This window comes from Sarcophilus harrisii, chromosome 1 (genome assembly GCF_902635505.1).
Source record: "Sarcophilus harrisii chromosome 1, mSarHar1.11, whole genome shotgun sequence".
Lineage (NCBI taxonomy): Eukaryota > Metazoa > Chordata > Mammalia > Dasyuromorphia > Dasyuridae > Sarcophilus > Sarcophilus harrisii.
Window position 1 is genome coordinate 648,230,319 of NC_045426.1, and position 63,908 is coordinate 648,294,226.

Consider the following 63,908-nt stretch of genomic DNA (forward strand, 5'->3'; position numbering starts at 1 on the left):
GAGACCTTTATCAGAGAAACTTGCTATAATATTTTTCATCCCAGTGTCCTGCCTTCCTTCTAATTTACATTGATTTTCTTTGTGGAAACCCTTTTTAATTTCATATAATCAAAATTGTCCAGTTTACCCTTCATCATTCTCTGTCTCTTGTTTGGTCATAACATTCTCTCATATCCTTAGATATGACAGGTAATTCCCCCAGCTTCTCCCTTAATTTGCTTAGTTCAACTTCTATATCTTAATCACATAACTATTTTGAGCTTATCTTGGTATATAGTATGAGATATTGGTTGATGCCTAGTTTCTGCCGGACTGCTTTCTACTTTTCCCAATAGTTTTTGGTGAATAGTGAGTTCTTGCCCCCAAAGCTTGGATCTTTGGGTTTATCAAATACTAAATACTATAATACTATGATCACTTATTTTTGTGTATTGTATACCTAATCTATTCCAGACTGTTTTGACAATTACTGCTTTGTAATATAGTTTGAAATACAGTATTTCTAAGCTACTTTCTTTCATATTTTTTCTCCATTGATTTTTTTGATATCCTGACCTTTTGTTCTTCCAGATGGACTTTGTAATTAATTTACTTAACTCTATAAAATAATTCTTCAGTAGTTTGATTGGTATGACAACGAATAAGTAAATTAATTTGGGTACTTATCATTTTTTATATTGGCTTGACTTACTGAAGAGCAATTAATATTTCTCCAATTGTTTAGATATCTTTATTTGTGTGAAAAGTGTTCTGTAATTGTGTTCACATAATTCCTGTGTGTGTATGTCTTGGCAGATAGACTCTCAAGTATTTTATGCTGTCTGCAATTATTTTAAATGGAATTTATCTTTCTATCTCTTCCTTCTGGGTTTAATGGGTAATATGTGGAAATGCTTATGATTTATGTGGGTCTCTTACATCCCACAACTTTGCTAAGGTTGTTAATTGTTTCAATTAGTTTTTTAGTTGATTTTCTAAGTGTATCATTATATTATCTGTTTCCTTATTGCCCATTCTTATTTCTTCCATTTCTTTGTCTTGGCTTATTGCTATAGCTAGCATTTTTAGTACAATATTGAATAATAATGGTAATAGTGAACCACTTTGCTTCACCCTTAATCTTATTGAAAAGGCTTCTAGTTTATCCCCATTACAGATAATGCCTGCTCTTGATTTTAGATAGATACTATTTATCATTTTAAGGAAAGCTCCACTTATTCCTATGCCTTCTATTGCTTTTAATAAGAACGGGTGTTTGTCAAAAGCTTTTTCTTGCATCTATTAAGATAATCACATGATTTTTGTTGTTTTTGTTATGAATGTGGTCAATTATTCTTATAGCTTTCCTCATACGGTATTGAACCAGCCCTGCACATCTGCTATGAATCCCACCTGGTTTTGGTATGTAATCTTTGTAGCTTCCTTGTTGGTATTTTATTTAAAGTTTTTGCATCAATATTTATTAGAAAAATTGGCCTACAAATTTTATTTTTCTGTTTTGGCTCTCCATAGTCTAGGTAACAAAACCATATTTGTGTTATAGGAAAAATTTTGTAGGGCTCCTTCTTTACATATTTTTCCAAATGATTTCCACAGTACTGGAATTAATTGTTCTTTAAATATTTGGTAGACAGCAGCGAGATCAACCAAATCATTTCCAATGGAGCAGTAATGAACTGAACCAGCTATGCCCAGAAAAAGAACTCTGGGAGTTGACTAAAAACCATTACATTGAATTCCCAATCCCTATATTTATGCACACATGCATTTTTGATTTCCTTCACAAGCTAATTGTACAATATTTCAGAGTCTGATTCTTTTTGTACAGCAAAATAACGTTTTGGTCATGTATACTTATTGTGTATCTAATTTATATTTTAATGTATTTAACATCTACTGGTCATCCTGTCATCTGGGGGAGGGGGTGGGGGGGTAAGAGGTGAAAAATTGGAACAAGAGGTTTGGCAATTGTTAATGCTGTAAAGTTACCCATGCATATATCCTTTAAATAAAAGGCTATTAAATAAAAAAAAAATAAAAAAAATAAATATTTGGTAGAATTCACTTTTTAAAATTATATATATATATATTTTATTTATATATAATAGCTTTTTATTTACAAGATATATGCATAGGTAATTTTTCAGCATTAACCCTTGCAAAAGCTTCTGTTCCAATTTTTCCTCTCTTTCCCCCCACCCTCTCCCCCAGATGGCAGGTAGACCAATACATGTTAAATATGTTAAAGTATATGTTAAATACAATATATGTATACATATCCATACAGTTATTTTGCTGCACAAAAAAAATCGGACTTAGAAATAAGGTAAAATTAACCTGAGAAGGAAATAAAAAATGCAAGCAGACAAAAACAGAGGGAGTAGAAATGCTATGTTGTGGTTCATACTCATTTCCCAGAGTTCTTTTGCTGGGTGTAGCTAGTTCTCTTCATTACTGAACAAATGGAACTGCTTTGGTTCATCTCATTGTAGCTAACTTCACAATTTCTTAATTTTCTTAAGAACTACTTCTATTGCATCCTTTCTTCTATAGGACAATGTCCATTCAATGATTCCCACTCATTCAGTTATCTTCACTCTTCTCCTATCCATTCTCTCTTTCTCTATTACCTACAAACATGAGCATATCTAGAATTCACTTATGTAGACATCTGGTCATGGAGATTTTTTTTCCCTAGAGTTCATTTGTGGTTTGTTTAATTTATTTTTTTTCTAAGACAAGGTTGTTTAAGTATTCTATTTTCTCTTCTACAATTTGGGCTACTGTTTGTTCAGCCACTTCTTAACTGATGAGCATCTTTTTTATAAGGGTTTGACTTTGTTTCTACTACAAAAAAAGAGTTGCTGTAAATATTTTTGTACAGATGGGCCTTTTTCTTTTTTCTTTGATCTCTTTGGAGGATAGATCTAGCCTTAAGATCTAAAACTTCCTCATTCACAGCTCAAAGTTCAGAATTTCTCCTCTTCACAGAGATATCAAACTTATATGGGTACAAAGAATGGAAGTGGGGCAGGTTACTCCTAACAGCTTCTCAGAGTGCAATCTTTGCATGAGCCACCAGATGGTATTACAAGCTCAAGCTGCTGTAGTTTTCATTTCCTGGTCCTCTTCTGTCCCTTCCATGTAACTATGAGCCAGAACTGTGAGCCTGAATCCCTGAAAAAGGAATAGGACCATATTTTGATCTCTTAGACATTTTGCTTAAGGCCACTGTGTCTCTGTGTACTAGTTACACACCTACTTGGGTTTCTAGTAGCTTTCAGTTTCTTAGTGAGTTAGCCCAGTTTTATCTCATCTTGTTTAGTTAAAAGATTGAAAATATAAAAATCACCATTAAATGATTTCCTAGAAAATAGGGCCTAGATGGATGATTCATTTGCTATAGGAAATTGCCAGACAATAAACTCCCTCTTCTAATGCAAATCAGCACCTTAGAAATTATAGTCAGTTAGTAAATGACCATTTATTAAGCACCTACTAAGAGTCAGGCACTATGCTAATTCAAGAGTTTTAGAGCAAGACAAACAGGGCTTTGTTTATCATTCTGATGAATTTTCTATTGCATGCTATTGATAAATCTTACAATTAGAACAGAAAAAATTTTAAAAATAGCAGGGAAGGTATGCAAAAAATCTATTTATGTACAAATAAGCTTATATATAAGTAGGAAATATTCGATAGAGGGAAGAAACTAGATTTAAGAGAATTTGGGAAAGCTTATTATAAGTTGGGATTTTATTTGGGACTTACAGAAAGGCAAGGAACCCAGGAGACAGATAAGAAAGGAGAGCTTTCCATGCACAGAGGCTAGCCAGTGAAAATGCCCAGAGTCAAAATAGAGTGGCTTGTCTGAGGAACAGCAAGAAATCCTGTGTCACTGGAATTCATAGGCCAGAATTTCCCTCCACCAAGGCAGATCAATCAATCAATCAACATTACACTATATGCCAGGCACTCTGCTAAGTGTTGCTGATACAAACAGAGGCAAAAAACAGTTCCTCCCTTCAAGGAGTTTACATTCTAATGGAGGAATCAACATACAAACAAATATATTCAAAGAAGCTACATACAGGATAAATAGGAAATAATTAATAGAAGAAAGGCATTGGAATAAAGAGGGATTGGGGAAAATATTCTGTAAAAAATGAGATTTTAGTTGGGACATAAAGCCAGAGAAGCTAGTAATTAGCAGAGGAAAGAGAATGTCCCAGGCATGGAGAAGAGCCAGAGAGAATATCCAGAGCTAAGGGATGGAGTGTCTTGTTTGTGGAACAGAAGGCAGGAAAGATAAAAAGGAGCTAGTTATGAAGGGCTTTGAATTCAAACAGAGAATTTTGTATTTGCTCCAGGAAGCAAGAGGGAAACACTGGAATTTATTGAATAGAGGGATGACATGATAAGACTTAAATTTTAGGAAAATCACTTAGTGGCTGAAGAGAAGATGAAGTGAAGTGGGGAAGAGACATGAGGTAGGAAGAGCCACTAACAAGCTGTTACAACAATCTAAGTATGAAGTAATGAGGGTCTGCATTGGAGGGGCGTCAGTGTCAGGAGAAAAGGGGGCATGTATGAGAGATGCTGCAGAGGTGAAACTGACAAGCTGGCCAAAACTTAGATATGGGGGGGAGGAGCCTGAATGATAATGAGGAATCCAGGATGAAATCTAAATTGTGAGCTGAGGGATTGGGAGGATGCTGTTGCCTTTTACAGTGATAAAGTAAGAGAGGTGTGTGTGTGTGTGTGTGTGTGTGTGTGTGTGTGTGTGTAAGGAAGATAATGATTCTATTTGGGACATAATGAGTTTAAGATGTCTACTGGACATCCACTGTGAGAAGCCTGAAAGGTAATTGGATTGGATTTGAGATTGGAATTTGGCAGAAAGACTGGGGCAAGAAAGATCGATTTGAGAATTATAAGCATAGAGACAGTAATTAAATCCTTAGGAGCTGATGAGATCACCAAGTAAAACAGTAGAGGGAGAAGAGAACAGGAAAGAACCTTGAGGGATATCTGTGATATCTGTGATAGAAGGCACAGTCTGGAAGAGGATCTTGCCAAAGGGACAGAAAAAGAGCGGTCTAATAGGTAGGAGGAGAACTAAGAAAGAGTAGTTTCCCAAAAACCTAGAGAGAAGGGAGAGTCAAGGAGGAGAGAGCGATCATCAGTGTCACAGGCTGCAGACAAGTCAGGGAGAATGAGGATTGAAAAAGGTTATTGGATTTGGCAACTAAGAGATCATTGGTAGCTTTGGAGAGAGCAGTTTGGGAAGAATGATAAAGTTAGAAGCTGCATTGTATGAAAAGAATGAGGGATTGGCAACTCCCACTTGTAAAAAGGTACCTGGTGACTTGTTCATCTAGTCTATATCAGAGATGGGATTTTCACTTAGGTTTTCCTGGCTTTGAGGACAGCTCTCTAACTGCTCTGCCCATTGCAGGAAACTGGTTTAGGAGTTTATGGCGTAAACTATTATTCTGTTTTTTTGGTCTTAATCTTATTTAATATTTTTCACAATTACATGTAAAAACAATTTTAACACTTTGCTCCAAATTTTGAATTCCAAATTCCCTTCCTTTCTCTCTTCTTTCCTCTCTCCCATTGAGAAAACAAGCAATTTGACTTAGGTTTTACATATATAGTCATACAAAACACATTTCCATGTAAGTCATTCTGTGAGAAAAAACAGACAAAATAAAAATAAAAATAAAGAAAATAAACAAAAAGTATCTTTGATTTGCATTCTTTCTCCGGAGTTGGACAGTACCTTTCATAAGTCCTACAGAATTATCTTGGATCATTGTATAGCTGAGAAAGCTAAGTTATTCATGGTAGACCATCATACAATATTGCTATTACTGTGTGTATTGTTCTTCTGGTTCTGCTAAATTCACTTTGCATCAGTTCATGCTAAATCTTTTCATGGAAACTATTATTCTAATTTAGATTTAGATGAATAGCTCACATCATATACTCCAATAAGCTTAAAATGGTTATATGATCTGAATGTAAAGGATGACGCAAGAATTAGTGGACAGTGAGTAGAAGGATGTTCACAGCTGTGACCAGAGGAGAGGATTAGCCCATTAGAGAATAAAGGAGGTAACAGGAGAGAAAAAAGATGATTCCAATTATGTGAAATTTAAAAACTCCTCACAGGAGGATGTGGAGGTTTAAATCTGAAGACCATCTATTCCAAATGTGAAAGAACTGAGGTGTAGTGAGGTTCACATACTCATAAAAATCTAGAGACTACAGGGGCCATTTAATTCAACCTTATCTTTTTACACATGGAGAAACTGAGGCCCAGGGAGGTTAAGTCATTTTACCAACATCATGCAGGCAGTAAGAGGTCACACAAAGCTGGGATTTCAACTTAATCCACTGACTTTAAATCCAGAATTCTTTCTACCACATCCAGAGGTGTTCTGGTAAATATTTACCAACCTCTTCAGGGTTAAGTTTAATATGAACCATTAACATTTTCTTCATTGCTTTTTAAACTCTAGACAAGCAACAAAATTATAAATTAACTCTGATTTGTATTGTTTGCCAGTTTCTTTGGTGTAAGTGCTCACATGAAAATCTGATCATCAGCTCAGGAGCTGCCTCTAACACATCCCTGACAGCCTCTTATGGCTGACTAGAGTTGGTTAAGAAGTAACAGGCATGGGGTAGTGAGGTGAAGCAGAGGATAGAGCACCAGCCCTGAAGTCAGGAGGATCTGAGTTAAAAAAGGAAAGAAGGAAGGAAGGAAGGAAGGAAGGAAGGAAGGAAGGAAGGAAGGAAGGAAGGAAGGAAGGAAGGAAAGAAGGAAGGGAAAGGAAAGAAGGAAGGAAATGGGTAATGTTAGGAGGGAATACCCAGGCTCTCACTACAATTAGGGAATCATGAGCTAGTTTTGTATTTTCCCCAAGACTGGACAAACAACACAACTGGCTTCCACTCTCACTCAAAACTTTCAACTCAATCATGGGGCCAGAATGAATTGATTGTATTCATGAGGTGTGACTATCAATTCTGATACATACATAATATATATGTGCATAGATATATACACATAAATATATATCACATATATTAACTGAATTGTCTTGATCTCTAAACTCTGGATAGTTGATACTGCACAAAGCAGAGACAGATGAAGATGAAACAGCTGTTTAATTAATCACTTCCAGAGTGAAGAATTCAGTTTGCAAATTGGGAGTTCTCCTGGGCAGGAGACCTCTTCCTATTGCAGGAAAATAGAAATTTTATACAAAAACCATAAATGGAAAGAGAGGGGGAAGGTGGATTACAATACAATCAATTTCAGGGCTTGAGTGGTTTCCATGACAAGCCCACTAGTGCAGGATGATAAAGATGTTCTCCAGGCCTATAGAAGCTGTTCTTAAGTGATTGTTTCAAATCACAGTGTCATTACTTGGTAAGGGGGACAGGACCAGAGTTCTGTGACAGGAACAGGTTCTACAATCTTTAATTCACTTCACATAACATACGCAGGAGAGCGCTGTCAAGAACTGATTGATCATTTCAGGCTGCATTGTTAAGAGTCTGACTCCCAAGCCAGAAGAGGCAGCTCTGAGAAATCTAAATTAATAGCATATTCATTAAGCATACAATCTTGATAATTATGAAAATCGTAATGATTTTTCCTCATATTTAAATAGACACATGTGTCTTTTTGCACGTATGAATATGCACCTATGAATATATGAATGCCTATAAGTCCATGTATATATTATATATACATGACCATATAGAGACATAATCATATGTGCATATACATGCAAACACTCATCTTTGTGACATAATAAATATATAATACACATTATATATACCATTGTGGCATTTATATAACCTAATGACATATATATGTGAAGTATCACAATGTATAAAAATGTCATTTGTTTGGGGTAATCCATGACAAGGGTATCTATCTAAGAGAAAGCTAACATGAAAGCCCTCTTCAAAAGGAGGTTTTAGAAACACTCTTTATTCCCCATTCTAGCACTCCATTTTCAGGGACAGAAGGTACTGAGCATACTTATGATGAGTGAATATCAAAATGGCAGTAATCTGGAAAAATGCAACTTCCTGATAATGATGTTTCTTGGGGACATGATGGTGTCAAACAAAAGGAGTGGACCTGGTGGGATGTAGACAGATGGATGCTTTGGGAGACCTCTTTGAAAGGAGACTTTAAAAAGACTTCTTTACTCTGTACTCCAGTCCTCTAATCAGAGATGTTTGGGGTATGATAAGTCAGAGGCTAAGGGGTCATTTATTACACTGGTGTAATAACACTGGTTACTAGGAAGTGAGGTGGTGCAGTGGATAGAGTGAAGAGTCAGGAAAATTTATCTCCCCAAGTTCAAATTTGGTCTCAGACACTTACTAGTTGTGTGATTCTGGGCAAGTCTCTTACCCTTGTTTCCTTGTTTTCCTCATCTGTAAATGAGCTGGAGAAGGAAATAGAAACACTTTAGTATTTTTGTCAAGAAAACCCCAAATAGGCTCAGAAAGGCTAGCACATGACTGAAACAATTGAACAACAAAAAATTAGTTGAGTGTAATATTCCATTTTATAGTATTTTACTTATCACACTGGGAAAATACATTCCTTATTGTTCTGTTGTAATAAATGGAACATTACACAGATGTGATAAATTATGTATTGTGGTATCATAATAAATGAAATATTAGATCAGCATGATAAATGAATTATTATCCTGGAGTGATGTCATTTATTATGCTGGCATAACATTAATATTTATTAGATCTGTGTAATAAATATATTTTATGCATATATTATTTTTGCCATGCATTATATGCTATATATAATGTGTTATATATGTATATTATATATCCATACTGTATGTTTATATATTCTTATCAATTTGCTATTTATATTTGTTATACTTTTTGATCTTTAATCCAATATATAGATTTTTAAAAAATGATACCCATATTTTAACAAATCTGTAATCTCACTGATGTGGCACTACCTCTGGTGATATGCATCACAAATAATTCATTGCTCACCTTTTTTCAATTTTTGCTTATATATCTTAAATCTCCCAATGATGATCCATCCAGTGCATAGGCAAGATGCTCATCATTTTGGGAGTTTGCATTAACATTGGTACTCTTTATCCCTCTGATTGGGAGGTTGATGTGCATGAGTCCTCTTGAAGAACTTTGTCCAAAGCCTCCATATTAAAAAAGGCTTTTAGAAAAGTTATCCATATTTATCCATATGTATTCACATATGTAAGTGTATTTAAACATGTGTGTTTGTGTGCTGGAGTCCTAGTGAAAAACTCTTTCCAAAATCTTCATTTTAAAAAGGACTTCTAGAAAACCATTTATACGTATATGCATACATATGCACATAGATGTATGGGTGTATATAAACATCTTATGGACATATGTATACACACATATATACAAAAGCTAATTATCTTTGTACTTGGACATCATGAGCATCCTTAGCATTCTCTGCCTCTATGATTGGAGGGCTGGAGTGAAGAATTAAAGGAGCTTTTCAAAGTCTCCATTCAGAGATCTCCAGGACAGTCGTCCCTTTGTGTCTCACCAAGTTCACTCCTATTACTTGCCTCCATCATGGATCCAGAGAACCTCATCATAAGGCATCTTTACAGATTACTGCAGTTTTGACATTAATTAAGGGGGAGAGGGAACAGCACTCAGATGGTTTCACCTCCCTCCCCGCCCCCGGTCAGGTTATCCCATATCCCGTATCTCCTCTCTCTCAAGGAGCATCTCCAGTTGTCCTGATCTGTATCCGGCCACTGGACCCAGACGGCTCTGGAGCAGAAAGTGAGACCGGTGACTTTGCACAGCCCTCCCTCCCTTAAATCCACTTGCATATCATGATATCTTCTCTCTGAGGTTAGGGTCGTTTTTGAGAATAAAGGACAAATAACAAAAATAACTTCACCCTGCCCCTTCAGTCCCTCCTTCATGCAGCTGCCAAAATAATCTTCCTTTTGCACAGACCTAGTCCTGCTCTGTTCCTGCTCAAACAAACAAACAAAAAATCTTTCGTGGCTCTTTGTCTATTGACTAAACTTCAGCTCCTTTGCCTGGCGCTAATGGACTTCCACCATCTGGCACCTCCTGCATCTTTCTACCCTTAGCTGCTATTATTTCCTTCCACTTCTCTGTGTTCCTGACAGATTGAACTGTTTCCTTTCCCCAGACACACCCTGCACTTTCTGGCTTCCAAACTATTTCCTGGGCTTGTAACGTTCTCCCCTCCTCATCTTTGCCTATTGCTTATTCCTTAATGCTAATCTACTCGTGAGACTTTCCCTTGTTTCCTCATCCACCGCCCCACCCTCTTTAATAACCTTTCTCAGAATGACCTCCCATCATGGCTTGTGCCTTTATGATATAGGAAATAAGTTTGATTAGTGGTTGGGTTTTTTTTTTTTTTTTTTTTTTTAAATTTACAATCACAGTCATTTCCAGGGATAGAGCCACATCCCTCACTTCTGAATATAACAGTCATAACTAAGTTAGGGTGGCTGGGGTTTTCCCCAGGTCCCAATATTGGTGGTGATGGGGTACTATCTCCTTCCCAGGGGAGGCTGCTTTATTCTCATTACAGCCACAAGTTTGCCCTCCTGATGCTTCTCATGGAGCTTCGAATGGATGTTTGGTCCTGGATAGAGAAAAGGGGAGTAGGGCAAAGGCAATTTCTACTCAGCTCTGGCCCTTCCCAGTCTATTGTAGCTCCTGGAAACTTTCTCAGTTACTATCAAACTCCTCTTCATCTCAGTTCTCTTCCTTTCAAATCCCTTCCCTCTTCTCATATTCACACACATAAAAATAATAATAACAACTAGCATTTATGTAGCACCTCAAGGTTTGCAAAACATTTTACAAATTTTAACTCATTTAATTCTCGAAACAACCCTGGTGTTATTTATTACTATTATTATTATTTAGAAAGGGAGCTGAGGCAATTAGAGGTTAATGATTTACCCAGGTCCATACAACTAGAATTTGAACTCAGGTTTTATTGTCGCCAAGTCTAGTGCTCTAACCACTGTGTCACCAGCTGCTTACAAAAGAGAGGTTAATGGTATCAGATTACTTGCTGTCTTGGAGTAGGAGGAGAGAGGGGAGGGAGGGAGAAAAGTCTGCAACACAAAGTCTTACAAAAATGAATGTTGAAAACTATTTTTATGCATATTTGGAAAAATAAAATACTCTTTGAAATTTTTTTAAATGAAAAAAGCAAAACTAAAGAGAGTTTTAAATGAAAAAAGCAAAACTAAAGAGAGCAAAACAATTCAAACCCAAACCAGTCCTTGCTCCCAAGTAGCTAATTATCTAATGGAAGAGATAACTTAAAAATAACTAATTATCCTTTGCCCACTGTAATTCTCCCCAAAACAGTTTTGATATAGCATAGTCGGCATAAAAAATTAAATGAAATTTTTTTGGCATTTTGCAAAAGCCATACATGACCTGCGAAGGCCAGCAGATGGCATAGAAAAAGCTTAGAAACTCAGAAATGCCTAAAACATGTGTATAGTATTGTATCAAACCAACCCAAATTTTACAGTAAGGTTCTGTAAATACTCCATAAAAGAAAAAGAAACAATTCGGACTTCTCTGGTACAAAGGGAGGGCCATAAAATTTTAATGCAGATTTTCTAAATTGGAAGTTGCCACGAATCTCACACCCACAATATGGAAGGGATAAGTGTATGTACAAACAAGATATATTCAAGAAAAATTAAAGGCAATCAACATAGAGAAAGGAAGGAGGTCAAGAAAATCCTTGTAGAATGTGCGACTTTATCTGATACAAAAGGAAACCAGAGAAGGCAGGAAGCATAGATGGAGAGGGAAAAAATTCTGGGAATGGCAGCCAGCCAGTGAAAATGTCTTTATGGGTCAATATCACCGCAGGCGGGGTACCAAAAAGGGTAGAGGAAGAGAGAAAGTTAAAAGGCTTTGAATACCAAAGAAAGGATTTCTATTTTATCCTGGAGGGGATAGGGAAACAGTAGAGTTTTATGAATGGAGTGTGGTAGAGGGAGAGGGGAGTAATATAGTGCTTTAGGAAGATATAGAATATTATTGTAAACAATATACATATAAAATGATATTTTGAATATGTATAATAATATATAATGTGTGCTTTGGGAGGATTAACTTGACAGCTGAGAGGAGAATGAATTGAAGTGGGGAAGGGACTTGAGTGGAGAGCCCAGCAAATTGGTATCATCCTATCCCGCTTACCCCCATCACTTACAGATGCTGCCTCTGCTACTGTTACTAAGCAACCCTTCTCTTCTGAGCTCATTCCATCCCATTCAGATCCTTCCTGCTATCATCTGTGTTTTAGGTTTCTTCCTTTCCACAGTAAATTCAGTTTTCTTCTCCATCCCCACCTTCCTTTTTCATGATTCCTAGTCTATAAGGTCAATGATCTTGGTCTGCAGTCTGCTTCTTCTTCAAAGGATCATGGGGTCGTACTTAGCACCCTGAATGATTTTTTCCCCCAGGTATGAGAATTCCTGGTTATATCTCTGGAACCTTCTCTTGTGACAAAGAAATGAAGGAAAGCAAAAACAGCAGATACAAGTAGGTAAACATCTAACAACTGGCTTTTCAGAAGGAATAAAGAAGGTTTTTAAAAAGGTTTTATTGTCCTTCAGTCATTTGGACCCCATTTGGAGCTTTCTTGACAAAGATACTGGAGTGGTTTGTCATTTCCTTCTTCAGCTCATTTTGCAGATGAGGAAACTGAGGTTAGGTGATTTGCCAGGGTCACCCAGCTGGTAAGTGTCTGAATCCAGGAAGATGAATCTTACTGAATCCAGGACTTACTGAATCCTATCCTTGTGCCATCTAATTATCCCTATAATTCATATAAGTTTCCCCAGATCTTCCTAAGTTCCTCATAGTCTTCATTTCTTTCTATACAATACACTTTTCATGTAATATATATTTCTCTTAATTGTCTTTTTGTCTAAAATTCTACCTCCCCCCTCCACTAGATTAAGAACTTCATGTGGGCAAGCATCCTGGCATATATAAACCGTGCACTTTCCCCAGAGTTCAACACCAGACTCCACACTTGGTACATGCTGCTGGAAAGAAGGGATTCCCTTTAACAAATGGGTATTTTTTTCTCAACTGGACTTGGTCATCTCTTGATTCTTGAAAAAGCCCGTCTCTTAATAAAGAAATGGATTTTCTCAGGGCCCTTCAGTGTCTAGGGCACAATGTCAATGCTTGGCTCCTTGTGGACACAGCAGAGACACTGTATAGATAACCCTCCCCATTCGCCCCCACTTGCCCTGAATGAAACCCACTGACAGCTAGAGAAACAAATGAGAGAGAGGGGATGTTTGCAAAGACAGCTGGGGCCCCAGCAGGAGAACCCCCTCTCTGCCTAAGCTTCCTAGAGCTGGGCCTGAAGGTTCCCTGGCTGTGGGCTAGTTCTGGGGGGAAGGGAAGCAGAGGAAAGACAAAGGGTTAAGACTAAGAGCTCACAGCTTCCTAACTGTTCTCCAGAACTTTACCAGAAGAAACCTGCAGGGGATTCCCACAGGTCCAGAACCACTTTTATCAGGCCTTCCTGTGAAGAAGTAAAAGGAGGCACTCTTCAAACCACAGCTTCTAATGGGTGGTGGGGTGGGTCCACCCAGAAATTAAAGCAAAGAAAGAGCAGAAGATAGGGCTGCATCCAAGAAGGCAGAAGGTCCCTGACTCCCTACTGAGCTCCAGGATCCTGCCAAGTAGGTAAGTCAGCAGGGATGCTCCTGTGGGTTCCCCACCCAACACCACAGGCTGCCTAGGAGGAGGCAACTTAAAATCTAAAATCCAATTGTCTTTGGGATACTCAAGTGGTGCCTCCAGGATGGGGAGGTGGGGAAAAAGGCAAAGAGGATTCAGAGTATGAAACCAGAACTCCATCAGAATATTTTTGGGTTAGGATGGGTAATTTTTGTTTCTCGACTGCATGGAATTTTAAAAAATGGATTTTTTATTTTCATCTTTTGTTTGTATATCACTTAGATTTTTCCCTTGCATTCTTCCCCTCCTTCACTTTGCCCCCCTTTTTTAGAAAGAAGAAGAGGAGGGAAAAAATTCAGTAAAACCAACCAACATATTGAATAATGTTATATATAATGTTCCTCTCCCTTGGATCCCAACCTTACAAAGAAGTAAGGAAGAAATGTCTTCTTGGGGGTCTTCTCATTTGATAAATCCTATCTAGAGTCATAGAGTTTTGAGAGGCTTGATCAGTCAACAGATATTTATTAGGTGCTTCCTGTGTGCCATGCCATCGTAGGATTTAGCACTCATGGGAGGGACTTGGAGGAGTGTGGGTGAGGAAACAGAGGCCCAGGGGCACAAAGGGACTTGCTCAGGTCATAGGAAGTGGAGGCAAGATCTGAAAGCCTCCTGATTCCAGAGATAGGGAATGGAGCCTGAGATTTCACTGGGATAGCAGCCCCTCCATCCCTGAAGAAACTCCTTCTGCCAAAGCCAATCAGGCCTTCTTTGTGATTTCTAGTCTTAGAAGGACCCTAGACCCTTGAGCAGGTTCCATACTCACACACACACACCCCTTTGGGGTTTTGGTTGTTTTTTTGTGGCCCAATTATTATTATCTTTTCTGTTCTCTGCCTTGGAGTGAGGAGAGTTTGGGGTAAGGCCATTAGCATGGCCATCCCCCAAATCCCATGAAATTATCTTTATTTCTTTTGCCTCTTGGAGGCCTTGCTTTGTGTGCCTCTTAATATTTGTGGAGTACTTAGCACAGTATCTAGCACTTACCTACCATCTGCTAATTCCCCTTCCCTCCCCCTTTTTGGACAGTCTGATATAGAGGAAGGAACACTGGGCTCAGAAGCAGGAGCATCTGAATTGAAATTCTTCCTTGGGTATTTGCCAGGTGTGTGATTCAGGACAAGTCACTCAAACATTCTAAACCTTCATTTCCTCACCTGTAAAACAGGTATAATAAAATGTGCAGCAGCTCATGGGGCCATTTAAAGAAAGTTTTTCCCCTTAGACTTCTAATTTTATATAAGGGAAGGCAGAGAGAGCTCTGGATCTGGAGTCAGAAAGATCTGAGTCCAAATTCACCCTCATTAAAGTGACTCGTTCCTGTCACCCTCCTCACCTCACACACCCTTCCCCCCTCCCTCCCCCCCCAGTGCTTTAAGCTCTCTCCTCACTCACCTGTATACAGCTACAGCTTCTCCTAGCTACTCTAAGGTTAACAGAGCACTTCGTCCCCCACTCCTGCCCCTGCCCAACACTGTCCCCGAAGGCACTTAAAAAGGCCATGTTGAATTGAATCAAAACCTCTGTGAACAAAGCTCTGACCACCACTAACTTGCCAGACACCAGGAGTGAGGCTACCTGAGATCTAGTCCTTTTTATCCATTAGCTTGCTGTGTGATCTTGAGTGAGTCATTTTCTGGGCCTCAGTTTTAGTGAATGTTAGATCTGGAACAGGAGGCAATGTAATCTAAGCCATGCATTTAAAGAAGGAAAGCACTGAGTTAAAGGGGTGTTTGAGATTTATAGAATATTTTCATTTGGATGGAGAATAATGCTTAATCCAAAGGAAGGATCACTAATGGTGAAAATCTGTGGGATGAGTTTACCCACCCAACCTGCCATTCATAGGGGATACTATTAAGACATACAAACACACACACACACACACACTCTCTCTCTCTCTATATATATATATATATACACACACACACACAAACATACATATATACATTCATATATAAGTATGTGTATGTATGTATCTAAATACACATATATTTAGATATATATTAAACAAATACATACATATGCATGTATATATCTATATGCATAAATATTTAGACATGTTTGAGAAATAAATATTATATATGAGTTAGCTACAAATACAGATAAGTTAGTTATTCTAAACATATTCTAAACATCTGTCAGATATTTCTCTGGATGCAGGTAACATTTTTCTTCATATGTCCTTTATAGTTAATTTAGTATTTATAATAAAAATAACTTATTTGTTCAAAGTTGTTTTTTAAAAAATGGCTATATATAATGTATACAATGCAGCTGTTGCTGCATACAATGTACTCTTGGTTCTGCTCATTATTTCGTACAAATCTTTGCCATGTTTTTCTAACATCATCGAGTTCATTATTTCTTTATAGCACAGAAGTATTCCATCACAATCATATGTCACAACTTGTTTAGCCATTCTCCAACTAAGGAGCATCCCAGCAATTTTCAGCTTTTTGTCACCACAAAGAAAATGGGGACGGCTTCAGTTCTAGCTTCTTCATTCACAAAAATGTATTTTTTTTTCTCTATCCTCAAAGGAAAATTGAGATCATAAATCTACTTCTTTGTGGCACTCAAAACCTCTCAAAAGCATTTCCCTCCCAACCATAAAGGGAGTATCATTCCCATTTTATAGGTGAGAAAACTACTTGAGTTGGGGGAGGAAGCAGGTAGGGAGGGAATCAAGCAAATAGAGCCTGGCTGGGGACATTGGAGGGAACTCAGAGAGCTGTGTGGGAGAAATCTCTGCTTTCCCACGGAAACAATGAATGGCTATTCTACAGTCCCTGGGCACCCAGCTTGGTCTGGCCTGTGAGGAAAGCCATAGATCTGCCCTAGGTGATGATGTCAAGCCACATTTTCAGATCAGCTTGAAGACACAGCAGAGGGTCTGCTTCCTGGACCACCAACCAGAACATCCCTGATTCCTCTGTATTTGGCTAAGTCTCATCCCACATTTTTATAGGTGGGGATTAGGCCATACTCAGAGTCCTAAAATTTAGAATTAGAAGGTATCTGATTTAGAAATCATCTAATAAAATCCAACCCATCCATTTTACAGATGAGAAAACTGAGACCCAGACTGAGAAAGTCATTTCCCAAGACTACATGGGACATAAAAGTAGCAACTAAAAATTTTTAACTGAGATCTCCTGACACAAAGTTTAGGGCTTTTTACACTATCCCCATGATTAATGAGAGGGATAGCTTTAGAGCTGGGAGATCATCTGGTCAGAGATCAATTTTGCAAGTGGCTTAGAGAGACTAATGGACCCTGGTCCTCTAACTGCAAATCCAGCATTGCCTTTAGTCTCCATCGGATCTGAATTCTAGTCCTGGCTCTGACACTTATTAGTTATGTGATCCTGGGTAAATTGCTTAATCTCTCTGTGCCTCACTTTTTCTATCTGTAAAATGGGAATGTCAATACTCGTATTAGGTATTTTATATGATTGTAGGTAGGAATGTACTTGGTAAATAGGAAAATGCTTAAGAAATGGCTGATACTATTATTTATTTCTGTTTCCTATTTTAGTTGTTCCTGACCTCAGGATGAGTAAAAAGAATCTTTGACCCTGTTGTATTTGGGTAATTAATCTGAAGAAGCAAACGCTGGAGGAAACCTTGACCCTCTCTCCCTAGAACAGGGTTGGATCATCCATAGGAAAGGAGTCTCTCAGATAATGAGCAGGTCTAGGGGTCCAGGGTCACAGTAGTTCCTGACCATCATTAAAGCTGGTGTATGGTCTCTTTCAGGTAGATGGTCTGGGAAGGTCCTGCATTCAGGGAACAAGACAAACCAAAAATCATCTGTCCGTCCTTCCTCAGGGCACCTGTCCTGCAGATTTCCTGGGGAGTCTAAGGCTACTCTTTGGAGATACAGAATTAGCATCCCCATCTCCTAAGTTTCAGACAGAGGAAGATGGCTCTTTTTGCGATCCTAAAAATTCTGATGTTTCTTCTTAACAGCATCTTATTTGTGAGTATGAGAACAAGATGGGGTTTTGTCTCCTTCCCTTCTACTCAGCCCAGACATATTCCAGGGAAGAGAAAATTTCTGAGAAATCCCCTATATCAAGGGTTTCCCCGTATCTCTACATTCTGCCTGAGGGGGTTACAGAAATTCTTTCTGGCTCAGCTGGAAGGGACCACTCCTGCTAGGGAAACCCATGGGTTAGAATTCACTGTTTTCCAGGCAACAGTCATGGGGCACTCAGTCCATATCCTTCTGGTGGATATTCCACTCAAATCCCTTTTCTGTTGTCTGTTCCCATTCTGGCTCTTTTCTGAAAGCCCTCTTCATAGGATTTCTTTGGGAATAGATGTACAAAGTGATTGAGGGGAATGGTTGGAAGAAGAGCCAGGGGAGTAAGTCCAGATTTCTCTGACCAGTCTGATTGGGAATACCTAGAAACCATGTCACTACTTCTGCTTCCAATACAGGGCAGCAAGGAAAAGTTCCTTGCTCAGGAGTTTAAGGAGGTAGGACTTGACATAGACAGGAAGTTTTATGATAAAGTTATTTCTTTCTCTAGTAATAAAATATTAATGGAGGTCATCCAGCCATTCTTCCTCCCTCTTTCTCCTCTCCAGTTTGGGGGACTGGGACTACTGGCCATTGGCTTATGTCTGAATGCTGAAGGAAGTGCCTTTTCTGACCTAATCGGGGTTTCAGTCTCACCATTCAGTCAGCTCGTGCTCATCAGATATCTCTGCATCGTCATTGGCAGCATCCTCTTGTTCCTGGGAATCCTGGGCTGCTTCGGAGCCGTAAAGGAAAACAAGAGCCTGCTGTTGCTGGTAGGGAGAAAGAAGGAAGAAAATGGGGCTAAGAATTCTATTGGTTTGAAGCTGGTTAACATTTGGAGGCAGTCTGGCTTCCCATGTAGTTGTGGTTATTGTTGTTTTATTTATTTTTATTTATTTTTTGTTCTCAAAGAGCACCTGGACATCAGGGAGGGGATGCTGTGACATGACATGCAGATGAATTGGATTTGAGTGAGGTGGGGCTGGGCAAGGTCACCCGCCTCACTCTCCCCCCCAGAACCATCTGGGTCTGGTGGCCAGATACAGATCAGGAGGACGGGAGATGGCCCATGTAGTTTTGGGCAGAGGAAGACTATTATTAAACCCAACTCCTGCTAGTGCCAGCCTGCTACTTTTCTCACAAACAGGTGACAAAGGTCCCTAGAGCAAGGATGAGTCAATGTAGGTTATCCCCCTGCTAGAGGAATAACGCAGGGAAGATGAGTGAACAGCATCACCTTTGTACCTTGTATGTCCAAGTAGAGCTGTAACTAGGACGGAACAACTGAGGCTTTGCTCCAGGTGCTGAACTTTAGAAAATACTGACAGCTCTTGCAGTCCTTCTGTAGTGTGGAAACAACTAAACTTAATTCCAACTTAGCAAAAATAATTAGTAAAAATCGATACTCAGTTGAGATTTTCACTAGCCTGTCACATATCCTTCCCCTCACCCCCCTCAGTATCCCAGAGCCCTCCTTCCCTCAATCCCCCAACCCAAATTTTGTTTTTAAAAGTTGATTTGGGGATTATGCCTTTTTGCTCCAGGTGCAAAAGTTCCTAATTATTGCTCTGGGTGAGCCCATAATATATGAAGGTAAACCCTTTTTCTCTCTAGTTACTAATGTCATTTCTGAATTGCCTAGATTCATCCCTGGAGCCCTACATGCATTCAAGGCTTCTTTTAAAGTTTAAGACAAGAAAAGGCTCATTATCACTGTCCTAGAGTCTAGGTAGGAATGGCGTTACTCAGGAGATCAACTGAGACATTGAGGAGTTGGTCAATGGGCATATTTTCCTTATTTATCCAGAAACATTGTTACCAATAAGTAGGACCCTCCTGTAGGGGTCCTCGAGCCAGTGAGTGACCTATAGCAGTGACCAGATCTTTTTTTTTTTCCTTTCTAGTTCTTCATCATCATATTAATCATCTTCCTGGTCAAACTGTCAAGTGCTATAATCATCCTGGTCTTCTCCTCATTTGTAAGTGCTCAGAGTTTGGTTTTGACTTATGGTGAGAGTAGAAAGACTGTACCCTTTATCTTTTTTGTTTTCAAAAATTTTTAACTGAAATTTTTTTGGGTTTTACATCAATTTCATTTCTGAAAATACCCCCCTCACCTTTCTATAATTATGTTTTATAACAAAAAGGGAGGGGGAAGGAGCAGTTCATCAAAACTAACAGTATATATAATGTTCCACATTTATAGTGCCTCACTTCTGGGGAAGAAAAAGAGAGACGGTATAGTGCATTTGCATTTTCTTACCTATTTTTCAAGACTGGCATATCTTAAAAGTTTGAGATTATCATATTATTATCATGTAGTATTATAATCAGGACACTGGGATGCTGCAAATGTGGTAGGTGAGGATGCCTACTATGGGGAAAAAGTTCTATGACAACAGCTAATAAAAGGTGTGATAAATTATACTAGTGTTTCAATAAAGGTATTTGAAGGTGCCAGAAACTATGAGTGGGGATGCAGGCAAAAAGCAGTCATTTTTATTATTATTTTATAAGACTAGGTAATAATTTATTCTTCAAAGTATTTATCTCTTTAAAAATGAAAAGGAATTAACATTCTAAGCTAAACTAAGTCCTAAATTTACAAATTTTCCTATACATTTAATTGTAACTAACCATTCTTACTGCATTTTAGTATTTTTCATTTATGTTACTGTTGTCATTGTATATCACTCTGAATTTGTTTCTGTAAATATTTCAATGTTTCTCGAATTCTTCATATTCATTGTTTTATATAATACAATATTTATAAATTGCAATTTGCTTAGTCTTAATCAATTGGCACCCATTTTGTTTCTAGTGCTTAACTACCACAAAAAATAGCCATTAAAATGAGAAATCTTGATGTGGGGAGAAATCTTGTCTAGAGATCCAACAAATTAAGGATAAATTTTGTAGTACTTTCAAACAAAGGGAAAAAATTTTCCACAAAAAGTATTATAACACTTAGAAGAAATGAAGCAAGAGATTTTTTAAAAATGAAATAAAAATTCCAGGAAAGAGAAGAAATAGCTTAGGAGGGAACATAGTAAACTTTATCCAAGAAATGTGTTTCTTGAAACTGCAAAAGACCAAACAGAAATCAATAGCTCATTGAGATAGCAAGAGATATCAATAAAAAATCTGAATTTTTAAAAATGCATAAAGCCTAGAATTTAAGAATCAATGGACTACTTGAAAACCAGGATTGAAAACAATCCTGGAAACTTTATTTCATGAATAAGCAAAAAGTTTTCAGATTGATTAAAACCAGGGACAAAGCAACATAGGAAAAAATGCCTTGATTAGCTCCTGAAAATAAAACGAAAGGAAAGTCTCAATAATATCATATCATTGCCAAAATCCAAAGCTCTGAAGTAAAAGAAAAAGTATTACAAGCATCTGGAAAGAAACAATTCATGTATCAAGCAACTAATTAAGATTACACAAGACCTGGCAGCTTTTACTCAAAACTAGAGGAAATCTTGGAATATGATAATTCAAAAGACAAAAAAAAATAGACTTGCAATCAATAATAACTTACCCACAAACTCTGCAGAAATGAAAAAATATTTAATGGAATAGAGAACTTTCAAGCATTTCTCATGAAAAGATAAAACTGAGTAGGAACTTTGAAATCTTGACAGGAGTTGAAATCCAGAAAAATAAAGTTATTATAACAATAATGATGTTGTGCAAACATCTTAATATCTTCAAAGGGTAGTGAAGTTGTTAAGAAAAACAAAGGTCCTAGGGATGGATTGGTTCTATTTGAAAGTTTAAGAGGGGAGGAGGAAAAAAGGAAAGGGAAATAGAATACATTAGTGTAGAGAAAAAAATCATGTATAAATTGCTATTTTTTGTAACTGGAGTACTTGAGAAGAGTATAAGAGATGGGGGAAAGGGAAGGAAAGAGAATAAGCATTTATTAAGTATATACTATGTGCAAAGTATTGTACTAAGCAATTTGCAAATATTATCTCTTTTGGATATCAGATTAACCTAACTCTTGTTTGAAATAAACAAAGCATGGTCAACACACAAATTAAACAGTTCAATATATCAAACTCAATAGGGAAACAAACCAGAATGAAAAAAGTAATGTTAAGAGGAAGGCTACTACGGAATAGCTGCATGCAGAATAAATTTCCTGATCCTGAAGGGACAATTAAAAAGGAAAAAAAAAAAAAAAAGAAAAGAAATAGAATGTTAAAGGTGCCCATTACTTATAAAATGACTGAATAAATTGTGGTAAATGAACATAATGGGATATTACCACATAAGAAATTACAAAAGAATATTTCAGGGAGTCCTGGATAGTATCAAATGATGCAGGGTGGAGTGAATAGAACCGGAGAACAATTTATACAAGGTTAAAGAAAAACAATTTTGAAAACTTTAAGAAAGCTAATAAATGCCTCCAGGGGATCTATAGTAAAACATATTACCTGTATTTTGACAAAGAGGTGATGGACTCCGGGTATATTTCTGTACATGGCCATTGGGTGAATCTTTCAAAGTTGTTTTTCTTTATAATGTTAAGTCTTAAGCCACTTTGAAAGACTTTAGAACTCTGATCAATATAATTCCAGGGGACTTACGATGTAACATGCTACTTACCTCCTGACAGAGAGGACATGGATTCAGTGTACAGATTGAGACATACTTTTGTTTTTTCATGCCTGATAGGGAGATTTGTGTTGCTTAGCTCTATACTTTTGTAACAGGAGTGAAGGAGAAAAGATAGAAGAAAGAAAGAAAAGGCATATTTTCACTAAAATTGTTTTAATTTAAAAATGAAAAATTACCATGTCAAATCTTAGTATTTTCCCAACTATTCTTATTTGTTTCAAGGATTTCCCCCTTTCTCTTGATTTTTAATGGGAGAAGTATTGGGGAGTAGAGATGGGCTTATAGCAATAGTAACATAAAAAAGAGAGAGAAAACAATTAAAACTTTTTTTAAATGCATGGAAAAGAACAGAAGGAAGTTGAGTAGGAAGCATAGGCAAGCAGGACAGTTTTGAAAATAAATTATGAAATTATTATTTACTTTTTTTAAAAGCAAGGACCATGAAATGGAGATTCATGGTTTTATGTGCAATGCTTTTTTTGAGTTCTGCTGACTACATGGAAATGCTCTTTGTTGGTATTTAAGTTCAGAATTTAAAATAAAATTGACTAATAAAAAGGAAGACTAGGATAATTGGACATTTGTGGAGATGGATGGGTTATTGAAGTGACAATGGGGAGCTCTTATGGGGAAAAGATGCCTGAAGGCTAGAAGGCATGAGGTAGTAGTGTGTGATACTTTGCCTGAGGTCTCCTTGATCTGTGTAGTCCTCATTTTGTGAGGGAGGGTGTGAAAGGGTGCTCAGGTCAGTCTGGATTGTGCCTTCCTAGGTTTGGCATGTACCAGTTTAGAAATTAAACTATGAAGTCAAGTCTGATGTTATAGAGTCTATCTAGAATATCCTGGGTGAACTTTCTTTTTTTTTTTTTTTTTTTTAATTTAATAGCCTTTTATTTACAGGATATATACATGAGTAACTTTACAGCATTAACAATTGCCAAACCTCTTGTTCCAATTTTTCACCTCTTACCCAGCCCCTCCTAGATGGCAGGATGACCAGTAGATGTTAAATATATTAAATAGAACTTAGATACACAATAAGTATACATGACCAAACATTATTTTGCTGTACAAAAAGAATCAGGCTCTGAATTATTGTACAATTAGCTTGTGAAGGAAATCAAAAATGCATGTGTATAAATATAGGGATTAGAATTTAATGTAATGGTTTTAGTCATCTCCCAGAATTATTTTTCTAGGCATAGCTAGTTCAGTTCATTACTGCTCCATTAGAAATGATTTGGTTGATCTCGATTGCTGAGGATGGCCTGATCCATCAGAACTGGTCATCATCTAGTATTGTTGTTGAAGATATAATGATCTCCTGGTCCTGCTCATTTCACTCAGCATCAGTTCGTGTAAGTCTCTCCAGGCCTTTCTGAAATCATCCTGTTGGTCATTTCTTACAGAACAGTAATATTCCATAATTTTCATATACCACAATTTATTCAGCCATTCTCCAACTGATGGACATCCATTCAGTTTCCAGTTTCTAGCCACTACAAAAGGGCTGCCACAAACATTCGTGCACATACAGGTCCCTTTCCTTCTTTATAATCTCTTTGGGATATAATCCCAGTAGTAACACTGCTGGATCAAAGGGTATGCACAGTTTGATAACTTTTGAGCATAGATCCAAACTACTCTCCAAAATGGTTGGATTCGTTCACAACTCCACCAACAATGCATCAATGTCCCAGTTTTCCCGCATCCCTCCAACAATCATCATTATTTTCCTGTCATCTTAGCCAATCTGACAGGTGTGTAGTGGTATCTTAGAGTTGTCTTAATTTGCATTTCTCTGATTAATAATGACTTGGAGCATCTTTTCATATGACTAGAAATAGTTTCAATTTCTTCATCTGAGAATTGTCTGTTCATATCCTTTGACCATTTTCAATTGGAGAATGGCTTGATTTTTTATAAATTAGAGTTAATTCTCTATATATTTTGGAAATGAGGCCTTTATCAGAACCTTTGACTGTAAAAATATTTTCCCAGTTTATTGCTTCCCTTCTAATCTTGTCTGCATTAGTTTTGTTTGTACAAAACTTTTCAGTTTGGTATAATCGAAATTTTCTATTTTGTGATCAGTAATGATCTCTAGTTCTCTTTGGTCATAAAGACCTTCCCTTCCACAGGTCTGAGAGGTAAACTATCCTATGTTCCTCTAATTTATTAATAATTTCATTCTTTATGCCTAGGTCATGAACCCATTTTGACCTTATCTTGGTGTACGGCGTTAAGTATGGATCAATGCCTAGTTTCTGCCATATTAGTTTCCAATTTTCCCAGCAATTTTTATCAAACAGTAAGTTCTTATCCCAAAAGCTGGGAACTTTGGGTTTGTCAAAGACTAGGTTGCTATATTTGTTGTCTGTTTTATCCCTTGAACCTAATCTATTCCACTGATCAACTAATCTATTCCTTAGCCAATACCAAATAGTTTTGGATCTGGTACAGCTAAGCCACCATCATTTGATTTTTTTTTCATTAATTCCCTTGAAATTCTTGACCTTTTGTTTTTCCATATGAACTTTGTTGTTATTTTTTCTAGGTCATTAAAATAGTTTTTGGGAGTCTGATTGGTATAGCGCTAAATAAATAGATTAGTTTAGGTAATATTGTCATCTTTATTATATTTGCTCGCCCTATCCAAGAGCATTTAATATTTTTCCAATTGGTTAGATCAGACTTAATTTGTGTGAAAAGTGGTCTGTAATTTTGCTCATATAGTTTCTGATTTTCCCTTGGCAGATAGATTCCTAAATATTTTATATTATCAGTAGTTACTTTAAATGGAATTTCTCTTTGTAACTCTGACTGTTGGATTTTGTTAGTGATATATAAGAATGCTGATGACTTATGTGGGTTTATTTTATAACCAGCAACTTTGCTAAAGTTGTGGATTATTTCTAATAACTTTTTAGCAGAATCTCTGGGGTTCTCTAAGTATACCATCATGTCATCGGCAAAGAGTGATAATTTGGCTTCCTCATTGCCTATTCTTATTCCTTTAATCTTTTCTCAGCTCTTATTGCTATAGCTAGTGTTTCTAATACAACATTAAATAGTAACGGTGATAGTGGGCAACCTTGTTTCACTCCGGATCTTATTGGGAATGGTTGCAGTTTGTCTCCATTACATATGATGCTTATTGATGGTTTTAAATAGATGCTGCTGATTATTTTAAGGAAAAGTCCATTTATTCCTATACTCTCAAGTGTTTTTAATAGGAATGGATGTTGGATTTTATCAAATGCTTTTTCTGCATCTATTGAGATGATCATATGGTTTTTGTTAATTTGGTTATTAACATGGCCAATTATATTGATAGTTTTCCTAATATTGAACCAGCCCTGCATTCCTGGTATAAATCCTACTTGATCATAGTGTATTATCTTGGAGATGATTTTCTGTAGTCTTTTTGCTAATATCTTATTTAAGATTTTAGCATCAATATTCATTAGGGAGATTGGTCTATAATTTTCTTTCTCTGTTTTCAGCCTACCTGGTTTAGGTATCAGTACCATGTCTGTGTCATAGAAGGAATTTGGTAGGACTCTTCATTCCTATTTTATCAAATAATTTATATAGATTGGGCAATGTTCTTTAAATGTTTGTAAATTCAATTAATCCATCTGTCCTGGGATTTTTCTTAGGGAGTTGTTTAATTCTGTTCTATTTCTTTTCTGAAATGGGACTATTCAAACAATTTACTTCCTCTCTTTAGTCTAGGAAGTCTATATTTTTGGGTAGTCATCCATTTCACTTAGGTTATCAAATTTATTGGCATAAAGTTGAGCAAAATAACTCCTTATTATTTCTCTAATTTCCTCTATTAGTGGAAAGTTCTCCTTTTCATTTTTAAGACTACTAATTTCATTTCCTCCTCCTTTTCTAATCAGATTTACAAAGGCTTATCTATTTTATTGGCTTTTCATAGAACCAACTCTTAGTTTTATTAATTAGTTCAATAGTTTTTTACTTTCAATATTTTTAATTTCTCCTTTTAATTTTAAATTTCAATTTAGTATTTGATTGGGTTTTTAATTTAGGTCTTTTAGTTTTTTTAGTTTGCAAGCAATTCATTAATCTTTTCTTCTCTGTTTTATTCAAGTAAGCCTCTAGATATAAAATTTCTTATTATCTTTGGCTGCATCCACAAATTTTGGTATGATGTCTCATCATTGTCATTATCTTGAGTGAAATTATTAATTGTATCTATAATTTGCTGCTTCACCCAATCATTCTTTAAGATGAGATTGTTTAGTTTCCAATTACTTTTTGGTCTATTTCCCTGGGTGAACTTTCTTCTGGTTTCTGTCCCTTAAGCAAGATGCTCAGAAGGCACAAAGCATCCTTAAATTAGTGAAGGGTCTGGATACCATGTTATATGGAGGACAAGTGAAGGAACTAGGGACATTTCTTAAAGATGTGACAGATCCCTGCGATCTATGCTTGATCCTGCATTGTTTAACATCTTTATCAATGACTGGGTTAAAATCATAGGTCACACAGTCATCACATTTGGAGATGACATAAAGCAAAAATGATAATTAGCACACTGGATAGAAGACTTGGAAACTGAAAAGATCGTGATGGGTTGGAAGCCTGAGCCAAGTCTAATAAAATGAATTCCATGGAGATTAGTATAAAGTCTTATACACGTGCTTCTAAATATCTGAGGAGTAGGTACAGTTAGACAGCAGTGTGTCTTAAAAATATCTGGGAATTTAGACAACTAGAAGCTCAATATGAGCAAATGCTATGATGCGGGGGCCAAAAGAGCAAACATAATCTTGAACTTCATGAAGAGGTGTGTACCTTCCAGGAATAAGACAGTCCTGCTATACTCTGCTCTGGTTGGACCCCTTCTAGGTTGGGACATTCATTTCTGGGCACTGCAGTTTAAGAGGGATATTGATAAATTATAGGATATTTAGAAGATGGCAAACAGGATGCTTAAGAGCCTCCAGACCATGACATGTGAAGGTCAATTGAATGAATGAAATAATTGTTCAGGAGAAGAGACATGAGTGCTATTTTTAAGTTCTTAAAGGTATATCTTTTTGAAGAGGGACTGGACTTATTATTCTATTTGGCACCAGAGGGCAGAACTAAGAGCAATAAATGAAAATTATCAACAGGCAAATTTAAGCTTGATATAGGAGAAAATTTTCTAACAATCATATCTGTCCAAAAGTGGAATGGACTACCTCCGTTGGTAGAGGGTTCTTCCTCCTTGGAAGTGTACAAGCAGAACTTGGATGACCACATGTTGGAAAGTATATTATAATGTGTGTTTTCTAATGGAGATTTGTTTCCAAATGTGACACGGACAAGATAGCCCCATTGATCTCTCTTTCATCTCTTAAATTTAGCGATTTTGTGACTTCAGAGATATATGAATGCTGTCTTCAAAAACTGAAGGTGTATCTTTGGAAGAGGGAGGTCATATTCTATATGGCTTTGAAGTTCTTAACTAGGACCAGTAAGAACACAAATTTCAGCTTCATAAAAGAAAGAGCTTTGAAACAACAGAGCTGTCTAATAAGCATCAACTGCTTCCATTTTTGAAGGAATTCAAACACCATGGCAAAGGCCCTCAGCCTTCAATGCAGATGCATCTAAGAGAATAGGGAAAAACTCAGAAAATGTTGTCAAGAACATTCTCTGTTCTTGTTAAAACAATCTCATACTCACATTCATCCATGTTTTTTGTACCTAAGATCTTAGTGCTTAGCGGCATTGTCCAATTTGTTAATATAAATATATCAGGAAACCAGATACAAATACATAGTTATCTATGAAAGAGCACCCTCAGATCAGAAAATTTCTCTGCCACAAAAAGAGGTCACTTTTAACTCAGACCCCCTCTCAACCACATAACCAGCTTTATAATATAAAGAACTATTCAGTGGAAGTCAGCTTTCAGAGGCTAGGCTTTTCTGGTTTTTTTATATGCTGCTTATAAGCAACCTCAAAATAGGAAATTTAGGACAATTGCTTTGTAAGGACAATTGGTAGCAGCTGCTGTCTTCCTAATCCCACAGCTCAACTCCCCTGCCTTGATGACAAAGAAGCTATAGATAGAGCACAGGTTCTTAATTTGGGGTCTGGGAACTGAAAAAAAATTGATGACTGTATTTCAATATAATTGGCTTCTTTTCATATTTTATGCATTTAAAAACGTTATTCTAAGAAGGGGTTTTAGACTTCAATGAACTGCCAGAGGGATCCAGGACACAAAAACGGTTAAGAACCCCTATTCCGAGGGTATTCCTGCATTGGGTGGGAGACTGGACTAGATGTTACCTCTTATGAAATCAAAGGTTCCATGGGGTTTTTCTGAAAAGAATATGAGCATTGAGCTCTATAATGTGACTGAATTCTAGGGCATTCAGCCTCCCTGATGTTTCCTCTTTAATGTTTCAAATTAGCCATCATGCAATTTGAAGTTAGATCAGATGATCTTTTGTATCTCTTCTAACTCCGCTAGTCTGTGGTTCTATGGGATTCTAGTCTTCCTGACCAGTCTGAGGGCTTATTGAGGACTTGTGAATCTTTTATAGCATCCAGCTAAGTGAAGCCAGGAAGACGCAAGTCCAAATCTGGCTGTGTGACCTTGGGCAGCCAATCAATCAATATCTATAAGTGCCTGTTATGTGATGGGCTAGGTGGTGAAATGGAGAGTCTATCTGGCTAAAGTCATCTTCCAGGGTTCAAATCTGGGCTTAGATACTTTCTAGCTGTATGACTCTGAACAAGTAACTTAATTCTGTTTGCCTCAGTTTATTCATCTGTAAAATGAACTGAAAAGGGAAATAGCAAAACACCCCAATATCTTTGTTGAGAAAAATCCCAAATAGAGACATGTAAACATACTTGAAAAAAAATTAAACAATAGAAATGTGTCAGACTGTGCTAAGTCCTAGGGATACAAAGAGGCAAAAGACAGTCTGTCTTCGAAGAGTTTACAGTCTAAAAGAGGAGACAATATACAAATAAATATATACAAATCAAGCTACATGTAGGAAATAATAAAAATAGGAAATAACTAACAATAGAGGGAAGGCAGTAAAATTAAGAAGGTTGGGGAAGGCTTCCTGTAGAACAGGGGTGGGGAACATCTTTTTTAAAATCTGGGAGTTTAGTCTCCCAGCTCATTATGAGCCATGGGCCGTATGAAGTTGGTGAAATGATTTGCTAAGGCAACTGTAGGCGATGATGAGTTGAAAGCTAAGAATGACAGCTTCCTATTGCTTGAGTTTATAAATTGATAATCTTGTATGGCCCGAGAATGATATTATAAATACCCAAATAGTCATTGGCAGAAAAAAAGGTTCCCTACTCCTGCTGTGAAAGTTGGAATTTTGATTGGGACTTAAAGGAAGCCAGAGAAGCCAGTAATCAGAAGGGAAAAGCAAGATTATTTCAGGTTTGGGGACAGTCAGAGAGTGCCCAGAACTAAGAGATGGAGTGTCTTGTTTGTGGAACAGTCAGGAGGCTTGATCCAGAGTGATTGGATCAAGAACTACAAACTGGGAGGTAAAGTATAAGAAAACTAGAAAGATAGAAAGGGATGGGGATTTATGAAAAGCTTTCAATGCCAAACAGAAGATTTCAAATTTGTTCCTGTGGGTCATAGGAAGCCAGCCACCAGAGTTTATAGAATAGACGTGACATGTTCAGACCGGCGTTTTAAGAGAATTATTTTAATGACTAAATAGAATCTGGAGTGAAGTGGGGAAAGATGAGGCAGAAGATAAATTCCTGGGCTATTATAACAAATTAAAATAAATAATAAATCACATAAAGTGATGAGGGTCTGCACCAGAGTGATGGCAGTTTCACAGGAGAAAAGAGGGCATATTTGAGAGATGTTCAAAGGCGAAATGGATAGGTCTTGGCAATAGATTGGATAAGGGGAGATGAAGGGATATAGGGGAATCTAGCATGACTCTTAGGTTGTGAGCTTGAGGGACTGGGATTTTGATGTTGCCCTTTACAGTAATAGGGAAGGTAGAGAGTGAAAAAGTTTTTTTTTTTAATAATAGCTTTTTATTTTCAAAATACATGCAAAGATAGTTTTCAACATTCATCCCTGCAAAACTCTGTGTTTCAAGTTTTTCTTCTTTTCTTCCCCCCTCTTCCTTTAGATGTTGCATGCTAAGCATGTGCAATTCCTCTATACACATTTCTACATTTATCATGTTGCACAAGAAAAAAATCAGATCAAAAAGAAAAAAAAATGAGAAGGGGGGGAAAAGCAGGCAAACAATAACAAAAAGGTGCAAATATTATGTTGGGATTCACATTCAGTCCCTATAGGCCTCTCTCTGGATGCAGATGGCTTTCTCCATCATGTCTTTTGGAATTGTCCCGAATCACTTCATTGTCATATATTCATACTCCAACAGCTTCCAGTTTCTTGCCACTACAAAAAGGGCTGCCATGAACATTTTGGCACATGTGTGTCCCTTTCCCTCCTTTAAGATCTCTTTGGGATATAAGGCCAGTAGGAACACTGCTGGATCAAAGGGTATGCAGTTTGATAGCCCTTGGACATAGCTCCAAATTGCTTTCCAGAATGGTTGGATCAGTAAGGTGAGGAAGTTTTTTTTTTTTTTTTTGGGGGGGGGAAACATGATGAATTCTGTTCTGGTTATATTAAGTTTAAGATGCCTATTAGATATCCAGTTAGAGACGTCCAAATGGAGATGCAAGCCTAGATGTTGGCAGAGAGACTGGAGCAGGAAAGGTAGATTTGAGAATCATCAGCATAGAAATAATAATTAAATCTATAGGAGCTGATGGGATCATTAAGTGAAGTAGTAGAAGGTGAGAATAAAAGAGGGCCCAGGACAGAGTCCTAAGAGCCACCTATGATCAGAGGACCCAATCTGGATGGGGATCCAGCCAAGGATAGAGAGTAGGAATAGGAGCAGTCCTGTAAGTAGAAGAACCAGGAGAATATAATGTCCCAAAGATATAGAAAAGAGAGTATAAAGGAAGAGAGAGTGATAGCAGTGTCAAAGGCTGCAGAGAGGTCCAGGAAAATGAGCTTAGAGAAAAGGCCATTGGATTTGGCCATTGGATTGGAGAAAGGAATTTTGGTGGAAACTTTAGTAGCCTCATCTGTAAAATGGGAATAATAGTACCTATATCTCAGGGTAATTGTGAAAGTAAAATGTGATAACATTTGTAAAGTACTGTGCAAAGCTTAAAGTGTTATATAAAGTTAGCTATTATCTAATTCAGGACTGATCTCAGAATAGACATTTAACAAAATCATCATTGAACTAAATTGTTATCATTTGTGGTAACTTACCTATTTCTTTTTCCTTATTCTTTTTGCAAGGCAGTTGGGGTTAAGTGACTTGCCCAAGATCCAACAGCAAATTAGTGTTAAGTGTCTAAAGTTGGATTTGACCTCAGGTTCTCCTGACTCCAGGACTGATATGCTATCTATTGCACCGTCTAGCTGCCTCTTATTTACTTTTTTCTCAATTCTCACTCTTATCTTTCATATAGGTTTTTCATGATCCCCTAGATATTAATGTTCTTCCTCCCTTGGAATTAATTTATGTTTTTTATATTTTTTATTTGTTTTCGGTTTTTTTTTTTTTTTTTTTTTTTTTTTTTTTTTTTTTTTTTTTTTTTTTTTTTTTTTTGGTATAAAGCCTTGTTCTTACTGGTAGAATGTAAGCTCTTTGATAGTTTAGAAATATTTAATGTTTGCCTTTGTTGACTCTAGGGCCTATCTCATCAAGCACTTATTAAATGCCTGTGAATTGAGAACTGAATTCCTATATTCTTTGATTTGCAAATGATGCACTGTTGTTTCCCTTCAATTCATTTATTAAGTGCCTACTATTTGCAAGCACTTTGCTGAATGCCTGGTGAGATGTGTTAGTTTATGGCCAACATGTGTCACTGTGTATATAATTACAGAACATTATTTACCTTATTCCAGGCAAACTTGCTTATCACATATTTTGAAACTTGGGCAGTCAAGTCGCTACAAGAGTCCTATGGTGTGGATAAAAAAGTCACAGAATTGTGGAACGGCGTCATGAAAGAGGTAAGCTAACCATCCCCCGAGAAGTTCTCTCTGGTGGCCAAGAATGGAGGAAAATTGCTTTGTCTGACCTATAAAGACCAATAGACACTGATAGAAGGAACCCTACCGTGTAAGTGAGAACAAGAATCCCCTTTTCCACAATAGCCTGTCAGGGTATCTTGAGAAAACCCTGAATTAGCAGGTGACTTCCTACCTGATGCTGCAAGTGCTGACATTATAGAGATGATTCATTTCAGGAAAGGGGTAGGGGGTAGAAGTGGAAAGGGTGCTGTACCATGAATCAGGGGACCCTGAGTCTGAATCCCTGCCTTTCCACTTTGGGGCCCAAATCCTTTGATGATCTCCTGATCAGTAAAACCAAGGTGGACTTAATAATCTCTCAGACCGCCTCTATTTCTATGATGTTTTGTCATATGATGGTAACTTCACTTACCTCAGTTTCCTAATTAAAAAATGGGGATAATCAGTCTGATCTTGGCTACTTCACAAGATTATAATGGGGGGCAAATAAGAGGACAGATGGTAAATAGGAAACACAGAAAAATTTAAACATACAAATGTCAAGGGTTATTGGACAGCTAGGTGGCAGAGTGGATCTAGAGACCTGGATCTGCAGTCAGGAAGATCTGAGTTCAAATACAGCCTCAGACATTTAAAGTTATGTGACCTTGAACAAGCTGTTCACTTAATTGTTGTCTGCCTCAGTTTCTTCACCTATAAAATAGGAGAAATAATAGCACCTACTTTTCAGAGTTGCTGGGAGGATCAAATGTGATGATATTTAAATAGGCACTGCTTAAATAATTTGTTTTCATCTCTATTACTATTAATATATCCAGCTGGAGATTTTAGTAATAGATATTGTTCCAGGTACACAAGGCTTAGTTCTGAGAAGTTCAAGATCCATAAGTGAGTTTTCTTTCTTTCTTTCTTTCTTTCTTTCTTTCTTTCTTTTTTTTATAGATGTCCTGCTGTGGATTTCACAATTATACTGATTTTATCGGCTCTAAATATCTGAATCAAAGTGGTGGCTATTATCCATCTTATTGCTGTAACAGATATTATTCGTTCTATCATTGCCTGGAGACTGAAGCTATACGTTTACAAGTGAAGTATAGATTTTTAATCCTAGGTTTCTAATAAAAGTTGTTTTGTTTTAAAGAAAAGATATTATCATAATTCTCCTAGCCCTTCCAGGGTGCACTTCATTTCCTGGTCTGAACTCTACAGTGTATCATCATGGCCATGGGTAGGTGAGCTGAGTCAAGGCCTCCTAGTTTGAAGTGGGAAAGTGGGAAAGGAATGGAGGAAGAATATAGAAAAAGGATGTTACAAGATCAGTTAGCAGGATATTTGAAGCAAATGCAAAGTCAAAATTAGATTCATTTTAAAAAGTCACTCAAAAGTGGCAAGAGGCAAAGATTGGCCACAGAATGTCCTGGACTAGCTACTTGGCTTAAGGTGGGCAAGGAGATATTGATCCCTTTCAATTTGTGGCATTCAAACATCTGACAACTGCTCATATGGGCATATGCTGCAAAGAAAAATTGTTTGTTAGTGCTCTGTTGATATAAGACAAATTTGATTTTAAAACATTTAAGTATTATTGCTTTGACCTTTTAGAATACAAAAATAAATGTCTTATGATTTAATTAAGGGTGTGGGGGAAGATACTGATTTTTGTTTTTGTTTTTGTTTTTTGTTTTTTCCATTTTAGGGATGTTTACAAAGCCTGGAGTACTCTTTGGAAAACAATAGAAAGTTGATTAGAGGTGTTGGATTGGGAATTATGGTCTTTGAGGTATGTGTTTTCTTTTCACATTTGACAAAGTTTTAGCTGTGGTTGCTAAAGGAAATTTTGAAGGTGTGTTCAATTTGGAGACTTTAGAAATGGTGCTCACTTATTTTCTGTCTTGCAGTTTTAAATTTTTCTGCAATATTGAAAGAATAGGAGTTGGGGCACAGATTAAGTCTTCAGATCATGACATATAACTATTTTGGTATGGAGAAATAAGTCAAGTGAGATGTTACCAAAAAGGGGCCTTTTGGAAGACAAACTATTATTTTGTGTTGTTTAGTCATCTTTTAGTCGTGTCCAACTCTTATGCTCCATTTGGGGTTTTCTTGGCAAAAGGAGCAATTTGCCATTTCCTTCTCCACTGATTTTACAGATGAGGAAACTGAGGCAGAGTTAAATGACTTGCCCAGAGTCACACAACTAGTAAATCTGAGACCCGATGTGAACTCAGGAAGTCTTTGTGACTCCAGGTCAGGCTTCTATCCACTGTGCCACCTAGCTATTATTATTATTATTATTACTAGAAATTTAAAAAATTATTATTTAGAAGAGTCTATTACCTTAACTATAGGAACAACAAAATACATAGTTACATGCTTTAAAAATTGACAGGGGCAACATAATACAATGAAAAGCGCATTGGATTTGATGTCAATTTTTAAAGAATTTTTTTAGGGAGAAAAGAGACTCAGGATTATGTGTAGGTAGCAGGGAAGGAACCCAAAGGACAAAGAATATTAGAGAAAGAGTAGTAATAATGGGGGGGGGGGAACAAGCTGCTGGAGGAGACAAGTTGGGGTGGGATCAAGGTACAGATAGAAGATTGGCCATTTCTTCATTAGAGCCTAGGGGAGCTAGTGGGGAGTATGACAGCTGTGTGGAGGATATATTTGAGAAAAAGAGAGAGTAGAAGCAGGAAGACTAATTAGGAAAGTACTACAGTAATCTAGTTAAGAAATGATGAAGGCCTGATGAAGTTCTATATACCTAGGGACACTGGGGAAAGGGTATAGATATACCTTGGATTTGGAAGCCGATGGTGAGCAGGAAAGGTAAGGAAATCTGAATTACTGGGAAGGTAATGGTACACTTATTAGAAATTTATTTCTAGGCTAATTTTCAAGTGTCATTCAAAACCAATATTGACGATATTATCACTGTGCTCTTCCTCTTCAGGTGGCAGCCATGGCGGTCTCCATGATCCTATTTTTCAAAATTGGTGACATTTCATACGAATGAGATCTCTGCTGGTACTGCCTCCCTCCCTGCTGGGAGAACAGCACATGTCTAAGCAATGATGTTTCCTGCATGAAAAATGCTACTTTGTATTAATAAATAATGCTAAGCATTCAGCTTGGAGTAGCAAAGCTAAAGAATGGGTACCATGCATTTCTTTTCACCAAGATAGTGGATGTTGATGGGATCTGATATCCATTCTCTATGACTGGAAAATTCTAAGGGTTTACTTTTACTAAAAGTTATTAACTTTAATTTAACCTCAGTACCTAAAAAACAAAAAACAAACAAACAAACAAACAAACAAAAAAACCCCACACACTCGCTTTAATGGAGCTGTCTCAAAAATTCCCTTGGACCAGAAAGTGTTCTTGTGTAGACTTCTGGAAAGTTCAGAGTTTTATAAAGGAATATTAGAGGGTATCCTGACTGTAATGAATGGGCTTGATTTCTACACACGGTGTGGTCTCTAACTTTTGCACTTTAGAGTTGAGGGTAAAGTTTTCGGAGTGGGGTGAAAGACAACATCCACATGTGACTCCAGGTCAGGCATTCTATCCACTGTGCCACCTAGCTATTAATTATTATTTAGAAGCGTCTATTACCTTAACTATAGGAACAACAAGACACACAGTTACATTTTTGCCCCTTTATTACATCCTCAGTGGATTCCTAGATGAAACCTACGAGGTAATTATGGCTGCCGTTTAAAAGTTGCAAGTACATTGTTGCACACGATTTCATATGACTCTCACAACTCTGCGGAGGGAATGCTATTATTTATGCCCGTTTTGTAGATGTGCACGCTAAGGCTCGGAGAAATCGATGGGCTTTGCCGGCGCGTCTCTGAGGCAAGATTCAAACCACATTCTTTCTGAAACAAATGAATAAAAACACTTGTCAAGGGAAGTTTTTCCTTCTCCCAGTGACCAGTCACACCTTTGGGGATCAGACCGAAAAGTAGGGGTTTTGGAGGCATGGGGTGCAACAGTACGGGGAAGTCAAGCCAGAAACTGCCTTCCTTGGAGATAAAACGGATGGATACGCTGGGAGAAGGCTTTTTTTGCTTTAAGCTCATCTTCAGCGCTTCCCCACATTTGGACTGTTCCATTTGAGAACAGCCCGTCTTCCTCCTCCCCCTCCTTCGCCCCAATGTCAGTCACCGCAAAGCAGCTTCATCGGATGAAGTGAGCATGCGTGGCTTTCAAGCCGGGCTTGGGGCAGTGGGCGGAGGGTAACTTAATGATTGACTGCCACTCACCCACCTGGCTTCCGGTAGTTTTTCTGGAAGCCTCTGGGGGGCATTGGGGTGCCTGCTGCTTTGGCGCTTCTGAGGCGACTCCCCTATCCCTGAGCCCATCCGGATGCCCTAGTGAAGGGGCGGCGCGTTTCTACCTTGCCATGGGCTCACGATTCAGCCCGATCTCGCCCCTCTCTGGGAGGAAAGGGGGCCCCCAGCGACTTCTGGGGTGTGTGTGGGGAAAGCGTCCAGGCTGATCTTGCCGTGCCCCACCCCAGCCACCCTGCCCACCAGCCCCACGCGATTCTTCGCATCCAGAGTCCTCACACGGAGCCCCCTCCCCATGTTCTGCGCCTGCTCTCCCAACAGTCCCCCAACTTGCCCCACATTCCCCACCAGTTCCAAGTCTGAGATCCCGACATATTCCTACTCGCTCAGTTTTAAGGGTTTTTGTGCGCTAATAATTATGGCTACTCCATGGACACGCCCATCCTGCGTGACTCACGTTGCACTTTCACAGTGCCGGGACGATGCCATCGAAATGCAATGGCTCTCCCCCAGTGAGCGTTCACGTGACCCGCCCATCCCAACTGCATCCTTTAGTGGCGCTATTTCCACCACGTCTCTTTTGTCGGTCACAGAGTCAATAAACCCTTATTAAGCACCTCAAAGGCTCGGGCTCTATACTAAATGCTGGGGATAGAAAGGTAGGGTAATCCCTGTCCTCAAGGAGGTTACAATCGAATGGGGGAAGACAACGCTTAAATAAGCGGGAAGGGGACGGCTTGGAGGTGCGGTGGATAGAGCACCAGCCCTGAAGTCAGGAGGACCTGATCTCAGACACTTAGCACTTCCTGGCTGTGTGACCCTGGGCAAGTCCCTGGGGGAAAAAAAAAAAAAAAAAGAAGCAGGAAGGGGCTGGAGATCGATCGCATGGATCCCCAGCCCTTAGCCTGGCACATAATAATCTAGAATACTGACTGATCGCTCAAGTCCTTCTTCCTGTACCTTTGTTATGTTTCAGTTGATTTTCAGTTTCAATCATTGAAACCTGGGACAGCTTCAAATGAAAAGGGGATAAGGATTCCTTAGACACATACCCCGCAAGAGAACTTTCTGGCTGCCTGAAGATGTCTCAAAAGTAATTTTACAAAATGGAATTTATTGTCTTGGCCAGGAATCAAGTTGTTTCCTCAAGTCTTCAAATTTCAATTCAACGAGAACCTCCTAAGGGAGAGGGATGGAACGGGAGACTGATAGATGGTATAGTGGAGACAGCACCAGCCCTAAGGCCAGGAGGACCTGAGTTCAAATTCGACCTCTCAGACACTTAATACTTATTATCTGTGTGACCCTGGGCAAGTCACAGAAAACAAAACTCCCAACAATAAAAACCCAAGCCAAACAAATAAGAACCTACTAAGGACAAGGCATTCTTGTAGGTGCTGAGCTTAGATTCTGGGTGAGCTTCTAGTCACCCAATTTTGGAACCTCAGGATCATCCTTGACTCTACCTCCCTCACCTATCCAGTCAATTGCTAATCTTGTCCTTTCTTCCTTCACTTTTCTCAAATCTGTCTCCTTAATAAGGATATTAATAAGAGCTTGCATTTATGTAGCATTTTTAGATTTACAAAATGCTTCACAGCCATGGGATGTAAGGGTTATTTAAGCTCTATTTTACATCTTCCTTCGTTCAAATCCAGTCTCAGACATTTACTAGCTATGTGACCCTGAGTAAGTCACTTAACCCTGAGTGCCTCAGTTTCCTCATCTGAGAAGGAAATGGTAAGTCACTCTAGTATCTTTGCCAAGAAAACCCAAATAGGGTCTCTAAGAATCAGCTATAAGGGAAGTGACTGAACAACAAAGACAAATGAAGAAAACAAAATAGACAAAAGTCAGGGGACCTGCCTAGAATCATACAACTAATAGTTTGGATTTGAACTTGAAGAAGGGACCCCAAAAGTCTAAAAATCCTTGAAGGAGAAAATCTTTTAAGATCTCATATAAACTCCATTAGCCATTTAAAGTCTTTTGCAACCTTGCCCCAAACTACAATTCTGGTATTTTTATAGTGTTGTTATTGAATTGTTTTTCTTGTACCTGTAACTCTGTTTGAAGTTTTCTTGGCAAAGATACTGGAGTGGCTTGCCTTTTCCTTCTCCAGCTCATTTTACAGATGAGGAAATTGAGGTAAATAGGGCTCAGTGACTTGGTCAGGGTCATATAACTAGGAAGTATTTAAAGCCATCTTTGAATGTCAGGAGGACCTGACTCCGGGGCTGATGCTCCATCCATTGTGTCACTACACACTCCAAAATGACCTTTTTGCACCTCACTTTTCTGTTTCTTTGCATTGACTGTCTCATCCTTTCCCTCCCTCATGGCTAGAACACACTCCCTCCTAACCTTTGCTTTGGAATCAATCTCTAGTTTGTTGAAAGATTCAGTCACATTCTATCTAATCCCTTCACCCAGCTGTTGTCTTCCCCTCACCAAAACGCCTGTCCTGTCCTCTCTGCCTCTCTCTGTGTCTTTATCTCTGTATCTCTTTCTGTGTTTTTCTCGCTGTCTTTCTGTCTCTTTGTCTGTCTGTCTCTCTCTGTATATATATATCTATATAAAAAATCTGTTTCTCTCTCTTTCTCTTTACATATATCGCTATTTCTTTCTGTCTCTATGTATATATATCTATATAAAATCTGTTTCTCTCTTTCTCTCTACATATATTACTATCTCTCTGTTTCTCTCTCTCTCTCTCTATGTATATATATATATCTCTATATAAAATCTGTTTCTCTCTTTCTCTCTACATATATTGCTATCTCTCTCTCTATGTATATATATCTATATATATAAAATCTGTTTCTCTGTTTCTTTCTCTCTTTCTCTTAACATATATCGCTATCTCTCTGTCTCTCTCCCTCCCTCTCTCTCTATATAGTACATACATAGTCTCTCCAAGCAGAATGTCAGCTCCTAAAGAACAGAAGCAGTTTCATTTTTGTTTTTTTGTCTTCAGCAATAAGCATCATTGGTGCAACAACACTTAACTGATTGCTTCTTGAAGGTGGGGTGTGTGTGCATTGGGTAAGCAGAGGTAAGCGAGGTAATTACAAATGTAGGGCAGCTCCGAGTCAGAGTGGCTAGTAACATAATAAAGGTAGGAATCTAATGTAAGGTTAATTATTGCAGGTTGCATATGTAATAAGTACCTGGCCAAGTTCATCCTCTACATGTGGGGGTCAGGGCTAAAGAGATGTGCTTTGAGAAGGGGCAAAGTGCCCCTTCACTGGCTAGAAGAACTGATAACTCAATGGATGTATAAAAAGGAATGACTGTTCCTTTAGCATCTTTCTTTTTGCTGAGGCAACTGGGGGTAAGTGACTTGCCCAGGGTCACACAGCCAGGAAGTGTGAAGTGTCTGAGATCAGATTTGAACTCAGGTCCTCCTGACTTCAGGGCTGGTACTCTATTCTTTAGGTATCTCTCTTTCCAGCTGTGATACTGCTTTCTGACAAGGGGTCAAGGAAGCTGCAACTTGCCTTTTTGCCCAATCCCATCTCTGTGCAGTAGTTAGGATATGGAAGCTAAAGCATGAATCCTGCCTTTGTTCCTGCTCTTTTGTGTTTGTTCCTTCTGATAAGAGGCACTTAATCCAGAGGTGGGTGTGTATAGAAGAGAGCTAAGTTCAGGAGTTCTGGAGGATCTATCTGCTTGAAACTGGATGGTATGGCAGCACCAGAGAAGCCCATAGCAATCGGTATTCCCTTTAATCTCCTCATCTCATATCACTGAGAAATATTCCCCCATTGTCTTCTCCTTCACCCCATTTCACATGAACAGAAGCCTCTCTTGCCATGGCAAACCTCTCTAAATGCACCCTTGATCCTATCTCCTCCCAATTTCTCCAGCAGAACGTCTTTTCCACCATCCCATTCTCTCTCTATTCTTCAATATTTTCCATCTGTTGACTTTCTTCCTCGCTGCCACAAAGCCATCTCATGTCTCAGAAAATCCTCATTTGACCTAAGTGTTACCTCAAGCTATCCCATAACTCACCTGTTTGCCTGAACTTTTTGCAGTAACCATTTTAGTGCCTCCATTTGAGACTCCCACTTCCCTCTATCCTTTACTCAGCTGCCAAAGTAATTCTCCTATGTGTGTCTCTCTGTCCCCCCTTCCCCTCCTCCCTTCTCTCTCTTTCTGAATATCTGTCTGTCTCTGTCTCTGACTCTCTCTGTCTCTCTGTCTCTCTCTCCCTCCCTCCCTCCCTCTGTCTCTCTCTTTGTCACTGTCTTTCTGTCTGTATTCCTCTCCTTCCCTTCTCTCACCTCCACTCCCAGTCTTGCTGAAATACCTTCCAGTACAAGAGCTTAGTCACTCCGAGTATTGATCTGTGTAGTTTAATTTGTGTAAAAGTTTCCTAAAAGTTAGGTAAAAGTGTTTGTTATTTACTCTTCTTGATGGTCTTTTGTATAACTAACACTTGATTAAGGAAGTTAAGTAAGCCCTTAGATACAGCCTGAGACAATCCTTCCTCCTCTAGGGTAGTGACTAGGAGAATGGCTTAAAAATCATTTCCCTGAGACTAAGTATTACTTAGGGAGGCAAAAAGGTATTATTCTATCCTGATACTCCTCCTCTAAGGAGAGCAGAGTGGGTCAGTCTCGTGGCCCCAGTCTCTTAATGACCTTCAGGCAGGACCCCAAGTCTGCCTTGGAGCAGGGTAAGTAAGATTCTAGAGGTATCTATACATTCCCCCTGCCTACTTAATAGCTTCATTTCAATAAAACCATGTGGTTTGTCTAAATACAGATAATTGCACATCACACACACACACACACACACACACACACACATCCCTTACGTAAAATGTTCTGTTTAGGATTTAAAGTCTTTCACAACTTGGTCCCTTCTCATATTACTAATTTTCCATTTTATTCCCTCCACATACTCTCTAATCTGGCTTCTTGTCCATCCTAGCACTTGATACTCTGTTTTTCAATCCTGGGCCCTTTATATTTTTCTGCTATACCTAGAATACCTCCTCAACTATGAGTCCCACTCCCTGGGCTTCTTTCAGGCCTCAGCTCCAATATCACTTTCTCCAGGAGCTTTTCCTGGTCCCTTATATCTCCCTTTTCGGGAAGGCAAAAGCCCTTCTTTTTTATATTACCTTCTATCTACTCTATATATCTTGAATGCACATAGTTTTGGGGGGCAGTTAGGTGGCTCAGTGTTTAGAGTGCTGGCCCTTTTTTAAAAAATTAAAGCTTTTTAATTACAAAACATGCATGAGTAATTTTTCCAACATTGACTCTGACATAACCTTTTGTTGCAAAATTTTCCCCTCCTTCCTCTCATCCCCTCCCTAGCTGGCAGGTCGTCCAATAAATGTTAAATACATGTTCTCAAACATCCACACCTAAAGATATACGGTATAACTAACAACAACAAAAAAGTGAATTGTAGATTCAAATGCAAGAAGGCATCATAGATACTCTGAGATTTGGAGTGTCTGTTTGACCTTTGATGGGAATGTGGCTCTGGATTTTTCCCCCTGGAGTCCAGAAGATGGAGTCAAGAATACAGTGAATGATGCAGCTTTTTGTGCATTGCCATAGGACAGACATTCAGTGGGAAAAGCCCTACTGAACAATTCAGAAGATTAGCCCTCTCTAAGTAAATGGAATTTAATTTAAAGGGGACTTTGCCAATTTTTTAAATGGTATACATTTTATATTAAACATTCAAAAAAAAGAGAACAGAATGGGTCAAGTGGGAGTGAGAAGAGATGGGAATGAGTAGCTAATTACATAGAAGGCAAATAAACCCTAATTTCTGTGTCTAATGGAAAATATTTTCTGATGGGGCCTCTTACCAAACAACTGTCCCCTAAACTGCTGTTTGATATAACTAATAAACGCGTGTTTTAATAGATGTGATCATCAACACAATGCTGGGTGATTCAGTTTATTACATTTTTTTTTTTTACCTTATACTACTGATGTTTTCTTATCAAATCTCAAACTTAGTTTGCTCCCAGCATCTATGCTTTTATTCATGAATTAATTGAAGAAGGAAAAAATTCCCCTGATTGGATTGAGCACATTCTAAATTCATTCCAAATTAATATCTAACCCCAGCTGGGCCCTCACTGCTACAAGGTTGTCCTTTTATTCTTCCCTAATTGATTCCCTATCCCACTCTTCATGAAAGCTTTTCTAAACCTCTTTTCTTCTGAAACTTCCTACACCTCCTCTTCCCCAAGTGTCCATCTGAGGACTTCACCCCTTTATAGAAAAAAAAAATTAAGAATCTCCTGCTTCTCCTATTACTCTCAAAATCCCTTGCATTATTTTTGCTTATTGGACTTTTAAAACGGTGTCCCTGAGGTATCTTAAACTCACCACATCTAAAACAATTCATTATTTTTTCTCTTATAAACTTCCCCGTTTCTGTCAAAGCCATCCCCATCCTTCCATTGGCTCAGGGTTGTAATTGTTGGCATTTTCCTTAACTCCTTGCTCTTAATCTTTCTTTTTTGTTAACATTATTTTAAAATTTTAAATTAATTTAGAACATTTTTACATCCACAGCAGAATATGAGAGAATGCAACATAAAATAATGCATTTCCATTTCAAGAAAACCTATTAATATATTATACAGTTTTCAAAGCTACTCAGCTTTTCTGTGCTTCTTTCTAGGTTTTCTTTTGTTCTTTGCTATACACTTTTTATCTCATTTTTTCTTTCTCACCCCCCCCCGCTCTAGAAATATATTTTTATATCATAAAAATATAAATGTATAAATACACACCTATAAACATATATATAAATATAAACAATATACATATATGTAAAAGCATACTAGGTATATTTCTATCTGTCAATTCTTTCTCTGAAGGTAGATATCATATTCCTTCGTAGGTCTAAGTGTTTTCCATGTTTTTCTAAATCAACCAACTCATTCTTTCTTTCTTCTTTTTTTTTTTAAATAATTATATTGACAGAGCTCATGCCTGGGTAATCATTTACAACATTATCCCTTACACTCACTTCTGTTCTGACTTTCCCCCTCCCTCCCTCCACCCCCTCCCCCAGAAGGCAAGCAGTCCTATAAATGTTAAATATGTCACAGTATATCCTAGATACAATATATGTGTGTAGAACCAAACAGTTCTCTTGTTGTACAAGAAGAGTTGGATCAGAAGGTAAAAATAACCCGGGAAGAAAAACAAAAATGCAAACAGTTTACATTCATTTCCCAGTGTTCCTTCTCTGAGTGTAGCTGATTCTGTCCCTCATTGATCATTTGAAACTGAGTTAGATCTTCTCTTTGTCAAAGAAATCCACTTCCATCAGAATACATCTTCATACAGTATCGTTGTTGAAGTGTATAATGATTTCCTGGTTCTGCTCATTTCACTCAGCATCAGTTCATGTAAGTCTCTCCAAGCCTCTCTGTATTCATCCTGCTGGTCATTTCTTACAGAACAATAATATTCCATAACATTCATATACCACAATTTACCCAACCAATCTCCAATTGATGGGCATCCGCTCAGTTTCCAGTTTCTAGCCACCACAAAAAGGGCTGCCACAAATATTTTGGCACATACAGGTCCCTTTCCCTTCTTTAACATCTCTTTGGGGTATAAGCCCAGTAATAGCACTGCTGGATCAAAGGGTATGCACAGTTTGATAAATTTTTGGGCATAATTCCAGATTGCTCTCCAGAATGGCTGGATTCGTTCACAACTCCACCAACAATGCATCAGTGTCCCAGTTTTCCCACATCCCCTCCAACATTCATCATTATTTTTTTCCTGTCATCTTAGCCAATCTGACAGGTATGTAGTGGTATCTCAGAGTTGTCTTAATTTGCATTTCTCTGATCAATAGTGATTTGGAACGCTCTTTCATATGAGTGGAAATAGTTTCAATTTCATCATCTGAAAATTGTTCATATCCTTTGACCATTTATCAATTGGAGAATGGCTTGATTTCTTATAAATTAGAGTCAATTCTCTATATATTTTGGAAATGAGGCCTTTATCAGAACCTTTGATTGTAAAAATGTTTTCCCAGTTTGTTGCTTCCCTTCTAGTCTTGTTTGCATTAGTTTTGTTTGTTCAAAGGCTTTTTAATTTGATATAATCAAAATTTTCTATTTTGTGATCAATAATGATCTCTAGTTCATCTTTGGTCACAAATTCCTTCCTTGCCACAAGTCCAACTCATTATTTCTTATATCACAATAGTATTCCCTTACAATTTATAAACATACAACCTGTTTAAGCCATTTCCCAACTGAAGAACAGCTATCATTTTAGCCAATCTGATAGGTATAAGGTGGGATCTCAAAATTGTTTTAATTTGCATTTCTCTAATCAATAATGATCTAGAGCATTTTTTCATATGATTACATATAGTTTTGATTTCTTCATTGAAAAACTGCCTAGTCATATCTCTTGATTATTTGTCATTTGGGACATGACTAATATTCTTAAAATTTTGACAAAGTTCTTTATATAATTGAGAAACGAGACTTAAACAATATTGGATGATATTGGTGACATCTACTGTAGTTTCCCTCTTTTTCTCTTTTAATTAAATCCATTTTAGCTTTAACTTTGTCTGAGATCATGATTACTATCCCTGCTTTTAAAAAATATAATAAATTCTACTTTAGCCCTTTATTTTGTCTCTATATGTATTTCTCATTTTTACTATGTTTCCTGAATGAGACATATTGTTGAATTCAGATTTTTAATCCTTTCTGCTATCCATTTCTATTTTATAAATAGATTCATTCTATTCACCTTCTAAATTATAATTACTTGTGTATTTCCCTACATCCTATTTTTTTCTACACTGTCTTTTTAGTCCTATTTATTCCATTCCTCCTCACTAGTCTAATTTACTTCTGCTGCCACCTTGCCCTCTTATTCCTTATTCATCCCATCATGCACAACTCAGCCCAAGCTTGCTTTCTTTCTTTCTTTCTTTCTTTCTTTCTTTCTTTCTTTCTTTCTTTCTTTCTTTCTTTCTTTCTTTCTTTCTTTTTTTCTTTCTTTCTTTCCTTCCTTTCTTTCTTTCTTTCTTTCTTTCTTTCTTGTCTCTCTCTCTCTTTCTTTCTTTCCTTCCTTCCTTCCTTCCTTCCTTCCTTTCTTCCTTTCTTTCTTTCTTTCTTTCTTTCTTTCTTTCTTTCTTTCTTTCTTTCTTTCTTTCTTTCTTTCTTTCTTTCTTTCTTTCTTGTCTCTCTCTTTCTTTCTTTCTTGTCTCTCTCTTTCTTCTTTCTCTTTCTTTCTTTTCTTTTCTTTTCTTTTTTGGACTGGGCAATTGGGGTTAAGTGACTTGCCCAGGGTCACACAATTAGGAAGTGTTAGATGTCTGACTCAGGTCCTCCTCACTTCAAGGCTGGTGCTCTATCCACTGTGCCACCTAACTGCCCCCTCCCAAGCTTTCTTTCAAACTACTCAAGTAATGATGACTACTTCCTGCCTCAGGAAGTCATAAGAATACTGATAACATTTTCTCATATAAGAAGTAAACAGTATGATCTTATTGAATCCCTCATAATTGGTCTTTAATGTTTATTTTACATTTCTCTTGGAACTTGTATGTTGAATTTTCCATTAAGTTCTGTTCTTTTGTTATAAATACCTGAAAATCTTTCAGTTTGTTAAGTGTCCTTTTTTATCCATTTAAGATTATAGTTAATTTTATTGGGTAAGTTACCCTTGGTCATAACCCCAGTTCTTTTGTTCAATGAAATATAGTATTTCAAGACCTATTGCCCTTTAACATAATAGCTGCTAAGGTCTTGTATAAACCTGATTATAGCTCCATGAAACTTAAATTGCATTTTTTTTCCTGTTGCTTGCAATATTTTCTCCCTAAGTTGGAAGCTTGAAACTTGTTGATGTTGATCCTGTTTCAGGTGATGATTGGTGGATTTTTTCCATTTTTGCTTTACCTTCTTGATCTAGAACTACAGGACAATTTTCCTTAATAATTTTTTGTAATATTGTATCAAGATTCTCTTTTTGATCATAACTTTCAGATAGTCCCATTATTGTTATATTTTCTCTCCTTGAGAACAGGTTTGAGAACAAACAGATTCTCTAGATCAATTGTTTTTCTGATGAAATGTTTCATATTCTCTTCTATTTTTTCTCTTCTTTTGATTTTGTTTTATTATTTATTTGGTGTTTTATAATGTCATTAGCTTCCTCTTGCCCAATTATAGTTTTATTTTCTTTTTTCTTTCTTTCTTTTCTTTTTCTTTTTTTGCCAAGGCAATTGGGGTTAAGTGACTTGCCTAGGGTCACACAGCTAGGAAGTGTTAAGTATCTGAGATCAGATTTGAACTCAGGTCCTCCTGATTTCAGGGCTGGTTCTCTATACACTGTGCACCTAGCTGCCCCCCCCCCCCATTCTTGTTTTCAGGAATTGTTTTCTCCCTTAAATTTTTTGATTCTCTACTTCCACTTGGTTGACTTTCTTTTCATAATTTTCTTGATTTTCTTGAATTGCTTTTATTTTTTCTATTTTCCCCTCCATCTTTCTAATTTTATTTTAAAATTCTTTTTAAAGTTCTAAGAACTTTTGGGAGGCTTGTGACCCTTTGACATTTCTCATTGAAAAACGAGTAAATTTTTTTTGCTCCAATATCTTCCTCTGAATATAATCCCCAATCCTTCTCTATCTCCATAGTAGCTATCTATGGCTGCATTCTTTCTTTTTTGCTTATTCATTTTTTATTTTGTTTTATTTTATTTTTAGCAGCTTATTATTGATATTGATATTCTTTTTTGCTTACTCATTTTTAATTTTGTTTTCTTTTATTTTTAGCAGCTTATTGGTATTGATATTGATATTCAGGTTCTAGTTCTGAAGTGTGGGGAATGATGCTCCAGACCTCAGGTCCTTCTTACAGATATATTTTCAGAACTCTGTCTGAGGGAAGCAACTTTGGGCACTTCTCTTCACCCCTAAGCCATGGACTCTGTCTGTGGTCTCTCTGGTGTTGCAAATTGCTTACTCACTGCTCTGGAACTGAATTCAGGGACATTGCCACAAGTGCCCATAGCCAGCAGAGTCCCTACCCCTCAGGCTACTGCGCTCACCAGGTGTGGGGTTAGCTCCAGGGTCGGGTCAGCACAGCTGTGTTTGGCTTCCTTGAAAGTGCAAGATCCTTTAATCTTTTCCCATCAGCCATCCATCCCTCTCACTTTGGTGAGATGCAAGTTCCTGAGACTGAGGCTTCCTCCCAACTCAGCTGTCCCTAGGACTTGTTTGTTGTTTCTGCTGATTTGGCCTGGAGGTGTTTAAGATTTACTCAGACCAAACCTCCACCTCAAGAACTTGAGTAAAAGACCTCTAGTAAGGTCCTTTCAAGTTGTCTTAGGAGGACAGCAGCTTTACCCCCAATTTTTGTTTATTTCTGCTGTTCTTTAAGATGTTCAGCTACTTTCAACTCTTTGTGAGTCCTTTGGGGGTTTTCTTGACAAAGATAATGAAGACAAATAGGGTTAAGTGATTTACACAAGATAAGATAGCTGGTAGCTATCTAAAGTCAGATTTGAATCCAGGTTTTCTTTGATCTAGCACTCTACTGGCTGAATCACCAAGTATCTGAAGCCAGATTTAAACTCATAAAGATGAATCTTCCTGAGTACACTGTGCCACCTAGCTGCTTTGCAGTCCAAGTACCATCTTCCTAATTCTGCTCAGAATGCTAGCATTTTTCCTACTCTCAAGTCCTAAAATAAATCAAAGCCATGAGTTTAGGAATAAAGTATCTTTAATTGAGATAACAGGTCAGCAAACCTGCTATCCTGGAAGAGGTACTGTGAGGGCAGAATAAGATGGTTTTTTTAATTTGGACATTCAGAGACTTTTAGGAAGAGAAAGGAAGAAGGTAATATGAGAGAACAAGTCCTGATCATGAGATGCCAGCCATGCTGTGCAATCTGAGCAAGGAAAATCACTTTATTCTAGCTATTTTGCCCTTCATGTCATGAATTCCAATGAAATTGGACAAGGACTTTAAAAGCTGAGATCCAGCTTAAGCCAGATTTTTTTACAGGTATAGGGGAGGGGGAATTAGGGTGTGGTTCAGCCCAACCTAATCAAAATTAAATATCTTAAGAGTAGAAATGAAAAAACATTACTGAAATTCTGTCATTACTAGGATTATTAAGGGAGTGACAAGTAACATTACATTTGGTATTAATAATTTTCTATTATTATATTAACAATTATATTAACTATTTCCTGTCACTCCCAAATCATCTTGTTTTTAACTACTGGATTTGTGTGTATGTATACGTATTTACATATATAGAGTATGGGAAGGAAGAGTTATTAGGCAGCCTACAAACTGAAGGTCTATAAAGCCATTGTGCTGACCTTTTTGCTGTATGCTTATGAAACCTGGATGGTATAATGCCGGGAGACTGAATCACTTCCCTTTGAATTGTCTCAGGAAGATTCTGAAGATCACTTGACAAGATGAGGTAGTAGACACAGGTTCTTTCTGGAGATGAACTGCCAAGCAAGCATTCAGACTCTACTGCAGAGAGTGCAACTCTCATGGGCTGACCATGTTGTTTAACTACCAAACTTTCCCTATTTTTATCCCACAGTGGTCAGAAGAAATTCTCTACAAGGATTCTCTAGGGTCTCTTTGAAGACCTTTGGAATTGATTCTGTGACATGGGAGAGACTATTAAATGACTGCCCAGTAAGGTGTGTCTACATCAAATAAGGTGATGTATTCTATGAACAAAGGATTTCAAAAGAAATGTGAGCTGCACAAATTTAGAGTCACCTTCAAATGTTCACAGGGACTATTTGTACCCAATTTCCAGGAGAGGCATTGAGCTCATATTGGTCTGATCAGTCACAATCAGACATACTGTAACTTAATTCTAACATAATGATGTCATTTTGGTCCTGGTCAAGAACAAAGAACAACAACCAATCATTGACTAACTTTATATTTAAGCTCCATGTTTTTATAAGTGCTTGTTGTCTCTCCTATTAAAATATCAGTTCTTTTGAGCAGAGATTGTTTCATTCTTTATACTTTGTACTCTGCATCTGTACCATAGTGTCCACCACATAGTAGGCACTTAATCGATACTTGATTGATTGATACACAGTCCTTCCACTCTCATTCATTTCCAAATGAAATTTGCCCTTTTAGTGACTTCTTTTCCTGGATGAGTCTGTTCCTAATGTTTGTTTTGGCTTGGTTTCAGGTAATTATATGAAAGCGGGACCACAGAATTAGATACCGTTGGCTCCCCTTCAGATCTAGGGGAATAATACTGAGATTCTTGCCCAAACCCCCAGAAATAGCAAAGACAGTGTAGAAGTGGAGACGAATTTGATATTCTCCTGTTAGTAAAACATCACCTTTGGATCCTGCATTTGAGCACTTATTGATCAATTTTGTGACCAGGGATGGTGACACAAGCAGAAGTGTGAGTTGGTTGTATGGCAGAAACTAGATACTAGTTGGCAGATACTGACCCATAGCTAACACTATATACCAAGATAAGGTCAAAATGGGTTCATGATCTAGACATAAAGAGTAATGTTACAAACAAATTAAAAGAACGTAGGATAGTTTACCTCCAGATCTATGGAGGGAAAAGGAATTTGTGACCAAAGGACTAGAGATCATTATTAATCACAAGATAGATAATTTTGATTATATTAAGTTAAAAATTTTTTTGTACAAACAAAACTAATGCAGAAAAGATTAGAAGGGAAGCAATAAATTGGGAAAACATTTTTACATTCAAAGGTTCTGATAAAGGCCTCATTTCTAAAATATATAGAGAATTGATTCAAATTTATAAAAATTCAAGCCATTCTCCAATTGATAAATGGTCAAAGGTTATCAACAGAACAAATTTTCAGATGAAGAAATTGAAACTATTTCTAGTCATATGAAAAGATGCTCTAAGTCACTATTGATCAGAGAAATTCAAATTAAGACAACTGAAATATCACTACACACTTCTTAGATTGGCTAAGATGACAGGAAAAGATAATGATGAATGGTGGAGGGGATGTGGGAAAGCTGGGACACTAATACATTGTTGGTGGAGTTGTGAATGAATCCAACCATTCTGAAGAGCAATTTGGAACTATGTCCAAAGAGCTATCAAACTGTGCATACCCTTTGACTTAGCAGTGTTTCTACTGGGCTTATATCCCAGGGAAATCTTAGAGGAGGGAAAGGGACCTGTATGTGCCAAAATGTTTGTGGCTAGAAACTGGAAATTGAATGAATTCCAATCAATTGGAGAACGGCTGAATAAATTGTGGTATATGAATGTTATGGAATATTATTGCTCTGTAAGAAACTACCAGCAGGATGATTTCAGAGAAGTCTGGAGACACGTGAACTGATGCTGAATGAAATGAGCAGAACCAGATCATTATACACGACAACAACAAGATTATATGACAAACAATTTTGCTGGACATTACTCTCTTCAATAATGAGATGATTCAGGCCAGTTCCAATGATCTTATGATGAAGAGAACCATCTACACTAAGAGAGAGGACTGTGGGAACTGAGTGTGGTTCACAACATAGCATTTTCACTTTTTTTGTAGTTGTTTGCTTGCATTTTCTTTTCTTTTCTTATTTTTTTTCAGTTTGATTGGATTTTTTTAGGTGCAACAAGATAATTGTATAAATATATGTGTATATATTGGATTTTACATATATTTCTACCATATTTAACATATATTGGACTACTTGCCATTTAGGGGAGTGGTAGGAGAAGGGGGGAATTGGAACATAAAATTTTGCAAGGATTAATGTCAAAGAATTATCCATGCATATGTTTTGAAAAAATAAAAAACTTCAATTAAAAAAGAGTGTGAGTTGGTAATCCTTGTTGTCATGTTTAGTGTTTCTGGTGACAATGGGGGAGGAGAAGTGCAGAAGAATTAGGAAAAATAGTCTATTGAAAGTGTCCTATGAGATCCATGTATCTTGAGAAATCATAACCCGATGATTCGACAAGATAATCCTTTTAATTTCTTCCCCAGGGACCCAAATCAATCCATCTGCCCTGTTCTGTCTGACAAGGTTTACTCTCACAAAGCTTATTCATTCTGAAAGAAAGCAGGATTTTACTTCTGTGGATTTATTGTTATGAGTATATCACCATTCTGAATAGAAATTTAATCTATGCAGATCCAATCCAATCCCATGATCTGTGTTCCACCAACTTGACAACTCAAATACGATTTTGCAGCTAAATCAAAGGGAGTGGCTTACATCAGGAAAAGGTCAAATGAAAAGGTTACACAGCTGGTAAATGGCAGAGATATGTCCAATGTAGCTCTTTTTTGAACTACAGCACTCTATCCATTAATCTAATTTGCTTTCCTAAGGATAAATGTATTAATGGACAGTGCAGATGGACATCTCAATTCCAAGAAAAAAGCCTATCAATTATTGTTGGCATTAGAATTGCCAGGACTAATGGAGAAATAAAATAGAAACAAAGGGTACTTTCTAGCAGGATAACTGTACAAGTCTTTTAGAATCTCTGGACTTCATTTTAGTCTTCAATTGAACAAGCATATATTAAATGTGCCAAGTACATTACATTCTGGGGATAACAAAATGAAAGTCATCTTCTACAAAATAAGTAAGCTGGACTAAATGATTTTCAAAGTCCCTTTAGAGCTTAAAATCCATGCCTTTAAAAAGGGGAAAGAAAGAACTCAGGGTGCTATAAAAAAATGCAAGGGTTTCCCTCCCAACTCAATTCATCCTGGATTACTACATGGTAGCAGAATGTAGTTTGGGTCTACATTTTAAATTTTGTTTAAATTGAATTTAATGTCTTGGAGTACCTTTTTGGTTGACAATCCTATCCCATAAGATAGGATTGTCTGGACTTGTCAAGGCTTTTTACAATCATTGAATCAAATAACTTTCCATCCATTAAGCATCTCTCATCTGAAGACAATGAGGCCACAAAAATGTGCAGACATAATTGGGAGGGGGTAACTGGGTTTTTGCAGCAGGGTGCCAAAATATAGAGGGTACAAAATTTAGATTTCTTCAGCAGATAGAATCAGTTGATTCTATCTATAGATTACTATAGATAGAGAGAGAGAGAGAGAGAGAGAGAGAGAGAGAGAGAGAGAGAGAGATGCTATCTAGCTTAGAATTTAGATTGCAAGAATATAAGTACTATGATTTCATTGGGATAGGAAATTCTCAGGTAAAGAAAATTCTACTGCCAATATATTGGTCTTCGTAACTTATGATCTTAAAGAGTTTTTCTAGAGTACTAAGATATTTAAGTGACTCTCCCAGATTCACATAATTATGTGTCAGAGATGGGACTTGAATCCAGGTCTTTCTGATTTTGATACCAATAAAGTTTTCTGCCTCCCAACAAGTAATGAGAATAATTAAGTAAAATAGTGAAGAACCAAATGGTGCTGCCCACAACTACCACCCCAAGCTCTGACTGCTCTCCTGCCCATTCCAGCCCTATTCATTCCCTGCCCTTGACAAATATTTCTCCATGTCTGTAATTCAAGGTCTCCCAACATCTCTATCTGCCCCACTTCCCTGCATTGGGGTTTGAAGAATGGGACAAAACATTTCTGAAGAATTGATACTGCTCATTAAATACTGGCAATGAATGACATCCTTGCAGACAACTGTCAGACTCCTTCCACATTTTTATTTTACAGCTTCTTGGCTTTGTGATCTCTTAACTGTGGTGGGATGTCTATGGCAAAAATCTTTGGCTATTCATCATCATACTATTTCTACTTGGGGTACACATGTGCAGTAGTGATAGGCTGCAAGTTGTGGCTGGCTGCTGTTGCTGGTTGTCATGGAGTCTAGAAAGAAAAGAGACTTCTGCTGACTGAAACCAGACCCGGAGTTGTGTCCCTTCTGTTCTGAGATTCCTTGGTTGCAAGATTGGGGCTATCAGGTACAAAAAGGAATCTATACGTGTCCTCACCAAAAGTGTTGATTTCACAGATACTGGTAGATTTGGGGTCCTTGATGATTTGTGCTGGTTCCTGTTGGATTGGAGTGAGTACTGCTGGTGGAGGCTTGTGGCAAGTGGGCAGTAGCAGAAGATTCCCCTGGGGATCAAGAATTTATCCTAGAAAAAGTTAGATCTCCCTTATCATCCTGGGACAGATCTCAAGGAGCCAATCCTGAAGCTGCTTGCTGCTGAAGTGATTCCTGACCTTCCTGCTTGGGATGAACAGATTTGGGCAAAATGAAATATCAGTGATCAGTGACAGAGGGATGCCTATAGCAAAAAGAGCTCTGAATTCTCAGTGAGCTATATTCTTCCTTAAGAAAACTGCTTCAAAGAGAAGAGGAGGAGGGGATGGTTTTGGATTCCTGAGGATCAAGTTCCAAAATGTGTGAGATGCATGCTGGGTGCATAGTATATATATAGTATATAGCATAGAAATAAAGAGAAATTTCAGAGAACTGGAGTAAAATGTGTCATCGGAGAATCGTATGCTTGTGTGAGGTATGTGTGTTCCCCATATAGTTAATGTGTATGTTAACATAGATAGTTGAAATGTAGCTCAGGAGAAAGTACATTTTCTGTTTACAAGTTTGCCTTCAAGGGAGACTTTGTTTCCTACCTTGAGAGGAGCCAGAGAAAGGACCAATCTTGGACTAGAATTAAATCTATCTGCCTCACTAAATATTATTATTCTAGAGCAAATGATTATTAGATGCAAACTGCTTCCCTGACCTCTATCCCTTAAAGGAAAGTAATGCAGTTTATATACAAATGCTTGTTTCTGTCCTATCTAATGCTACATAATATTACACAAAAAACCATTAAACAAACAGTGACTCAGGAGTCATCCTTTATCCAAGTAGAGAAGAAACAGAAATCAGGGATGTTCTACAAATTAAAATATACTAGACAATCCACAGAATAAATTAGGTGTGAAACATCTCAGCTCGACTTCGAGAAAGAGTCTCCAGGTGAGACTGGGAAATTTCCCAAAGTCTCTGGGGAGGCAAGCTGCAAATCAAAGCCATGCTGGAAAAAGCTGGCTTTTCCCTATATGTCTGTCTTCCATACTGCCTTCTTTCTTTCCAACTTTCTCCCTGAAGGTTTGGAACCATGCATGTCCCATCTTGAAGGAGGAAAAAGCCTCCTCCCAAGCTTCTGTGACAACTCCACCCCTCATACTGGCCAGTCATTATTGTCTCCATCAATGAAGAATGATGCAAATAATGCACCAGGTTTGAACCCCTGGTTTTACTTCGAAGATAGGCTTGTCAATTGTCAAAGCACTTTGAATGGACCCTCTGGAGCCAACGTGGGGAAGACCTAGAAAAAACTGTACAGAGTGAACCTGCATGGGAGGTGGCGGTGGGATGTTGGAAGACACTCACAAATAAGAGATCACAGATCCATTTAAATAATTTAATATTTAAGATATAGTTTTTGGCAGCAGGATCCTTGGATCCTGTATGACCAGTTTTATGGCTTGCTGTAACTTTCCAGGTTGCTTTCTTAAAAACTTTCAGTAATAATAGAATTCTGTGAAAGATGTAAAAATAATAATAATAAAAAACATAAAATAGAGTGCTTGTTTCCTTGGAGTCCAACCAGATTTCATAATTTCTAGGGTTTTTTTTTTAATTTTCAAAGCATCTAAATTCAAAGCATTTAAAAGTTCTTTTGATTTCCATTTTCTACATGATAGAGAATGTGGACCAATTATCTTTCTTTTTAAAAAAATTATTTATTTACAAAACATATGCATAGGTAATTTTTCAACAATGACCCTTGCAAAACCTTCTGTTCTACCTTTTCTCCTCCTCCCCACCCCCTCCCCTAGATGGCAGGCAATGCCATACATATTAAATATGTTAAAGTATATGTTAAATTCAATATATGCATATATATTTATACAGTTATCTTGGTGCACAAGAAAAATCAGATCTAGAAAGAAAGGAAAAAAACCTGAGAAGGAAAACAAAAATGCAAGCAAACAACAACAGAAAGAGTGGAAATGCTATGTTGTGCTCCACATTCATTTCCTATAATTCTCTTTCGGAGTGTAGCTGATTCTCTTCATTAATGAACAAGAAGAACTGGTTTGAATCATCTCATTGTTGAAGAGAGTGTAGACTGATTTTCAAGGGGTAGTTAATAGATTGCATTTAAGATCATGGGAATTATGGACCACAAAGGCCATCTAACCCAACCTCCTCATTGTATAGATGGGAAAACCGAATCACAGAAAAAGTTCAGTTTGACTTGTTTTAGGTCACAAAGACAGTCAATAGTATATCCAAACCTAGGCTTGCCAGCAGCAGACCTCATACTTCTTTCATTCCATGCTGCTCTTCTTTCCTTTAGAAATTAATTCATTTGTGGCTTTGGATCACTTTTCCACTGGGAAAAGAGCATATGCTTATAAGATGCTTTAGTTCTTTATTGACTCTGGACTGCAGGAATTTGGGGATTATTTTTTGTTTTTGTTTTTGTTTTTGTTTTTGTTTTTTTGCTAAGGCAATCGGGTTTAAGTGACTTGCCCAGGGTCACACAGCTAGGAAGTATTAAGTGTCTGAGGCCAGATTTGAACTCAGGTCTTCCTGGCTTCAGGGCTAGTGCTCTGTGCCACTGTGCCACCTAGTTGCCCTAGTTTGGGGATTATTGTTATTTTGCAAGGCACATTCACAGAAAATATTTCTCTTAATCTGATTCTTTTCTTTCTTTTTTCTTCCTTCCTTTCTTTCTTTTTACCCAGAGATATTGCTTTTAAAATCAAACATATTCATGCTGTCTCCACTAAGTTCTTCCATTTGATAAACAAACGATAATAAACAACCAATTTTTAACCTGCACAGTTGAAATACACTACTTCTTTTTAGCCAATCAAGTCAACATGGATTTATTTCATCCCTCCTATGTGCCAAGCCCTGTGCTAAGTAAGTACTAGGTTTAAAAAGAAAGGTAAGAGGCATTCCCTACCTTCAGGGAACTCATAACTTAATGGAGGAGACAAAATGCAAATAAATATGAACAAAGATATAGACATGATAGACTGCAGGTAGTCTCAGAGGGAAGGCACTAAGTTTAAGGGAGATTGCATTCTTTTTAATAGTATTTTATGTTTCTAAATCCATGCAAAGATATATTTCAACATTCGCTTTTGCAAAATCTTGTATTCCACATTTTTCTTCCTTTCCTCCCCTTTTCACCTCACCAAGACAGCAAGCAAATTGATATAGGTTAAATATGTGCAATTCTTCTAAACATATTTCTATATTTGTCAAAACTATATTCTTTTGATGTTTGATAGTCCATTGCAAGCTCAGACACTTCCTAGCTCTGTGACCTTAGACGAATCACTTAATTCTGTTTGCCTCAATTTCTTCTCTAATGTGAACTGGAAAAGGAAATGACAAACCACTTCAGCATTTTTGCTAAGAAAATCCCAAATGGGGTCATGAAGAGTTGAACATGAATAAACAACAACTGAACAACAAAAGTTTATTATAACATTTTGTGAAAGGTATGAATCTAAACCATTTTCTCTTTTTTATTCAGCTTTTTCGATCTTCCAACATTATTTATTGACAGATGATTAATTTCTTCAGCTCTCTTAGCTGAGAGGTATATCAATCTCTTATACAGATTGGGTGAATTTTCTATTTTTGATTAGAATTAAACCTTTGTAATGTTATAATGTTATAATTCACCTGGTAAGGTGAATCCATCTTCACCAATTCTCTGTTCGTGGTTTTTCTTGATACTGTCATTTTTCTTATTTTCCATATGCATTTTGTTGCAGTTTTGTATAATTCTATGAGATAATCCATTGGTGCTTGATTAGTTCTATGTTAAAACTATAAATTGATTTAGGAAAAAGTGTCCTCAACTTCTCCTAGTCCCTTATAGTCCAAATATGTCCTCTGACCAATGGGATATAAAGTAATTATTATTTTTTTTTTTTTTCATTCTTTTTTTTTTTTTTTTTTTTTTTTTAATTTAATAGCCTTTTATTTACAGGATATATACATGGGTAACTTTACAGCATTAACAATTGCCAAACCTCTTGTTCCAATTTTTCACCTCTTACCCCCCCACCCCCTCCCCTAAATGGCAGGATGACCAGTAGATGTTAAATATATTAAAATATAACTTAGATACATAATAAGTATACATGACCAAAACATTATTTTGCTGTACAAAAAGAATCAGACTCTGAATTATTGTACAATTAGCTTGTGAAGGAAATCAAAAATAAAGTAATTATTTTTTAATAATACAGTTTATACACCAGTTTTTTTATTACATATTGATATTTCTCTCTTATAATAAACAACTAATTACTGAGGAGATTCAGGGTTTTTTCCCCTTTTGCCTGTTCCAAAGTCTAGTCTTTCAAGGAAATATCTAACCTTATCCAAAAATTTACCCCCATCTAGACCATCTGATCTAGGTAGAGTTGCTGTCTACCCTACTGGAAAAACCTTACCAAAAAAATCTAATCTGAGTGAAATCCAGCCCTTTATGTTCTAGTTAGACAGGTCGGAGTGAGCAGAATTATGTCCTCTAGCCCCTCATTAGAATAGACCCACTTCTTATTATAATATTCATTCTTTGGTCAGAGTTGATTTCCATGAAGGGAACATCCTCTCTTCCAAGGGCATATGAGCATTGAGTGGGTTCCATGAGGTGTCTTTGGACACCTTATAAATATATTGGACACCATTATAAATATATAATATATTCGGGATGAATATAAAGAGAATGTAGATAAAGTAGTTAAGTGCAAGATAGTCTGGGAGGGAGGGCATGGGAAGTAGGAGAAATTGGAAAAGGTTTCATGTAAATGATACTTGAGTTTCATGTTAAAGAAGGAGAGGGGTTTGTTAAAGAAGGAGAGGGGTTCTATGAGATAGAGATAGTACATCCAGACATAGGAGATAATGAGAAGAGCCATTTGACTGGATTGTAGAATGCAGGAGGGAGGGGAAGAATCAAATATATACTATAGGAACATGTATGCAAAAATAGGCAGTTACCAATCACCAATTTCTGATGATTTGATTCTGTCACCTTTTATGACTGTGACCAGCATGTATAATATGCTAGATTTGGAGGCAGCTAGGTGGTGCAGTAAATAGAGCATCAGCTCTGAAGTCAGGAGGACCTAAGTTCAAATCTAGCCTCAAACACTTAACACTCTCTAGCTGTGTGACCCTGAGCAAGTCACTTAACCCCAGTTGCTTCAGCAAAAATAAATAAATAAATGAAATAAAATGCTAGATTTGGAGTTACAGATCCTGAGTTCAAATCCTGGTCCTAATATTCACTATTGGGCAAGTCATTTAGTCTTATTGAACCTCAGTTTCCTCACTTGCAAAATGAGGGGGTTGGATTATATTATCCCTAAAATTCCTTCCAGCTCCAAACTCATGATTCTTGTCTCTCTATTCCTCTCAGTGCCCGTTGTCACCTTCTCAAATCCCCTCTCTCACAACTTCTTAGGAATCTTAAAAAGTTGGATCCATTCCACCTTCGATTAGTGACAGATTCCAGATTCCATCTGTCATCTGCTTTCATGACTTCCCCCACTGCATCAGGAAGCTCTGAGCCTTCTTGAATTCGCCCGCAGAATCTCTTTCTACACATCTTAGTTTGGGACAGGCAGTTCCCACCTTCTTCCTCTCTGCTGCCAGTCTCTTTTTCTTTCCATTCCCAAAGCTTCTTGTAACATCCTCCACTCCTTGCCGCTCCCACTCATTTCCTTCTTTTCTTAGAGTTCTGGGAGCTGGGAGGAAACTTGGAGGTCATGAACCACTCTCTCTAACACCTTTTATTTTTCAGACTCAATGTCTTGCCAAGGAAATGCTCAAAATTCTCCTCACGTTGCTCTTACTTCTTCCTCCTAGTCTCTTTGTGGTCCCCCCTTGTTTTCATCTACTCCCACCACAAACCCTGTCCCTTTTTTATGCTTTCTTATGTTCTCTGGAACAGCCTCCCACTTCCCATCTGCAAAATCATCTCCTGATCTTCAACGCATAGTCAACTCTGAATGCCCTCCTCCTCCTGCTGGGGAAGGAGAATGATTAAGGCAGGCAGTCCAGCTCCTTGCGTCTTTATGGGGCTTCAATGAAACAAAGATGAACTAATCAAAAAGCAATGACTATTCTCAGCAATCCAATGATCCAAAATGATTCCAAAGAACTCATGATGAAAAAATGCTATCTACCTCTAGAAAATAAAAAAAAAAAACTTTTAGATTTTTCACTTCTTTTTGGGTGTGTGTGTGTGTTTTTCTTTGGGTTTGTGTTTTCTTTCACAATATGACCAATCTGGGAATATGTTTTACGTGATCGAATATGTGTAATTTATATCAAATTTCTTATTATCTCAAGAAGGAGGAAAAAGGAAGAGAGAGAATTTGGAACTCAATATTTTTAAAAAGAATATTAATGATTACATATGTATAACCTATATGGCATTGTTTACTATTTCAGGGAAGGGAGAGAAGACGAAGAAAAGGATGGAATTTGGAATTGACAATTTAAAAAACCACCAATGTTAATGATTACATATGTATAACCTATATTGGATTGTTTACTGTCTCAGAGAAGGGAGAGGGGAGGAAGAAAGGGATAGAATTTGGAATTGTTAATTAAAAAACCACCAATGTTAATGATTACATATGTATAACCTATACTGGATTGTTTACTGTCTCAGAGAAGGGAGAGGGGAAGAAGAAATGGATAGAATTTAGGACTCAATTTTTTTTTTTAAAACCTCAGATGTTAAAAATTGGTTTAATATGTAATTAGAAAAATAAAATATTATTTTAAAAAATGAATAGTAAAAATTGTCTTTACATGTAATTGGGGAAAAAACTTAATTTTTTTTTGAAAAAAGGAATGAGAAGCCATTTCTCTATTATCTTTCAAATGGAAACTCCGTTAGAATTTTTTTATGGATATCTTTTGATTTTATATCAAATTTATTTGCAAATGTGGCCTTTCTACTCCCCAAGAAGTCATCCCTTGTTCTAAACAATTAAAAAAAAAAGCAAAAGGAACAAAATGGTTCCACTTAAAAATTAAATCTGACAGTATTTCACACCCTTAGTCATCCACTCTGAGAAGAGAGAGGGAGGTATGTTTTCTTTTCTTTTATTTTGGATCACATTTGGTCATTATAATAACATGGCCTCAAACAGAAACCTCTAAAGGTCAGGGAATCATATCTGATTGGTATAGGAACCTGACATTTCATAACTGAGATATCACACACTGCTGGGTTTAAGGTTTAGATGGCCTGGCAGTGAGTTCTGCCATCTGCCTTTCTGTTTTTCAGTGTTTCCTATTCATTTTAATCATCTTCATCATGGAAGTCATTGAGGTTATTCTTGTTTTGATCATCTTGCCTTGAAATGTTTCCAAGAGTTTTACCAAGCCAATGTAAATATGGGCAGAATCTGTGATTTTAAGAACTGAAGGGGAGCTACCATATGGAAACTTCCTCCATCAAGAGAGAGAATACCCTGTCATGGCTTAGGAGCCAAATTCTAAGTAATCACTTGAGGCACAGAGAAAGTAGGGGACTTGTCCAACCTTGTATCAGAAGTAGAATTTGACTCCGGTGGTCCTGACTTAGTAACAATAATACCTGTTCAATCTTAGCTAACTCTTCCTGACTCCATTTGGGGTTTGTTGGTAAAGCTAATGGAATGGCTTGCCTTTTCCTTCTCTAGCTCATTTTATAGATGAGGAACTGAGGTGAACAGGGTTAAGTGACTTACTTGGGCTCATATAGCTATTTGAATTCAAGAAGTTGCATTTTCCTGATTCCAAGCCCAGTTCTCTATCTGCTATACTACCTAGCTGCTTAATAATAATAATAATAATAATAATGATATTTATATAGTGCTTCAAGGTTTACAAACCACTTTATATCTATTATCTCAGTTTATCCTCACAATAACTCAGAGAGAGAGATGAGTTATTGTTATCCCATTTTACAGATAAGGTAACTGAGGCAAGCAGAATGTCTGAGATGAGATTTGGACTCAGATATTCCCAGATCCCTTTACTATTATACCACCTCGATGTTTCTATGCTAGTTTCTATATCTCATGTATATAACTTGTTAATTTATATCCTGTTTATACAATTTATATACTTTTCTCTTAAGACAGATTCATATTCAGGTGATTTTTAAAAATAACAACAAGAGCTGTGATGAGACACTGACATTTGCTGTAATGTGACTTACTTGCCAAGTTTGGTGCATGTTGCCAAAGAAACCAAAGCTTCCTAGAGTCTAGGGAAGAATGGGACTCCACAGAAAAGACCCCACAAAAGTCCTGTGGAGTAGGAAGGAATTTTAGCAGTCATTTAATCCAACCCATACCTGAAAAGGAAACCTTCCTCCCACCTGTAGAGGCTAGATTGCTGCAGTTAGGGCCATGAAGACCTGAGTTCAAATCTTAACATTAACACTTGTTAACTGTGTGACTCTACACTGTTTAATATCTCTGGGTTTCAGTTCCATCATCTCTAAAATAAGAATGTTGAACTTAGTGGCCTCTAAGTTCCCATATAGTTCTAAGTTGGTGATCTTGGATCCTATGCTATATGTAGGGTGGGGGAAATCCATTGGGAAGGGAAAGAAAGGGAACAAGTGTTTATACAGCACTTACTATGTACCAGGCACTGTATTGAGTGGTTTACAAGTATTATCTCAACTGATCCTCACAACATCCCTTTGAGGCAGGTACTGTTATTATTCCCATTTTTTTGACTTGTACCTATTTATTTATTTTTAAAATAATAGCTTTTAATTTCCAAAATACATGCAATGACAGTTTTCAACATTCACCCCTGCAAAACCCTGTGTTCCAAATTTTTCTCCTTCCCTTCCCCCCACTCCCTCCCCTAGACAGCAAGCAATCCAATATATGTTAAACACGTGCAATTCTTCTAGATATATTTCCACATTTATCATGCTGCACAAGAAAAATCAGATCAAAAAGGAAAAAAATGAGAAAGAAAACAAAAAGCAAGCAAACAACAATGAAAAGTGAAAATATTATGTTATGATCCACCTTTAGTTCCCATAGTCCTCTCTCTGGATGCAGATGGCTCTCTCTATCATAAATCTCTTGCAACTGGACTGAATCATCTCACTGTTGAAAAGAGCCATGTCCTTCAGAATTGATCATCACATAGTCTTCTTGTTTCTGTGCATGATATTCTCTTGATTCTACTCACTTCACTTAGCATCAGTTCATGCAAATCTCTCCAGGACTTTCTGACCTCATCCTGCTGATTGTTTCTTATAGAACATATTTTCCCCATTTTACAGTTGAGGAAACTAAGGCAAACAGGATTAAGTGACTTGTCCAGGATTCCACAACTAAAAAGTGTTTGAGGACAGATTTGAACTAATTTTTTTTTTTTAACTCAGATTAAAGGAACTCTAGGACATGGAATAGTGGATGTCAGAGCTGAAAGATCCCCCTAGGACATATAAAGCATAGGATGTCAAGGCTTGTAGGGACCTTAGAGAACAGATCATAGTTTGTCGTGGTTGGGAGAGAACTTGGAACATAGAACAGAGAATGTCAGAGCTAGGAAGTTCCTTAGAACACAGTAACAGAGCTTCAGCTGGGGCTCAGTGACTCGAGTGCTGAGCCTGGGCTCAAGAAGGCTCATATTCTTGAGTTCAGATTCGGTGTCAGATATATGCTGGTTGTGTGATGCTGGGCAAATCATTCAATCCTGTCTGCCTCAGGTTCCTCATCTGGGAAGGGAATGGCAAACCACTCCAGTATTTGTACCAAGAAAACCCCAAATGGGGTCATGAAGGGTCTGACATGAGTGAAAAGACTGAACAACCAGTATTATCTCTGCAAGAAATCTTAGTGATCATTTATCCCAATATCTTCACTTTATAGAGAA

At 37.4% G+C, this 63,908-nt stretch overlaps 1 protein-coding gene across 2 annotated transcripts; it reads left to right on the forward strand.

The window, feature by feature from the left end:
- The first annotated feature begins 13,491 nt into the window (after window positions 1–13,491).
- TSPAN16 (tetraspanin 16) lies at window positions 13,492–35,988 on the forward strand. Of its 2 annotated transcripts, none has more exons than XM_031947566.1 (8): window positions 13,492–13,809; window positions 17,626–17,848; window positions 18,463–18,669; window positions 19,801–19,875; window positions 32,508–32,615; window positions 33,579–33,722; window positions 34,333–34,416; window positions 35,590–35,988. In XM_031947566.1, exons 2-8 carry the CDS (start codon window positions 17,792–17,794, stop codon window positions 35,650–35,652), a joined length of 738 nt encoding a protein of 245 aa, XP_031803426.1. In that variant the 5' UTR covers window positions 13,492–13,809; window positions 17,626–17,791; the 3' UTR covers window positions 35,653–35,988. The 2 variants fall into 2 exon arrangements, with proteins under 2 accessions (XP_031803426.1, XP_023352305.1); XM_023496537.2 differs by having other exon boundaries at window positions 17,698–17,848.
- The last annotated feature ends 27,920 nt before the right edge of the window (window positions 35,989–63,908 follow it).

Bases quoted from the DNA above. Each gene is read 5' to 3' on its own strand.
- TSPAN16 (XM_031947566.1), top strand. From the start codon at position 17,792: ATGGCTCTTTTTGCGATCCTAAAAATTCTGATGTTTCTTCTTAACAGC. The intron at 17,849-18,462 runs GTGAGTATGAGA...TCTCCTCTCCAG, and splicing joins TTCTTAACAGCATCTTATTT to TTTGGGGGACTGGGACTACT. The intron at 32,616-33,578 runs GTAAGCTAACCA...TTTTTTTTATAG, and splicing joins GGAACGGCGTCATGAAAGAG to ATGTCCTGCTGTGGATTTCA.